At 32.9% G+C, this 72,089-nt stretch overlaps 1 long non-coding RNA gene and 2 pseudogenes across 1 annotated transcript; 2 read left to right on the top strand and 1 right to left on the bottom strand.

Annotated features, from left to right (window-relative positions):
• Positions 1–421: 421 nt before the first annotated feature.
• LOC120171078 lies at positions 422–2,497 on the bottom strand (annotated as a pseudogene).
• Positions 2,498–27,410: 24,913 nt separating this feature from the next.
• Positions 27,411–49,654, top strand: LOC120171101 (annotated as a pseudogene).
• A 1,077-nt stretch (positions 49,655–50,731) lies between these two features.
• Positions 50,732–51,421, top strand: LOC120171103. The gene is made up of 2 exons (XR_005520846.1): positions 50,732–50,849; positions 51,199–51,421. It is a non-coding gene; the product is annotated as an uncharacterized LOC120171103 (long non-coding RNA).
• The last annotated feature ends 20,668 nt before the right edge of the window (positions 51,422–72,089 follow it).

Raw genomic sequence — 72,089 nt, 5'->3', positions numbered from 1 at the left:
GTGTTGTATCCACCTGGCTACTCACACTTGCCTCTAGTCAATAATTCACCTTCTCATTGCAAATCTTGGGTCCCAAAACGAACTGCCTCAATCTCAATTAATATTTCTTTTACATTCCAAACAACTTTCGACAAACCCTAAACTACATTGTATACAATATGAAAATGATTTTTTATTAATATAGAATAATTATAATGTAATATTTGTTCGAAAGATTCTCAATCATTTGATAATGAACACTCAAACATTTCTACAAATATCATGTTTGAACCCAAAATTTCTAAAAACAGCATCCTTTTAACAACATGAAAAATAATTAAAAATATATTTATATAGATATAGAGTATACAATTTATGTAATATATCTATAACTAAAATAAACAAACGATATGCCTTAACATAAGATCCAACCTAGAAAATTACACGCGCTCCCATACGAAAAAAAAAAGAAAAAAGAAATTCTACCCTATTTGCAAAATGAATAAAACTTACTACAAAGTAGGAGAACTACACACTTGCACTATTCTTTTTTAAATTACACTCACGTTTCATTCACTGGTACACTCTGCAACTCCGTTAAAATACAGACTCCGTTGTTCCTTTCGACCGGTTTTCTCCAACTGGGTTCCTGAATCGACTCATTGTCCTGACTCAATAGTGGCGAGTAGCCAAGCCGAGGTGGCGATAAGTGGCCTTGTATGCCGCCCAAGCGTTAAACATCCGTGGTTCTCCTCCACTCTATACCCATCACCGCTAGCAAAGAGAGCCAACAACATGCTAGCTTGTTTATAAGCATTGGAACGCAAGTGAACGGGGGTGAACCCGGCCGTTTCCATCCTAGTCCTCCACTGAGTCAACGGTTCGTGTAGTTCAACTCTGTCCGTCCCTTCACAAGCAACCACATTGCAAATCTGCCTTCCCAAATACAACTCGGACAAAGCCAGGTCTTGACTCGGTGGAGCCACCCCTGAGCCTTCCAACGAGTCAAAAAGACTTGAATAATAATGTAGAGCTTCAGTAAACCTGTCTAAGAAAACCGGACCATTGTGATTAGCTTCTTGTTCTACAACAGTAAGAATTCTGGGCTTCATTGCTTTGATGGAAGAAACAACTTTGTCCAACCAACTGGGCCGAGCTAACAGACGGTGGAACTCGAAAACCGAGTTCACCGCCACTACCTCCGCCTCGGAAGGGCGAATCTCAAGCATCTCGGCCTCCAGATCCACCAAACTATTGGTTACGAAACCCCTAAACTCGATGCCGATTGTTTCCGTTCCACCGCACTTGATGCAAAGCATCGGTGTTACCCGGCTGAGGAGGGCCGATTCCGGTCAATCGAAAAGCCGGCGGCCCACCAGGGCTTAATGCAAGAGCTTGCATTAAAGCAGGCCATTGCATCCCCTGTTTTAGCCTGAAACCAATGACATGAAACCTGTTAGCCGTCGCGAAAGCTTCCAGGATAGCTTGATTGGTTGTAAAATGAGCGAATTTCAAGTATGGGCAAGTTTCATTGAAATGCATCTGCAGAATATCAGTGCACGATGGGTCAAGAGAATCTTGCGGGAAAATCCTGTAGATTCTGCGAACTAAGGCTTCGGCGAAATAGGTAGCGACTTTTCTCATGGAACCGGTTTGAGACGCGGTAAGTAAGCCTATGTGCTTCACTAATGCATCGGCGAGCTTGAGATTATCTTGTTGGGCAGCCTCAGCACAAGCCATCAAGGTGTGAACGAGTCGAACCCCGGATTCCTGCGAATCAACCAAGACGACTGAGAGAGTTGAAAACTCAGTAACAGCACCCGGAATTCCATTTGCTTGAGGTGACGGAAAAGATGAGCTTGAGCCATATCCATCGGATCCAGATGAACTCATTGAAGTTTTGACCAGTTTCTGACTACTTTCCGAATCTGGATCTGATTTCGGAGGTGGGTAAGCAGCAACCCCCGGGATTGCCCTGAGATCGTACTCGGAATCATCGTTAAAAACCGAGTTTGATTCTGTTTCCGCCATTGTGGATTTGAAGAATCGGAATTCGCCAAAAAGGTATCGAGATTCGGTGTTGGTGGACCATTTAACTCGGTCAACATGCTTTGAACCCAACCGGGAAGATCTGAAGGAATGTAATGAACGGTGTCGGAAGAAAGATGATAAATCCCATCTTCTTGAGCAGTTCCCATGACCATCTCCAACATTTCCAATTTCTGAGCCACATCGGCCATGTCTGAGGACCGAACTTTGTAACCCAAAACGGCCAATAGCTCGTCCATCCCGTCGGCGTCTTGATCTTCTTCCCGTACTTTTCCTTTGATAGAATTACCAATGCTTGAACTGTCAGCCCTTGAGCAACTTCCACTGCTATAGTCGGTGGTTCCGGAGATTTCTCGGTGATCTCTCTTCATTTTTTTTTTTTTGGTGTTGGAGAAGGTGATGGAACCAAGGATAGAATTCGGTCATGGAACAAAGCAAAGTGAATAGCGAACTAGGGTTTCGATTTTGCTGGAAATTAGCTCAAGTTTTATGATTAAAAAAGGAGAGAAAAGGGAGGAAGTGGGCACATTGGTGGAAGGTCTAACGGAGGGAAGAGGAGGGTTTGATTATGGTTTTCAGAAGGATCGGTCTCGGTCACCGGACAGATCGTGATATTGATTTACTGACTGATTGAATCGGTCAGATCAATTGGAAGAACCAAACGACGTCATAATTAATTATTTATTTAAAAAATTAAATAAAAATATAAAAATATTTAATAAAAAATAATTTTTTATTTCACAAGTCATATTCAAAACAAGTTATAACATATATAAGTTAAAAACCATAAAATCAAGTGAAACAAAATGATTCAAATCAACTACAACATAATATTTAAAGTAAAATATATTAAATATTAAATATAATTATATAACTATAATCAAAAAATAAATTTGGGGCTAAACAAATCATAACAAACAATGTTGTTTGGTTTAATTTTTTTATTAAAAAAAATCCCACATGGTTAAGAAACATAGAAGAGCATCACAAAAGTTTAAAGAGTAAAAATATGATAACAAAACAATCTCACATGGCTAAGAAACATAGAAGAGCATCTAAACTTACTTCTATAAATAATAGAGGTAATTTGACATTCAAAATCATGGAGTCTTTTGGTGAGCATAGAGCGAACTATTCTTTCGCTTCAATCGAGCTCGAATTGCAGGCTTCAATCGAGCTTCTAAATTTTTTTTGAGTTCGAGTTGAACTTGATAATTTTTAGCTCGTGAGTTTTTTAGTCGAGTTGAGCTTACTTTTAAAGTTTTCGAGTTCGACTCGGCTCATTTAATAAACGACGTCGTTCGATTTAATTTTTTAAAAAAAAAAATCGTTCAACCGGTTCACGATCCGGTCCGGTTCGAACGATTCACAGTCGGTTCAACGATTCCTTCTGATTCACTAATAACAGTTCAACTGGTGTAAAATGAATCGGACCAGATAACGATTCTCGGTTGAAGCGGTTGAACCGACCGGTCCAGTCCAATTTTCAAAACATTGGGTATGATTGAAGAAGAGATAAGGAACAACGGAGGCCATAATAATGGGATTATTTTAGAATTTTAGAGAAACAAATTATCAATTATTAATTGATGTCGAGAGAAATATGTTAAATTAATGCTCTTTAAAAATATTAAAAATTTGAAATTTTGATTTCTATAAATTAAATCATTAGTATACATTTTTTTAATACTCAATTTAAATTAATTATATATATAATTATAAAAGTAAACAAATATTAATGTTATTATAAAAGTTAAAGTTATTGCGTTTCAACTTATTTTGATAATCATTTAAATTTTCTTTACTTTGTTTGTGAAAGAAAAGTTGTTATTAATGCTTTTATTATGATAGAACTATAACAATATAATACAAACAAAATCAATTTCATGGTTGTTGTGTTAAATTATCGAGAATAATAAATTAAATATTAGATGTGTGAGTATATTGAATCTATTAATAGGTTGAATCTATTGATATGTTAAAATCTTAAGTTTTTTTTATCTTCTAAGAATATATTTTTTCTCTTATCATAAAATTTTCTGATATAATGAAGAGAAATACAAGTAAACTTGTTTCTTGAGGATCAATATCTCTTTATATAATTAATTATTAAATTAGTTTTGAAGTATTTATAATTATGTCTCTTATCAAATTATAAATACAACTTATGATATCTACACTTTATTTTCCATGACACTTTAATACATATAACACATATAACATATTTGTTCACTTAATTTTGTATCATATTTTATAATAACAATAACTTTAATACATATAACACGTATAACATATTTGTTCACTTAATTTTGTATCATATTTTATAATAACAATATACATTATATATTTATGCCCACAGTTGCAGATTTTAATCAAATAATCTCATACTTGGACAACACACACACACATATATATATTGATAAATGTACAACCTTATGAACTTAATATTTACTATTATATAATAGGTATTTTATAACAATCTCGTCTATCAATTGTATTCATATAGGATCAAATTAGTTTTTATCATATCAATCATGACTAAAATCAGCAAGGATCACATATACAAATATAGTCAGATTCATAGATCAGTCAAGTAGTATAGCATGAAAATTACATGCAATGTGAACTAAACATGCTCATATTCATCTAGTCCTCTTTAAACATTAGTAAGATCAAATTACCAAAATCAGAGCGTGGGCAAACTAAAAGAAACTTTATTTCTATAGGGAAAAAAACTTAAAATATCCTTAAACTAGAATAATTAAAATCATGTATATAATATATAAGCATTTTAAAATTATAAACTACAACTAAAACTAAATATCCTTAAATGATATTATACCCACATGAGGAGAATTAACATATTTGATTTCATTTGCCTAAGTTTAATTATCTCACTAACCGATAGAAGCTTACATTGTGTATTATATTTGTTTTCACATGAAATCAATCTTCTTAGAGTGTTCTAGATTCCATTTTGAAGGTTCTAAGTCAATTCCGAGTCAAAGGAATGTAAATATATTTAGTTCTAAAGTCATAGAATGATGGTTATACAAAATATTTACTTTTGAGTTTTTGGTTAATAAAAGTGATGTTTGGTCTTGGAATGTTATGTTTTGTATAACTTAGATGGACATTTTTGTTGCATTTGGACATATGTTGTTTTGGTGGTGCTATTTTGGTTGGTGAAACTATATCTTAAATTGATTTTACTTGTTTGAATGGTGCTAGAAGTTCGTTCAAAGTAGATGGTTAAATTTGAGTACGAATTAGGTAACAATGCACGAGTGCTAGAAGTATGTTCCATGAATGCCTTTAGTATTTAGTTGTGCCTTTCTTGTTGGGTAAAGAATGTATGTTGTGTATTTTTTAACGTCTAAAAACTTGTACGGTTGAGCTGCTACTTAAGGGGTCAATTAGGGATACCTTGAAACTTAAGATAATCAAATTTCAGATTTTGGGTATGGAGTTGTGATTGCCGATTTCAAAACTTCACTTTAAGTTTTGAAACTTAGTGAACAAATTTCAAAACTTCTCTAAAGTTTTTACTGATCGGACCTTAAATTTATTCAAATTGAAAAAGTTCATTTGAAGAAGCATTCCCAAGCAAAGCATGCCACCTAGGAATGTTTACTAATATGTGATATATTAACTTTGCAACTGGTGTTAATATATATGTTAATTTTATTCTAAAAATCAAGTTTGGCTCATTGGTTAAATTCTCTTTGTTACCATTTGACCATGTTTGATCCCTTGATTCTCACTTTTCATTTTTTTTTACTTTTTTCCAATAAGATGATGACACGTGTTGTCATTTTATTGGGGGATTACATGTCATCATCTTATTGGATGGTCAAATTTATTGAATTATTAAATTATTTCAAACTAAAATAAGGACCAAAATGATAGAATATATAAATTTTAAGAATGAAACTTGTTATTATACCAAGTTACACCATCAACCTCATCTAGCTAACAATCAAAACTAATTGCAAGTAATCAAAATAGAAATAAAATGTAACGTTATACATTGTTTTACTAAAAATATAATTGGATGACCAAAACAAAAACATGAAAATAGATGGAGTATCAAATAGGCAATTCACACATAAATTTAATTTTTTTAAAGGTATAATGCCAAAATTAACTTCGATGTTTACTAAAATGATCATTTTAGCCCTATTTTTTTTAGCATGTTGGTCCCTAACATTTTATTTTTAAGAAAGAAAAACTTTTAACATCTGATCAAATAGTCATTTTGATCCTTATTTTTTTCTATAGCATTTCAGACTTTAGGTTTCAAGGTAAAAGAACTCTAATTTTAAAACCTAATATGTAACCTGTTTAATATAATACTTTTTAGTGTTGCCTTTAAACATAAACAAATAACCTAAGATATAACCTATTTAATACAATACTTCTTAGTGTTGCCTTTACCTGTTCTTCGATCCATACATTAGAATTTGATAAAGAAAATAATAAATCGGATGAACTTTTAAGAATTAGCAGTTACTACTAGTAGGCCAAATTGGCCCATTACGACACCCGAGTAAATTATTTAGCCCATTAGAGCACTCAAACATTTAATTTGGGATCTACTGTAAATTGAACAGTCCTCATGGATCTCGTCACGCTGGAGTGACAAGTTCCATGGGATATAATTTTTTAATGGTTTGTGTTGGGTGGGCCCCATAATAGAAATAAAAAATATATCTTCATGGACTCGTCACTCTGGCGTGACGAGTCCCATTAAAAAAATTATAATTTTTTAAAGGAAAATAAAATAATAATAATATTTTATGACTATGGAACTCGTCATGACGGCGTGACGAGTTCTAACGGGTATAATTTTCAAATTTTTGATTGTTGGATTGACCGTTGGTAAACGGTTGAATTTTTTTTAAAATTTCAATGGAACTCGTCACATCAGTGTGACGAGTTCCAATGGCTATTTTCAGTTTGAAAAAACTAGACGTTAGGTAGAGTAGTATAAATAGAGGTTTGGGTTGGATAGATTTTTCACTTGTAATCAAACATTCTACTGAGAGCAAAAATTTTTGTGTTGAAGAATGTGTTGAAATGGCATCAAGAGATACATGTTACGTCTTGATGAAGTTCATATTTCTTCGATCGAGCTGACAACGGTAAGTTTAATTTGTTTATTTCATTTTAGTTTTGACAAAATTATAGTATTAATAATAACTATTTTATGTAAGTGTATTAAATAATATATTTTCAAATTGTAGCGAGAAGAACGAACCATTTGTCATCGAGGAATGATGAATGAAGAGCCACATCAGCGGATGGTGATATATCTTTCACAATCCGGATTATATGGAGCGACGTTTCTTCGCGGATTTAAGGTGATTCCGGTACTGATATCAAAGTTGATTTAGCCTTGGAGGCCCGAAACGCATACGATTCATTTACCTTATGATAAGGTGAAGTGACGATAACTTTGGAAGATGTCGAGTATCAACTTGGCGTTCCGATTAATGGTATGACATTGGTACTTCATAACACTTATAAGGTAAATAATGTTATTTCAAATTTATTGAGAAAGAAGACTCCAACCAATGTCATTGATAGGTTGCAGGTACGGATGACGTGGCTGGAAAGAGATTTTAGAGTATATGAACAATCAACGGAACAATAGGTGAAATATGTAGCTCGAGCATATCTTTTGACGTTGATTGAAGGGATCTTACTACCAGATAAATCGGATAATTTAGTGCACACCCAATATCTTCCGGTAATGGAGGATTTCGTTGTATGTCACCAATCTGCAATTTTGGCATTTTTGTATTGTGAACTATGTAAGGCGACCGTAGTCATTAGAGGAAAAAAAGTGGATGTTTTGGGTTGTTTAGTTTTACTCCAATTATGAGCGTGGTATCGTCTCCCGTTTATGACGCCCCTATTACATCCACTCCTATGGAGTTTCCTCTCGCCGCAAGGTAAATTCATATATTTAAAGTTATCATATTTTATAATATTTATTTAAATATTTTGAAAATGACAATAAGTACGTAATTTTTTTAGATGGCAACACCGAATAATCGATACGAAGTTGTCGGGTGCAACCAAATGAGATATTCGGATGAGAATTGATATCGCCAGTAGACATGCGGTAAATATTTGTATTTTTTTGCATTAACTTTTAAATTGTAATATTAATTATTTAATTATACTAATATAATACTTTTAACAGTTTAATTGGATGCCTTATTATGAGTCGGATATCCAACGTGTCTACTGCCAATGTTCTTTGAATGAGTGGACACATGGTGTGCCATAACACCATTGCTCCATTTCACAATTTTTGAGACCTATGTCACCGATAGTGTTTTGCGACAATTTGGGTTTCACCAACCCATAGAAATGTCAATACATAACATTGATGATTTGCATAAAGTAGATGTGTGTGGGAAGCATATCAAAGATTGGACGATGAAGCATGTTACATTCATATATGATTGGCAAAATAGACATATACGAATGCCAAATTATTTCGAGGTACAACCCGAAGATTTTGATTTCAATGTTTCTCCTTACCTCCAAAATTATGAAGCATATGAGAAACAATACTTGACAACGCTGGAGGAGCGGTCCGAGTGGGAAATAATGAAGGAAAAATATGGGAAAAAAGCATCATCTTCGTCAACATCTTCAACTTATGCTTCCACCAATTATTATCCATCGCAAGAAAGTTATGGTGGATATGGTGCATATCAACCATCGATGGAGAGTCGAGCGGCGTGAGAAGGGAGTGGGTGGGATCAAGGGTCACATTCACAACAATTTTCCTCAGAATCGGAAGAAAGAGGTTCGTGGGATCTTTTTCTTCATCACAGACAATCTCAACTTGAGGCGATGACATCACTGATGGCGTCAAATACCTTGTGTATGCCATCATTTTCACCCGAAGATGTATATCAAAGTGGTGGAGTAGTGTTCAGAACACCGGAACAGGAAGAAAAGGAAAATGAAGAAAGTGGATGACCACGACGAAATTAACGAGCACCACGTCATTATCATTCTACCACGCCTCGACATCAGCAATAATTGAGCAAATATAAGTAATAAATTTGTTTATTTAAATTTTTGTAGTCAATATTTAATTGTAACAAAAATTAATTTTTAAGTAATAAATTTATTTGTTTTTTAAATTATAATTAAATAAAGTGTATTTTTGCAAAATTATAAAAAACTTTAGAATTGTTTAAATTTCATTGATATTTAATGTAATTAATAAAATTGAAAAATATTAAATTTTTTAAAATTTCGAAGTTAAAAATAATATGAAACTAATACAAATTATTATTAAATTTGAAAACATCTTAAAAACTTTAAATTATAATCTCTTTTTTTATCTTTTTCTGCTTAAACCTCTTCATTGTTTTCGACGTGATATGATGTATACAATATGCAGGATATGCGTTAGGTGGCATCCATCTATTTTCGGGTCTACAAATTGTGCTTAACAACTCAGGCGACCAATCTGAGATCATGCAAACCCCTTCTTGAGTGACAACATGGGAACACAAGTTAGAGAGAAAGAAATTCCAAGTTTCATCCGATTCATTTTTAACAATAGCGAAAGCAATGGGGAAAATATTTTTGTCTTCATCTTGTGTAGTGTCTATCATCAAGACGTGTCTGTAGAGCCCATATAGAAAAGTGCCATCGACTTGAATCATTTGTTTGCAAAATCTAAACCCTTCGATAGCTGACTTAAACGCCCAGAGCAAGCCACAAAAAATTCTCTTCCCAGGGATAATGTCTTCCTCAAGCGTGAATGCAGGATAAGTATAGTACCTAACAATGGTTTCAGGGATGAAAATTTCATTGCTTGCAGCAGACGTGGTAGCTCATTATATGACTGATCCCAATCGCCATACAACAAGGTCATTGATTTCCGTTTAGCCATACATGCCTTGTAATAAGTAAGAATATAACCAAATGGATGTCACTAACATAGAAATGGACACTCTTGGATTTTTTCCACCAACAACTTCACATAAGAGCATATGACATCTGAATCTAAATGTTTGTGGTCTTGTGTCAAGGAGGTCATTGCACATGTGTTCTCTACATTGAACCTTGTGACTTCCCACAACATCTTCCGTTGTAGGTATGATACTCGTATCCTCCATTTACAACCAACATCATGGTGTATACACCTTACGAAATAAGTTTTTTGATATGACTCCGTGACATAGAATTGAAGATGAGCTTTGATACAATACTCCTTAATTGCTAGTTGTGCCTCTTTTTTTGTTTCAATCTGAGATCCAATAGCCAACTCAGATGATCATTTGTCTGAAGAACCCCGATGGGCAACACATAACTCTGACATATCAAATATTTCAAGATTCCCCATAGCATCATAGTTAATGTCATGCATTGTAACTGCATGATGATACCGAGGTAAATCATGATGATTGAATCCAGGTTGAGGGTCTGTCCTTGCCCAAATATTTGAAGCATTCTACAATCCTTGACATCATGAAACAACTGATCTCATACATCTGCCTCAACAGCCAAACATTGTCCCTCTGAAGCAGCCTCAACAATATAGGACTCATCAACTAATGTTATGTCGTCATCGTCTACCAATGGAACAATGTATTCATAATCCTCGCTAAATTCAGCAAGGCTTTCATCGAACCGTCCAACATGGTTCTCATCACCATAAATTCCATGTGGTTGAGAGGGTCCTAATTCTTTTGTTCTTCGAGTTGATACTGATGACGTCAGAATATCAATTGCATTCATCGTTTCGACGTACATCTCCACCATATTATTATCTGATGATTTATGAAGTCAAACCATTGAACTTTTCCATATGTCATTGGATTTGAGGAGATCATGTGCCGATAACTTAAACATGAAACATAAGCTCCAAGTTTTCTCTCAATTTTTTGCTTCATTTGGCGTTGCGATACATCTACAGGGAACATCATATTGATCGGCATGTCTGACTTAAACACAACACCAACATCAATTTGTAGAATTTCACCATTATAATGGACAACTGTGAAGAATTTGTTGCTCATTGCTTGAAATGTTTTTGGTTAGATTAAAGGAGTTTTTTGTGAAGAGATTGAAGATGAAAGGAGTGTCTAATGTAGGAGATTGAAGATGATGTCCACAACTTAAAGGGAATACATATTTTTTCCCGTTAGAAATATTTTTTTAGAAAATTACAAATAATATTATTTTTAATATTAGTTTTTATTTTCTTTTAGAAAATTACAAATAATATTTTTTTAATGGGACTTGTCACGCCGGACTGATGAGTCCCTAAAGATATATATTTTTATTCTGGCTGTGGGGCCCACCTAACACGACCCATTAAAAAAATATATCTAATGAAACTCGTCACTCTAACATAATGAATTCCATGAGGTTGTTCAATTTATCGTAGATCACAAATTAAATATTTAAGTACCCTAATGAGCTAAATAATTTACCCGGGTGCCGTAATGGGCCAATTTGGCCCTATTAGTAATTACACATATTAGGGTTTTTTTTTCACTGTGATGGGGTCCACTCCTTTTATCCCTAAAATCCTTCTCTTCTCAATTCACCCTTACTTTGCGCGTCTTTGACACGCTCTTCTTCCTCAACTTTACAAAAAATTACCATTTAGCTAAATTAGAGTATGAAAACGAAATAAAAATAATATAAATTAAAACTTAGTATAGAAATTTCTATGAATATGAAAATTATATTATATAGCTTCAATTATTTATGTACCAGAATTTATATAGATTGTGTACTGCACGTTCGTTTCATTGGAGTGAGCAACTCATTTTAACTCACCACAATGTCACAGACTTAATCGCTAGCCCAAGTTCGTGACATCAAGCTCACATAAAAGACATGCATGTCAAGTTTAGCTCCAAAAACATCAGCCGCGAGTGTATTACAATACCCAATAGACCAAGCACAAGTGCCCCTGAAACCGAATAGTTTTAGTGCGTGACATAAAACACATTGAATTGAAAGTGCTGATATTTCTGGGTCCCATCTAAATGGAGAAGGGATTCAGATGTCAACATTGATTTCAGGACCATCCACTCACCTCTTCTACACATCGTCGTCACTTTTAAGTTCGTTGAAGGGTTTAAGGGTTTACTTGATAATACCCTTTTTTTTTTAATATATTTTAGTTAAAAAATTATTTTTAACTGTAAAATTAGTGTCAAATAGATAAAAATGTGATTTTAAACCAATTTCAAAAGTTATGATTTTAATTTTTTTTATTTTTAATTTTACGTTTGAAATCAAATTATAATTTTATTCTTATTAATGTATGGACTCAATTCAATTATATATTTATATTTTATTTTAATAATTTAATACTAACATTACTTTTAATAATTTATTTTAATTATTTAAAAATAAATACAATTCATCATTTATATATTAAAATATTATTAGTGAGTTATATATATATTTTTATTATAATTATATTTTATTATAGTTTAAATTGATATAATTTATATATAATAATATTTTTTTTAAATTTATTATAGTTTAAATTGATATGATTCATATATAAGTGTGTAAATATAATTTAAATACTATATTCTTAATTTACAGCATGATGTCTATAATAGATATTTTATATTTTCAAACTCACTTTTTAACTACAATATCAAATAATTAAATTTTAAATTGTATTTTTATACACCATTTTAAAAATTCGTTTTTACAACATTTTTAAATGTTACTTTTCAAAAGTTATACTAAACTCGTCCTGAATTTTATTTATTTTTCATTTTTTCTTGATATCCCAAAATTATGCTTAGTTTCATATATACCTTTTTTTTCCAATTTATATTCTTTTTAAAAAGATCGATTATGCTTAGTTTTCTTTAGAAAGTGTAAAATCGTAATAACTCCTTAAACCTTTTACAAAATTTAGAAAAATTTGAAAAAGAATTTGTGATGATTTCTTGAGTCTTCTTAATTTTAGAATCTTTAAGGACTTTTTTTGCATTTTAATTATTCTTTATATTTAAAAAAATTAAAACATTATTATAATTTTGGGAAAAGTGCAACTCCAATAATTTTTTTTTAGATTTTTTTTTACATTTTTACTATTTTTAAAAGTTTGACACATCAAGTTTGATTTGGTCCAATTATGACCGCCCAATGATTTTGCCAAGTTGCCCTCTTGATAACCTTTCATCCTTTATTTTGTGGGATTTTATTTATTTTCATGTGATAGTTTTCATCCTTTATGGTGAGTGGCAGCGTTGCAATTCTTCCCCCTCTAATTAAGGACGAGGAGGTGGTGGTGAAGCCTCCTATGGAGGTTTTCAATGAAGGGATTAAGGTTTGAGAGCACTCGCTGATGGAACAATTCATAGGGCATCCTCCGCCAATTGGCTCATTGCAAATGTCCATTAATCTCCTCTGGGACAAATTTGGTGATATCGATGTTAGATTAAATGGTGATAACCTGTTTTTGTTTCAATTTGAGAGTCATAAGGCATGCACACTACAATAAATTTGTCAATTTATGACGAAATTTATATATGATGTTACGTATATCGTCACAAAACATATTATAATGTGACATTTTTTATTTTTGTCATATTTATTAATTAATGGTATATCTTTTATGACAATTTTAAAAATAATCATTGATTTTTGTCACTATATATGTGGCGTCAAAATCTTCCTACCTACATTTTTGGTGGGAAACCTTTTAATAACATTTAGATAAAATGATGACGCTGTAAAATCGTCTTCAATGAAGAAATGTATTAGTGGTGATTTATTATAATGACGATTCAATTTAAATTAGTGGTGTTGCACATTTGTCACTAATATGTTTTATTTGTGATAATTTAATTTGTCATATTTTATAAGACCCTAAAAGTGACATTTTATTATTATCACAAAAAATAGTTTTAGCACGACGAAATCAATTATTTGTCACTTGTTGTTATCTCTCTTTTTTATATGACGATTTTAAAAGACGTCATGAAATTATGTCAATTAATTTTAAAAAATAAGATAATCTAATAATCTTATTAAATAATGCAATTTATAGAGTTTTTTTGTGTTTTTAATTTTATTGACATTTTTCTATATTATATTATCTCACATTCAAAGTTTTTTAGAGTAAAACATAAGATAATTTTGCTTTATAGTTTTATTATTTTTATAATTATTTTTTGTTTTGATTCTGATTACAGTAGTACAAAGGTTTCTCCAACCTTAATTTGCAGGTAATTATTTGTTTTCTTTTAAATTTATTTTCTTCACTTTTAAATATGGTTTAGGGTTAGTTTTATAATTCAATTTCTGATTTAAATCATTTTTTTTATTTTGGAGATAATTTTCGCTGTTGCTTTTTGTTTTTAAAGAAAGGGGAAAATCTAAAACTAAAAGCAGGGAATTTCATTATTTTGTAATTGAGGATGTTGAATCGATTTCTGAAGCAAGCGTTTAGCAAACATTGCAAAAACCAGATTGGTGAAACGAAATAGCAGGAAAATTTTGATCTCCCTTTTTCCGTTTCAAAGTCTTGGGGATGTTTGGTTTGGACCAAAGACTTTTTTAGTGATAAACCCAATGAAAAGACGTGTTGAATAATCAGGTAAAGAAAACGGAAATAGCACAAGAATTTTAAGGAGGTTCGGCAATGTGTTTATGTCCTCGGTGCCTTAGGCGGCGCTAGAATTTTGTATTCAATATCTCATAAGTTTTGGTTACATCTCCTTTTATAATAAAGAAATCCTGGTACATATTCACAAAAATAACAATGTCCTCTTTACCGGTATATTTATAAGTCATACCTAACAAGACTTAAAAATTGAGACTTTGTCAAACTTCTAGTCAAGAAAGAACATAGCTTATTTTATCAAAATAAGTAAAAATAAACAAAAAGCTTCCTGGTTTTCCATTTGATTAAAAAAGCTAGTTCAATTTGAATTTTACAGCATGATGTCTTTTTAACTACAATATCAAATAATTAAATTTTAAATTGTATTTTTATACACCATTTTTAAAAATTCGTTTTTACAACATTTTTAAATGTTACTTTTCAAAAGTTATACTAAACTCGTCCTGAATTTTTATTTATTTTTCATTTTTTTCTTGATATCCCAAAATTATGCTTAGTTTCATATATACCTTTTTTTTTCCAATTTATATTCTTTTTAAAAAGATCGATTATGCTTAGTTTTCTTTAGAAAGTGTAAAATCGTAATAACTCCTTAAACCTTTTACAAAATTTAGAAAAATTTGAAAAAGAATTTGTGATGATTTCTTGAGTCTTCTTAATTTTAGAATCTTTAAGGACTTTTTTTGCATTTTAATTATTCTTTATATTTAAAAAATTAAAACATTATTATAATTTTGGGAAAAGTGCAACTCCAATAATTTTTTTTAGATTTTTTTTTACATTTTTACTATTTTTAAAAGTTTGACACATCAAGTTTGATTTGGTCCAATTATGACGCCCAATGATTTTGCCAAGTTGCCTCTTGATAACCTTTCATCCTTTATTTTGTGGGATTTTATTTATTTTCATGTGATAGTTTTCATCCTTTATGGTGAGTGGCAGCGTTGCAATTCTTCCCCCTCTAATTAAGGACGAGGAGGTGGTGGTGAAGCCTCCTATGGAGGTTTTCAATGAAGGGATTAAGGTTTGAGAGCACTCGCTGATGGAACAATTCATAGGGCATCCTCCGCCAATTGGCTCATTGCAATGTCCATTAATCTCCTCTGGGACAAATTTGGTGATATCGATGTTAGATTAAATGGTGATAACCTGTTTTTGTTTCAATTTGAGAGTCATAAGGCATGCACACTACAATAATTTGTCAATTTATGACGAAATTTATATATGATGTTACGTATATCGTCACAAAACATATTATAATGTGACTTTTTTATTTTTGTCATATTTATTAATTAATGGTATATCTTTTATGACAATTTAAAAATAATCATTGATTTTTGTCACTATATATGTGGCGTCAAAATCTTCCTACCTACATTTTTGGTGGGAAACCTTTTAATAACATTTAGATAAAATGATGACGCTGTAAAATCGTCTTCAATGAAGAAATGTATTAGTGGTGATTATTATAATGACGATTCAATTTAAATTAGTGGTGTTGCACATTTGTCACTAATATGTTTTATTTGTGATAATTAATTTGTCATATTTTATAAGACCCTAAAAGTGACATTTATTATTATCACAAAAAATAGTTTTAGCACGACGAAATCAATTATTTGTCACTTGTTGTTATCTCTCTTTTTATATGACGATTTTAAAAGACGTCATGAAATTATGTCAATTAATTTTAAAAAATAAGATAATCTAATAATCTTATTAAATAATGCAATTTATAGAGTTTTTTTGTGTTTTTAATTTTATTGACATTTTTCTATATTATATTATCTCACATTCAAAGTTTTTTAGAGTAAAACATAAGATAATTTTGCTTTATAGTTTTATTATTTTTATAATTATTTTGTTTTGATTCTGATTACAGTAGTACAAAGGTTTCTCCAACCTTAATTTGCAGGTAATTATTTGTTTTCTTTTAAATTTATTTTCTTCACTTTTAAATATGGTTTAGGGTTAGTTTTATAATTCAATTTCTGATTTAAATCATTTTTTTTATTTTGGAGATAATTTCGCTGTTGCTTTTGTTTTTAAAGAAAGGGGAAAATCTAAAACTAAAAGCAGGGAATTTCATTATTTTGTAATTGAGGATGTTGAATCGATTTCTGAAGCAAGCGTTTAGCAAACATTGCAAAAACCAGATTGGTGAAACGAAATAGCAGGAAAATTTTGATCTCCCTTTTTCCGTTTCAAAGTCTTGGGGATGTTTGGTTTGGACCAAAGACTTTTTTAGTGATAAACCCAATGAAAAGACGTGTTGAATAATCAGGTAAAGAAACGGAAATAGCACAAGAATTTAAGGAGGTTCGGCAATGTGTTTATGTCCTCGGTGCCTTAGGCGGCGCTAGAATTTTGTATTCAATATCTCATAAGTTTTGGTTACATCTCCTTTTATAATAAAGAAATCCTGGTACATATTCACAAAAATAACAATGTCCTCTTTACCGGTATATTTATAAGTCATACCTAACAAGACTTAAAAATTGAGACTTTGTCAAACTTCTAGTCAAGAAAGAACATAGCTTATTTTATCAAAATAAGTAAAAATAAACAAAAAGCTTCCTGGTTTTCCATTTGATTAAAAAAGCTAGTTCAATTTGAAAATACAGATAAAGAATCGGTTCAATTGTTTGATATTTAAGAAAGAACATAACTTGTTTTATCAAAATAAGTAAAAATAAACATAACTTAGTTTAATTGTTTTCTCTAATCTTCATGGGTGTTTATCTTCTGCAATTAGCCTTCGTTAGTCCAAAATCTGCAGTTCAAACTTGTGAAAGTGATTACTTTATTCGATAGTAGTTTGGTTGTGATTGTCGAGCCATGTGATTGCTTTTGTTTGTAGCTTTTGTTGTGCTGCCTAATTGTGGCACAATTGTTGTGCATGCACTGGTGTAAGATACATTTGATTAATTTTTTAAGAATCTTATAACATGTTGCAATGCTTAAGTCGAGATATGTGTGCCCACTACTAGGTTACATTATATATTAATTATAATAGTTTTTATATGTTTTAGGATGGCACTAGGCAAAGTATCTCGTATAAGGATTCGAACACAAGAAAATAAAACTAAAAAAGTCTTAAGTGAACTAAATTGAACCCAAGAACTTGAACTTCAACAAGTTACTGATACTCCAAATCAAACACATGAAGAAATTGATCCAAATACAACAATTGAAAATTCAAGTAAACATTATTTCCAATATTTATATAAATGAATAGAAAATGAGGATTGAGTAGTAACAATGACAGAGTTAAAAAAATATATAAAATAAGAATATGTATATATACATATTATTTTCTTTGTAGCAAAGTCTTTGACTTTAATGTTGAATAATTTATTTATTTTTTATTATTCTAAAGTTAATATTTTTATTCTATAGAATCAGTCAATTTATCACATAAAGAGGTACTAGGACCAAGTCGAAATAATAGACTAGAAAATCTCATGAAAGGTAAGAATAAGTTGATAGTAGAGATACTAGAGGGAAAGGGTCGACCTATTGATGCAGTTCAATTAGCCAAATTATCTTCTGAAATTGGAATCATTTCTCGACAATTCATATCGATACCAACAAAATGGAAAGATATGAAGGATAATGATAAACTTTATACCCTAGAGAGACTCAAAGTGAGTTTATTTAGTTTAATATTTCTTATTTTTTTAATATTTATGTACTGAATTTATCTAATTGTGTATTTTCAATGTTTTAGTCAAAGTTTGAGATGAAATTAGATGATGGTTATGTGAAGAGATATGTCATATCAATTACATCAAAGTTATCAAGGAACCATCCACATAAGGTTCATTTGAACTTTAAGAAATTCCCAAATGATGTTGTTGCATGCCAAAACAAGCCGACAAAGTATAACTTGACACAAGAAAATTGGGAACAACTTTGTGATTTGTTTAGTGATCCTGAATATCAGGTACGATTACTGCATTTTGATTTATGTGATTCGTAAATTTTTACTTTTTTTTTATTTCTATAATAAATTATAAATTATGTTTATACATGTTTATAATTGAAGAGGAAGTGTGAAACCAATGCAAGAGTTAGAAGAAATGTCAAGTTAACTACTAATCAAGGATCTCAGACTTTTTTCGCTTGCTGATATGCTATGGTAAGTTGAACACTTTTTATATTTATTATAAAGTTTATTTTTATTTTAAAATCTATTTTTTTAAATCATATAGTGCAAGGATGATGAAGAACCAAATAGGATGAATTACTTCAAGGCAACTCATTATTCAAATGAAAAAGGATGGACAACATCTGAGGCACAAGCAAAATATGTAAGACCTCACAAAATTAAGTATTAAATTGTAATTTTTCATCTAAGGATTATTTATTTATGAATGATTTTTTAGGAGAAAATTGTGGAGTTGCAATCAACTCCAGTTGAAGAAGGAGCAGAGCCTAAGAATATTAATGATATAATGGATGAGGTACTTGGTACGAGACCAGAATACATTCTGGGGCTTGGATATGGGCCAAAGCCTAAGAAAACAAATTCAAGTGCAGATAAAATCTAGTTAAAAGAGAGTTTGAAGAATAAAGAAGATGAACTTAATGACTATAAGCTGAATTTTGAATTGATTCAAACTCAAATGGAAGCTATGAGGTATGCTTTGTTAGCTGTTGGAATGCAAGTGTCATCGCTTCAATTTTCAGGTAAACAATATAGTTAATCAAATAAAAATTATTATATAATATTAATTGTAGTAACTAATGTTGATTATTTTAATTTGTAGCTTCAAATGATACCACAAACTCAACATCAACATAATCACAATCGACTCAAGATTTGGATTGAGATTCCTACAACGAAATATTCCACAAGTCATATTATTATCATATTATTTTTATTTCTATAAACATTTAAACATTTTTATATTTATAGAAATGAAATTATTATGTATTTAGTGAAATATTTGTTTAAATCTTTTTATTTTGCAATAAGTGAACTATTTTATTTTTTATTTAGATTTGTATAAATAATTTTATTTTAATATATATTGTCATTAAAAATGTGACAAGTTTTGGTTTTGCCACTATATTGGTGACATTAAATATGGTGACATTATGCATAATCATCATTCATAATATTATTAGGTAACAATATATTATGGCACTAAAAATGCGACAATATCTCTTTCGTGACATATAAGTTGATTTTAATACATTATTTGTGACAATATAAATTATCAATAACGAAGTCTTATTTAATTTAGTGACGTAACCAACAGTCATAGAATATAAATTATAAAGTGACGTTATGCATAAACGTCATTCATAATATTATTAGGTAACATTTATATTATATCACTAATGTGACAATCTCTTTTGTCACATATAGGTTGATTTAAATGTATTATCCGTGACGATATAAATCATCAATAACGAAATTTTACTTAATTTAGTGATATAATTAGTTGTCATTTAATATTAGTTATATAGTGATATATATAAATGTCATCCATGCTACTATTAGGTGAGATATACTACGTTACTAACAATGTGACAATTTTCTTTTTGTCACGTATACAATGAAATTATTGTGTTTTGGTGACAATATGATTTATTAATGACGAAAATGTACATCATTTGATGACAAAAGTAATTTTCACTGAATGCAAATTAAACTATGACATTATCCACTAGTGCTATTTATATATTTAACAATACATGACGATAACATATGCATCATCACTTTTGACATATAGTGACACACCTAGGGTGACGATAGTCGTGACATACCTAGGGTGACGATAGTCGTGACATTGACTTTTACGTCACAAAATACATCTAGTGACGTAAATTGAAGTTTTAGTGACAATAACCTAGATGCCACTAATAAGAAAATTTGTTGTAGTTATGTGATTGGATTCTTTCTAATGGTCTGTGGCATATTCATAACAGCTGATTATTCTTTGGAAGTGGGAACCAAATTTGAAAACGCTTGATTTTACTTTGATCAATTTTTGGTGTGGGTTCACTTAAGTAGAGCGTGTTGGTAGTTCCATGGTTCGTCTTAAGTAGAGTACCTTTAGAATTGTTTACAGGGTAGGGCTTAGCTATGTTACGAGTGCGCTAGGTTCACCATTGGATATAGATAGTTGCAGAAAAACTGGCATTTACGCGTGTTTGTGTTGATGTTATAGTTGATTTGAAGGTTTCTTGCTTTATTCATATTCAACTTCGAGATGGCTCATTAGCTCCGATTGCTATATAGATTCTATGGTTGCCTCGGTGTTGCCCTCATTTTTTAAGTATTTGAACATGGGGAGAATGTGTGTGATAAGATAAAGCTCACATGTTGAAGTGTATACCAAAGAAGGGGTCTAATGTGGTTTTAGGGTCTATTATTGGAGGAGGGGTTGTGGAGCTGCCATTTAAGGTTGTCAACGATATTGTACAAGATGTAGGGAGTATGATGGTGCCTTGTGATGATGTTAGTGTTAAGGGAAAGGGTGTTGTACAAAGCAAGGGTGTTGTGCAAGATATGGTGTCTTCTTGTGCTAGGGAAGTTATTATTGTTACTAGGGGAGTTAGATCTAATCGATTTGGTGTGTTAGCCTCGGCTAGTGGGAAAGATGAGCCCCACAAGGAAAGGGATTTGGTGTTGTACTACGCTAATGGATTGGCTGAAGGTTACTAAACAAATTACGAAGAAGGGTAAGAAGAATAATGGGTTTAGAGGTTTGATTCGTCACATATTCCTTAATGATTTGCTATTTTTAGAATGTGAGGGGTTACAATCCCTAAATAAAGGTTGGTGTCATGAATAAGATTAATTCTCTGAATGTGGATTGGTTGCTTGATTGAGATGAGAGTGGAGAAGCCTAATAAACAAATTATTTGGGATAATTGTTTTAGAGGGTAGAAAGGTTTTCATAATTATAACTTTGTTGCCAATGATAGAATTTGGCTTCTTTGTAAGGATTGTTTTTCTATTAGTGAAGTGGTTTCTATGGATCAATGCATCACTTATTTGATTCATGTATGTGGTGTTAGCTTTCATATTTTGGGTGTTTATGGGTATAATATGGGCAGTAAGAGAGTGAGTTTGGAGACATTGGTTGAGCTTAAAGGGAGGATTGATGATAAAATTTGGCTTGTGACTAAGGACTTTAATATCATCTCTAAATTGCATGTAAATTCAAAAGTTGTATGTGCGAGTGTAGCTCGTGATATGGATGAGTTTAATCAGTGCTTAGGGTTGTTGGGTTGGTATATCATGTTTTATGCTGTTTGATGTTTATATGGTATAACCATCAGAGTACGTCATTTCTTGCTAGAAAGTTAGACAAGGTTCCAATGTCTCCCTCATGGTTAGAGATCTATCCTTATACTTTAGTAGAGTTCCTAGCGTCATCTCCCTCGGATTATTTCCTTAGTGTTGTATGGTTAGAGAAGAAGGTCAAGTCCCTTATGAAGCCTTTTAAGTTCTTTAATTTTTTGATGAATGACTCATGCTTTTTTAGGATTTTTAAGGATAGTTGGGGTGTTTCTATTAATGTTTTTGACCCCATTCCTTACTCTATCAAAAGCTAAAGCAGTTGAAGCCTTGTCTTAATGAACTGAATGCTTGAAGGTTTGGTGGTCTACCTTCAAAGGTTTTGGAGGCCAGGTCTAATTTAGATTAGGTTCAATTGAAAGTTTTATCAGCTGATCCGATTATGAAGTTATTAGCTAAAGAGAAGCCTCTTTCGATAGAGCTAAATTTGTTGTTGTCTATGGAGGAAAGTTCTTTAAACAGAAAGTGGGGGGGTTTTGTGGATCAAGAAGGTGATCAAAACACCAAGTTTTTTCATTAGATGGTTAAAATCCGATATAATCGACAGTGTAATAAATTCCTTACGGATGATCAAGGTAGAGTTCTTGATACCTATTATTTGATTACAAATGATGTGGTAAATTTTTATGGGAAACTGTTGGGTTCGTCTGATAGTGGCGTCATTGGCTGCTCTGAGGAGCTTCTTAAGGACCTAATAGGCTACTTTATTTCGAATAATTCCAAGTGTGAGCTTACTCGTCATGTGACTACGGAGGAGATTAAATGGTCCATATTTATGAAAAATTCGGATAAGCCTCCGTGTTCTGGTGGTCTTTGGTTGGGTTCTTTAAGAATGCTTGACATATTGTAGGGAATGACGTGGTGAATGCAATCTTGTTTTTTTTTAGGATTCTAGGTTGCTTTCAACTTTAATATAACTACGATTGTTCTTACACCATAGGTTATCTATCTTTCGTATGTGAGGGATTTTTTCCTATATTGTGTTGCAATGTGATTTACAAGTGTATATCGTAGATTATTGTTGGTAGGATGAAGCTTGTTATGTCTGACTTGGTTTGGCTAGCCAAAGTGCTTTTCTTTCGGGAATGATATTATGGATAATACTTTGATGGTACATTAGCTTGTTAAGGGATATAATAAAGTTTCTCTTTCTCCTCGGTGTGTGATCAAGGTGGGCCTTCAAAAAGCATTTGATTCTTTGGATAAGGGTTTCATTATTTGGGTGTTAGAGGCTTTAGAATACCTTACGACTATGGTAGGCTGGATTAAAGAGTATATTACCACTCTAAGGTTCTTGATTTATCTTAATGGTGGTTTAATGTGCTTCTTTGAGGGGAAATAGGGGTGTGATAAGGAGATCCGCTCTCACTCTATCTCTTTCTCCTTGCAATGAGTGTGCTATCTCAATTTTTATATAGATTTACAGTTTGTGGGGTTTTCCTACTTTACATGAAATATCATAGGTTGAACCTTACTAATCTTTGTTTCTTGATTGACTTATTTATCTTCATATGGGGGATTATAACTCAATGTTGGGAGTTTGGGTGTTTATCAAAGTTCTATGACTTCTCATGCTTAAGGTTGAACCCGGGAAGACTGAAATATTCTCTTCGGCTACTAGTATGGGGGATTTAGATTTAGTTAGAGAGGTTACGGACATGAAGAGTGGCATTTTGTTAGTTTAATATTTTGGGGATCCTTTAGTGGTAAGAAGATTAACTGTGCGAGAGTGTGATCCTATTATTGACAACATTCCTTGTAGATGTAATGCTAGACGGCGAGAAAGATGTCCAATGTGGGGAGATAACAACCCACCTAGTATGTCATCATTGGCATTTAAGCCTTTTGGAGCCGTCAATGGGTCCTATCGATTGTGTTTTACATAGAGTCAATCAACTTGTTTCATTTTTGAAGGGATATGATAAGATGGTGAAGGAAGCTCAGGAAAGCTAGGTGGCGATTTGTTGGCCTAGGTGTAAAGGGGGTTGGGGTTTAAAGATGTGCGGGTGTAGAATCAAGCTTGCCTCATTTACTTGATTCGGAGGATTTGCTTGATGATGGCTTGATTTGGATTGCAGGGACTCATTGTTATGTGCTGTAGGGCTATCTTTTTGGAATGTTAGGGGCTTGATAACTCTCTAAAAGAGTTACCATTTAAGACTTTTATTCCTATTAAGCTGCTAAATGATCTTGTCTCACATAGCCATCAGGTAGATCATAGAGGGGGAACCCGATGTCACACTATATCGGTACAATTCCTGCTTAACTAAATCATTGGTTCAATCTCACATAGCCTTCTAGCCAATCTTTAAGATATCGGTTGTATCGAACTGATGCAACTAAACATGCATGTCTAAGGGACCAAAGGCCACATAACATTGATATTGCTAATTCACTCATCGTGAGTGCTCAGGCCTCGCGCCTAGTTATCCACTGAAGTGCCTCGCAGACTGACTATGCCCTATTATGGTAACTAAGATAACATGTCGAAACCCTAACATAGCTGGACACACTAATTGAGTTCACCCTCTCAGTAGTTATATCACTCGTTCTTTTATCTATAATGTTATGCAAGGGTTATTAGTCTGTACTACTGTTAGTTATTAAATTGTTCTATTCTGGTCGTTCGTTACTTAAGGACATTTTAGTTATTCTCTATCTCTAAAGAAGTCTTTATGCGTTTGTGACTTAACAGTGATTTTTGTGTTACTGTTTACTGGCTGCAATACTAGCTAGCCTAATATCTGACTCGGGTTCATTACTGGGTAGCAACACTCTAATTTGTTTTGTCGTACTATCCCTAATACCCCTTGAGTTGGAGGGATGGCTTATGTGTTCTTGGTTCACTGATGTTATTGAAGAACATGTTTTTCACTATTACTGAATCTAATTACTCATCGTACCACTTGTCGATACATTCGCTGCAATTATCCTCATTCTTAACTTCGAATACATGCTCGACTGAAAATACTTTGGCGTATTACACTTAGTATGGTTACATCAATTGTAACTCACTCCTACAAGTGCTTTTATGCCCTCTTGGTCCCTTGTGTTTCTCACAGACTAAATTTCCTTATTATGTATCATCTTAGCTATTACGGGCCTTAAAAAAGTCAAAACTAACCATCTGAACTGAGTAGCATTGGTACCCTACATGTAGTATCGATACACCTAGTCAAGTATCGATACTGCCTTGAGTATCGATACCAAAATCAGCTTTTGTTTGCCAAAAACCCTCCCATTGTCGATATTGTTACCCTCAATATAGATACTAGGGCAAGAGTATCCACACTTAGGTAAAAATTTCCATACTTTGGTAGAGTATCAATACTTTGGTAAGAGTATGATACTTCTCTTTAGAGTATCAATACTCCCTGTATAAAATGCCCAAAAAACGTCTCAGTTCATCTAGTATCGATACTCTAACCTAAAAAATCCAGAAATAGGCTCGAGAAACACTCAAAAATCACTCTAAAGGTCTTGGGTTGGTTCTTAATCGTGTGCTAAAGCTTTAGGGAGTATGTACATAAAGTGTCATAAAAACACATATTACATCAAATTCGTCATCTATAGATGAATCAAGTATAAAACCCTAAAATGCTCAAATATCCAAATCTTAACAATCATCATATTTATAAAACCCTTAACACCCTAAGTGATTAAAAACACTAACTGGTCAAGAAATCCAAAATGAAGCTCAGCTAGCAACCACTCTCCACCAAGAATAGGATGATAAACCCACTTTTCTTGCAAACAAAGATCCCAAGGCTTTGAATCATAAAATGAGTTGATGGGGGATTATGAACAAAAATTGAAGTATGAAAGAGGTTCAATAAATTACCTTGAGCTATGATACTTGGGTGGAATAATGAAGAAGAAAAAGCGAGAAAGGAAGGAGAAGAAATGAAGATGAAATAAAAGATATAAAAACTATCTTCCTTTAAAGTGGGGTATTATGCTTTGGCCCATTATCATTTCTACCATTCAAACCCCCTTTTATGGATAATTGTGTTTAATTCCAACCCAATTAAGCCCAACGACTTAAATTATGAAATTCAAAGGGTCCACAAGCCTCTCGGGTAAACCCAAAACTACTAGCCTGAAATTTAGGGTGTTACATATCTTGCCCGAGACTATCACCAAAACTAGAGAAGAACAAAAGAGTTTTTGATTCGTGTTTAACCTAATAGGTTTACATATTTATTGAGTCCACATAGGAGAAGAATGGAAATAATATATTATGAAAAGTAAGATCATTAATGGTATACAAATAAATTCAAAAGTAATCAATTAAGATTTTATTTAATCGAATATTCATGAATTGCAAGACATACCATATTAATATTTGAATAAAAAGAATCATATTATATACATTTTAATTCAGAATATTCAAATAAGATATGTCACGATAAGGAAATATTTAATTCATAGTGAGTTTAGCAATCTTAGATTTGACCTATCCTAAGTCATTCAATTACTAGTAAGTTGGTGGTGTATATAAAGTATTTTCATGCTTGTTATCCTACCAATGTGAGATATCCATTTTCCTTACACATCCCAATTCACATGTATCATACTTTAAGCATCAATTTATCATTCATAACTCAACCGTTTAACCATATAAGATATTGTTTTAAATATCTTATATAGTAAAATATGAATGAGTAAATTTATTATCCGATTCATGAGGTCCCTATGTTTTCTACAATGCACTATTCGTATCACCACAGTAGAGAAAATAATTCTCCTTATACTCTATGCTAGGCAATCTCTTTTGTTAACACTTCATAAAACAATTTTGTCTCATGTCAATATTTAAATAAATAAGACACGTCACTAAACAATAAATATTAGTTTATAATTTTTATCTAATATACTATTTTAATCTAAAATAAATTTTTAAGGTTAAAATAGTTTAAATAAAAGGATAAAATTCAAAATAATATTAAATAAAATGATTTTACCAACATGGTTGGTTCAAGTGGTAAGTAACTTGACATCGCTTAAGTATGTCTCAAGTTTGAATACTCTGTACGTAAAAAATCTATGTTGGGAGACTCACCCACCAAAATCAGATGTGTGACGCAAATAAGTTCAGATTAGACAGATAAACTTCGAAAACGGAGGAGGAAAAAAAATAGAAGTAAAATTTGACATTATAATATCAATTAAAATTATCTATTTTTTATACGCGTCAAACTAAATAACACAATTGATGATTATTTTTTCTAAAATTAAAAATCAAAATAAAATTGATCACTTGTGTAATTTATCTAAACAATATGTCAAGTCCAACACAACTTACCATCTGCCACGCGTCAATAATACAAAAGCTGTTAGAATCTGATATCTCTAGTTGTAGAATCAAACTGAAGCAACTGCCTCAAAAACAATTTCCCAACAGATTGAAAAAGAAATGGCGACGGCAGTAGCTTTGTCTTCCTCGCTCAAGCACCACTTAGCCTTAGGCATTCGAATCCGTCAAAGCCATCCCTTTGCCGCGGAAATGGAGCCACAATTTCAACTTTTAGAAGCTTCACAGTTGCAATGGCTACCCCTCTTGAAGTCTGCGTTAAAGCTTCCGTTACCATTCCCAATAAACTCGGCGACTGTAAAAATCTCTCTTTTTTCCCTTTCTGTGACTCGGACCTGCTTGCTAACTGAGAAAATGATGTTCAAAGAATTCTTTTCTAAATTTGTTCTCCATTAAGTAAATTTTTTGTTCTTCTTGTTTGTGTTGCTCGTTGTTACATGTAGTCTTGCATTTGTTTAAGAAGAATTTGGAAAGCGGAAGAATTTGAACATGATGCTTTCTATACTTGTGAAGACATTAGTTTTTTTTTTCATTCGGTTTTATATTATATTATATTATTATATTATATTATTATTATTTTATTATATTATGTATTTATTATTTATTATTATATTATAATTTTAATTTTAATTTTAATAATAATAATAATATTATTATTATTACAGGCCCAAACCAGAACCCAATTATAAATGGGTACCAGAAACCCAAAACCCGACCTAGTTACATAATCCTAAACCCAACTAAGGTTTCAACATCTTCACCCAGCCGCCTCTCCTTTCAACCATTGGATCTGGCAAGATCCAACGGTCCAGATCCTTCCAACATGAAACCCTAGGGTTATGATACCCTAGGGCCACGCGGCGACTGTTTTCACTGCCACCGCTCCACGTCGCTTCATCTGCTGCCACGACGCCCACCGAAGGCTTCTAGAAGAGCCATTCCAGCCGCACACGTCGCCCAACAGTGAGTCACCACTGGAAGTTCGGTGACTCACTGAAGGGAGCCTTATTAACCGGTCCAAGACGAGCACCGGTGATGGCTAAAAAGCCATCGACCGAACCTGCAAAGAACAGAGATAACAAACTCCTTCACGTGCTACCAAAAGCCTTCGAAAATCGAAGTTATTTTCGTAGATTTGCTCGATTATGAGCTTTTTAAGGGAAAAGGTCACCAGATTCGTCATTAGGACGGTCCGATCTAAATTTTGGTATAAAATTTGTATTTTCCGATTACCAGAGGCGGTGGTCGACGGTGGAGTTGGCGACGGAAGACGACTGTCGGCCGACGACCGGATTCCCTCCGGTGAGGGAATCCTAGAGAGAGGGCAGAGAGAATTTCGTCTCTCGGTTTAGAGAGAGAATGAGAGAGAAGAGAAATGAAAAATGGCCTTAAGGTCGTTTAGTTTAGGGTTTAAATACCCCTCCCTGAACGGCGTCGTTTTGGGGAGGACTCTATGTGTAATTTATTAAATATAAAACCTTGTCCGCAATCCCTCTATTTTATATAATTTTCATTTTAGTCACTAAATCAAATATATGATCCTTTTAATTCGGTATCTTAATTTTATTTCTTCATAATTTAGTCCTTAGCATAATTATATATATCTAAAGGTAAATAACCAATTTAGCCATTGTAATTTTATTAATTAATATTTTAATCTCGAAAAGCATGTTTTAATTTATTTTAATTTGACATTCGAATATGATATATGTTTATTTTAGTCACTAAATTAATAATAGGTAAAATAGCAAGTTTAGCCACTGTAATTTTAAATATGTTATAATTTAACCACTAATGTTAAATACTTTCATTTTATATTTTAGTACTATAGTTATAATTTTATTTATTTTAGTCACTATTTAATTATATTTTAATCTTATATGTTTATTTTCAATATATTTAATTATTATATTAAGTATTATTTAGTCATATAAATATAATAAGTAATATTTATTATTTATTATTTTTTATTTTTATATATATTAAATAAAAATCCTATTAATAAATTTAATTTTATATAAATTACTTTTAGGAAAAATAATCATATTTTAATATTTATTTGTTTTAATATTAAGAAAAAGTCTATCTTAAAACAACTAGAAGTCTTTTTCTGATATATTTAAATAACTAAATATCATACTTTTATAAATTATATATATTAATTTATTTTATTTTAATTATTTTTAGAAAAAATTTTTATTAATATTATTTATTTTTAATATTAAGAAAATGTCTTAAAGCAACTAGAAGTATTTTCTGATATTCTAAATAAATAAATATCTTATTTATAAAAATATAATATATGTATATATTTTTTATAAAAGTTAATATTTTTCTTAAAATTATAGTAATAAATTTGAAATCATAAAATTATGAATTAAATATATCTTTGAATTTTTAAATTTCTAATAATAGAGACAATTTATAATTAATAAGTACCAATTTTGGGCGTTATAGGGGTGCTAATCCTTCCCTAAACGTAATCGACCACAAATCCTTTCTTTACTAAATATTTTTGGTTATACGCATATCAGTTTATCTTTTAAATTATGTTTCTTAAAATCTATTTTAAAAGGTTATTTTATGTATTTGACCTACCTAACTCAAAAGGTCAATGGCGACTCCTAAAATATTTTTTAAATCAAAATTATTTATTATTCATTTTTTTTCCCGCCAAGTAAAAAACTTTCGTGCCCGGGGAAAAAACCGGTTACGACAGCTTGGCAACTCCGCTGGGGAACTTGGTCAAGCTTTAAAATCAATTATAAATTGTCTCTATCAATTAGAAATTAAAAATTCATATTTATTTAATTTATAATTTTCTTTCAAATTTTTTATACTTATGGTTTTTATACTATTTTTTTATATATTCTTATTTATTAATGTTCTTATTTATTTCTAGGTATTAAATTCCATTTTTTATTTGTTTGTCAAAGGTTGAATATTTCTCCTCACACAACAGTTGCATTGCATAACATAAGCTTTATAATAAAGCTTGTTCCTTTTAAGTGGAAGTGAAAGCGATGTCTTCGTGAGAATTTATTCTCCGTGTCAGACCTAGTAAGTAATTTCGGGGTTCATATCCTATGTCTTCGTGAGAATTTATTCTCCGTGTCAGGCATAGGGAAATGGTCCTCTCGAATTGAACTCGATCCGCTTAAGTCTGTAGTGGACTAGGATTGAGGATTTGACAACCTAAGGGGGCATCAACAAGGATAATTCGGGTACCTTTACTCTTAGAACTAAAACTCTACATATAGTAAACCCTAGAAACTCTTCCGATCTGAAACCATGCTGAAATTTTGTCCAAAATAGGTGTACACAAAGGGGAAATGAATTCTATCTTTTTCCTTTTTTCTCTGCTAAATAAATTGCATGAGAATTTAGATTATAGTATTATTTAAAGTATGCTATGTAGAAAGCATGTTTAAATAGAAATATTTGGGTATACATTATTATTAAATTAAATTTTTCCTTATTATTTGAACTGATTCAGTGCTTTTTATGTTCTTTTTATTTTTGATGTTTGCATGGCATCATACAGGATTAAAGGTATTAATCTTCGAGTTAATCGTCTCATTGGAAAACCTTCATCTATGGATAAAAAGTGTTCAAATCAAATAGTTCCAAACTCAGAAATAAGACAGTGGTCTGAGGACTTACAAAGACAGGGGGAGACAGTCTGCAGGATGATTATGTACCAGAGTTAGCAAGTTATGCTCCAGTTTCTCTAAAAAGAAATGATATTCAAGATCTGCGATGCATTTGGGAGAGTTGGGACTCGAACAAAAAGTTGCAGTTCTATCAGGCTTACGGGGACATCCTATATTTGCTCTATGTCGAAGTTGATGATGAATTGCTTCGAGCCCTGATTCAATTCTGGAATCCAGGGTATAATTGCTTCACTTTCAATAAAGAGGATTTGGTTCCTACTATTGAAGAGTATACAACTTTGCTACATATAGAAGGGGCTTTGGAGAATCGAATTTATTCAAGGTCAATCAAAACTCAACCTTTCCGAGTTAAATTAGCAAAGATTGCAAGAGTACGAGAGGAATGAGTAGTGGCCCGTACAAAACAAAAGGGAGAGGGCGAAGGCATTTCTTGGACCAACATCAAAGAAATCATTCAGAGTCATCCAGATGATAAAGTACGATTTGATGTATTTGCTATGGGTATATATAGTATGGTCATCTTCCCGAAAGCATTGAGATACATTGAGGCTGCAGTAGTAGATTTTTTCGAGCAGCTACAAAAGAGGGTCAATCATGCTTCTGCAATTCTAGTTGAGACTTTTCGATCGTTGAGCGATTGTAGAAGGCTGGGAGGTGGATGATTTTCGGGATGTGCACAATTGTTATATGTCTGGATCGGTAGCCATTTTTGGAGGACAGAAAAGGTCTTATACCGTCTCTTTAGTACATATTACTCACCTTTGAAAGAGTTTCTGGAGCAAGAATGGCCGAAAGAAGTCACGAAAGACATGTGGATAAATGCCCTTCGAAATCTGCAAAGCAACGACATTGTTTGGCGTGCCCCATGAAAAATACAAAGGGAGTTCTTTTACAAATATGGTGACTACAACTAGGTGATGCTGCTCGATTTATGGGGAGGAATTGGATATGCACCACTTCTAGATATAAGGTAGTACGAGGGTCGTCAATTTGTTCCTGTTACTGTTGGGTTATATTCGTCTGAGTTTGCATTTCACAACAAAAATTACAAAAAGAAACATCATGGATGCTGTTAAAGCTTGGAAAACAACTTTATGTATTCGAGCCAATGCAGCGAAAGTAATGTTAACCCTTGATTATGAGGAATGGAGGTCTGTTAGGAAAAATGAAAATATTCCTCTACCAGACCAAAATGAGGATATCTCTATGGAAGATCGCATTCGGTTAGTCTCATCAGAGATATTGTTAGGATTTTCGGAAGCTCGAAACGATAACCGGAATGATTTGCAAAGAGGGGTCGAAACGGTTTTGTGTTTAGGGAGTAAGGAGATTGAAAGATAGAGAATTGCACAGCGATTTATAGTGGTTCGACTTTCTCAATCAAAGTCTACGTCCACTACCTTAGCTCCTCACCAAGGATTTTCCAACAAATTCACTAATTTGTTCTTTCTTTTGAGGCCAAAGAGATAACCTTACAACTCCCTAGTTTTTCCGGGCTAAACTAGAACCTTTCCCTAGCTTTTATACGGGCTAAGCTAGAACCTTTCCCCCTTTACAAAAGGATAAGAAATGTAAACAAGAAAACCTCTCTAAGGTAGGTGTTTACAAGATTGAGCTCACAAGAACAAAATATTTACAAGAGAAAGATGAAATAAGATTGAAAAACTATTCTCTTGTGTTTGATTGCTTGGATAGTTGTTCTCTTACTTCTTCAAGTGTCCTTAGCTTGTATTTATAGCTTGGAATGTGTTTGAAGTCATATCTAGCCGTTGGGGATGTTTTGGAGCCGTTTGGGAATGATTTTTCTACTAAAAAAGGTTGCCCAGAATGGGGGGAATCGGTACCCCTTCATAGGGAATCGATACCCCTTCATAATATTCAAATATTATGACCGTTGGGCTGATGAACAGTGAGGGAATCGGTACCCCCTTGGGGGGAATCGGTTCCCCTTTTACAAACTGGAATTTTTGAGCCTCGGGTTACTGTTCAAACAGTAAATTACTATTCATAAAAACATTTTTGTGCTCAATTTTAAATTAAAAGAACTTTGAATTATTTTTGTAAATTTTGAATAAATTCAATTAAGTCTAAAAACATTTTGTAAATTCAATTCAAGTCCAAAAACCATTTTGTAAATTCAATTCAAGTCCAAAAACCATTTTGCCTTAAATTGTTATATCGAAACATAGTTTAACAATCTCCCCCTTTTTTATATAACAAAACATTTGAAAATTTGTTTTTGGCAAAACTCCCCTTAATAAAATGTTTAATGAAAAAGATCCTAGTTGTTGGAAAACATATAAAAATGTTAAGCTCCCCCTTTTTCATTAAGAAATTGAATTTTTTTTATTAAGAAATTGAATTTTTCAAACCAAAGAGATATCATTTTCATTTAAACCACATGCATAATCATTTAAATTTAGGCCAAAAATTAAAATTTATAAAATCAAAGCATTTTAAAATTTAATATCAATTGTTAGAGAGATATCACTTGCATTAAAACCAATTTTGACCAAAATTCATTATGATGAACTAAAAATTATGAAAAATCATTAAAACTTTAAAATGTTCATCATAAAACCTTTTTAACATACATGAGATTAAAACAAACCATAATCATTCAATATCAAAACTCATGCATGCTTAAAATCAAATGAGCAACCAAATAACCAAAATTAAAAGAATTAAGCTTAGAGGTTACCCATTCCTTTTTCATGTGTGGCTAGAGCATCTTGAATATAACTGATTCAGTGCTTTTTATGTTCTTTTTATTTTTGATGTTTGCATGGCATCATACAGGATTAAAGGTATTAATCTTCGAGTTAATCGTCTCATTGGAAAACCTTCATCTATGGATAAAAAGTGTTCAAATCAATAGTTCCAAACTCAGAAGTAAGACAGTGGTCTGGGACTTACAAAGACAGGGGGAGACAGTCTGCGGGATTATGTACCAGAGTTTAGTAAGTTATGCTCCAGTTCTCTAAAAGAAATGATATTCAAGATCTGCGATGCATTTGGAGAGTTGGGACTCGAACAAAAAGTTGCAGTTCTATCAGGCTTACGGGGACTCATATATTTGCTCTATGTCGAAGTTGATGATGAATTGCTTCGAGCCCTGATTCAATTCTGGAATCCAGGGTATAATTGCTTCACTTTCAATAAAGGGATTGGTTCCTACTATTGAAGAGTATACAACTTTGCTACATATAGAAGGGGCTTTTGAGAATCGAATTTATTCAAGGTCAATCAAAACTCAACCTTTCCGAGTTAAATTAGCAAAGATTGCAAGAGTACGAGAGGAATGAGTAGTGACCCGTACAAAACAAAAGGGAGAGGGCTAAGGCATTTCTTGGACCAACATCAAAGAAATCATTCAGAGTCATCCAGATGATAAAGTACGATTTGATGTATTTGTTATGGGTATATATAGTATGGTCATCTTCCCGAAAGCATTGAGATACATTGAGGCTGCAGTAGTAGATTTGTTCGAGCAGCTACAAAAGAGGGTCAGTCATGCTTCTTCAATTCTAGTTGAGACTTTTCGATCGTTGAGCGATTGTAGAAGGCTGGGAGGTGGATGATTTTCGGATGTGCCAATTGTTATATGTCTGGATCGGTAGCCATTTTGGAGGACAGAAAAGGTCTTATACCGTCTCTTTAGTACATATTACTCCCTTTGAAAGAGTTTCTGGAGCAAGAATGGCCGAAAGAAGTCACGAAAGACATGTGGATAAATGCCCTTCGAAATCTGCAAAGCAACGACATTGTTTAGCGTGCCCCATGAAAATAAAAAGGGAGTTCTTTTACAAATGTGGTGACTACAACTAGGTGATGCTGCGATTTATGGGAGGAATTGGATATGCACCACTTCTAGATATAAGGCAGTACGGGGTCGTCAATTTGTTCCTGTTACTGTTTGGGTTACATTCGTCTGAGTTTGCATTTCACAACAAAAATTACAAAAGAAACATCATGGATGTTGTTAAAGCTTGGAAACAACTTTCTGTATTCGAGCCATGCAGCGAAGTAATGTTAACCCTTGATTATGAGGAATGGAGGTCTGTTAGGAAAAATGAAAATATTCCTCTACCAGACCAAAATGAGGATATCTCTATGAAAGATCGCATTCGGTTAGTCTCATCAGAGATATAAATCCTAAGAGTTTAGTTTGAAGCAGAATGAGAGGGTTGGTCAAAAAACTTAGAGCAAATGAGACGAGATAAAGCTATGTTGGGCATTGACGTTGACTTTCATTCAGCACGTGCAATGCTGAGGCAAAACAAAGAAAAAGTTGATGGTGAGTTTATAACATTAAAGAAGAATTACCATGAGCTGCAAAAATTCCGGAGAGCATCAGGATCGAGCAAAGCAACAGCGCAGATGGCCAAGAGTTGAATATTGAGAAATGTCGAGTTGAAGATTTAAAAGGAAAAATAGTCGTTTACTCAAAAGCCTTGAGAAAGGAAAGCAGAAATGGAAGATCTGGAGGTTGACAAAAGAGAGCGAATTATAAAGCCAAAGTTGAAAGTCGTGAGATGATGAATGAAATGAAGAAAGAAAGGGTTCGAGCCAAAGAATTAGAAGATATGAAAATGACATGCTTGAGGGGTTTGAGGTTGAGAAAAATACCATGTTCAAGGGATTTGAAGCTGAAATGAACAACATGATTGCCAAACTTGAAGTTAGGGGCCAAAGGATTGAAGAGTTCAATGTCAAAAAAGAAAAATGGGATTTGGAGAGAAAGAACTTCAATACCAACTCGAAGTAGAGCAAGAGGTAGCCAACAATTGGATTCAACGATGTAGAAACAAGAATGTGCAAATCCAGGAGCTTAATCAAAGGACACAAGAAACACGAACAAAACTTGAAGAGGATCTGGATCAGTGTAGAAACAAAAACACAGATTTTAATGCTTATATCTTGCAACTTGAAGAATCATTATTCTAAGAGAAGGTTCGTCTAGGACCTAGTAATCTTAAAGAGAGTTATGAGGAGAACGCTTCACTACGAAGGCGAATATGAGATCTTGAATGTACTTTACACAGTTATCAGGTCAAATCACTGAGTTAGAGCAAACTCTCAAGGGAACTAATGAACAATGGAAAAAATCTTCTGATTTCTATGAAGAAGGAGTGAAGATAGAAGCAGCATGGTATTCGAGGCCATGGTACAAATGAGAGAAGTTGCCACATATTGGGGAGTTAGCTGCTGAAGAAAAGATTATTGAGCATCACGTTGATCCAGTTTCTAAGTTTGGAAAGAAGATGTCATGGCTGATGAAGGAAATCATAGAGCTTAATAGGAAAGCTATGCCGTATCTGTAGTTATGAACTATTATATAGAAACTTTTGTATGCCGATGGAAGTTGTTCTATGACAGTTAACTTTTTGGGATCAATACCTTTGCATACATTCATTTTTCATACATTCATTATTCATTGCATTATTTTATTTATGAATATTTTTATTTTACATTAAGATAAACATTTATTAAGTAAAATTTGAAAAAATAATATAAAAAGGATTTTCAATCGCAGTTATCCTGGCCAAACGAGAAATTCACACCACTACGGTACTAGAAAAGTGACTAAGAAAATGAAGGATAAAATACAACGTCTCGAGGAACAACATAATAAGAACAGTAGAAATGAAAATGAAATTAGAGAAGATTGAATCCAGCATTGCAAATTCACAATAAAGCATGATGCAAAAAATAGAGGATATGCTCATAAAGCAAGCTACCATTGGAAAAATTCATGAAAATCCTGTATTGTTTAACCAGGAACCTATATATACTTTAGGTTACACACCAGAACCAGTTTATCATCCTGGTATCACACCTGTGCAAATCTATGCTCGCACTTCGACACTTCAAGAGACCAAACCTAATGAAATCAATAAGTGGATCCCGCGTCTTCAAGCAAAAATCCGCTTATATCAGATATGAAGATAGGAGAGTTTAATGTTGAGCATCTAATTCCAGATTTGAATGAGTTGAATGAGAAAGAAAAAGCCAATGAAGAATTGACTAGACAGATCAAGAGCTTGGAGGAAAGAATAAAATCCGTAGAGGTAACTAAATCGTTCTATGGGTTTGACACCAGTTGAGTCTAGTCCCGGACCTAATCCTCCCTATCATGTTCAAAGTTCCTGAATTTGAAAGATATGAAGGTACTGCATGCCCTTCACCATGTTTTGCAATAGAATAACAGGTCATGTGAAAGACAAGAAATTATTAATTCAATGCTTTCAAGATAGTTTGACAGGACCAGTCTTAAAGTGGTATACTCAATTGACCAAGCCCATATCAGATCATGGAAAGATCTGGCAAAAGCATTTCTAGAGAAGTACCGCCATGTTACAGATATGGTTCCGATAGATGGACTCTCCAAAATTTGGAGAAAAAGAACAATGAAACATTCAAAACAGTACGCCCAAAGATGGCTGATACAGCGGCACAAGTTTAGCCACCTCTATCAAAAAAAGAATCCACAGTGATGTTCGTCCACACTTTAAAAGCCCCATACTTAAGCCATTTAATAGGAATACGACCAGAAATTTGCAGATCTGGTCATTTCTGGAGAACTCATTGAGAATGTCATGAAAAGTGGAAAAATTGAATCAAGTGAGGTCTAGTTCCAAAAGACCATGTATCGAAAAAGAGAATGAAGTTAACAATGCGAACGCTTACAACAAGGATACCTCAAAAAGTGTTACGATAACCCAGCCAAGGGTTAAGAAGGAGGAAACAAAAATAATCGAACAGAATCCAGAGGATCTCGCAGGGAAAATGAGAGACCTTTTGCACCATTACCAGTACCTACGCTAAGATCTATGATTCACTGTTAAGGTAGATGTAATACGGCCTTATCCTTTGATTCCCATACAACCACCATTCCCTCTATGGTACGATATAAAGCACGCTGTGTTTACCATGATGGAATTACGGGTCACTCTATTGAAAATTGTTTGGTATTCAAAAGGGTGGTCCAAAATTTGATTAATACTAGAAAATTGGAATTCAATTCACCAACTACGTCAAATCATCCGCTGCCAAACCATGGAGATAAAAGCGTGAACGCAATCCAGGAAGAGAATAGAAGAAAACAAAAACTGATGTTTCTGAGATTAAATCTCCCTTTGGTTGGATATTTCAACAACTCTCCCTATTTGGTATGATTCAACAACAATTCAAGCCAAAACCTAATGAAGACGAAAATTATTGCGAATATCATCAAGAAAAGGGACATGGAATTTAACCATGCCCTGAATTTAGGGGATTGGTGCAAAAATTGATGAATGACAAAGAGATAGAGTTCTTTCAAGAAAAACCTGGGAAAAGAGAGATGATGTTAGCGCATCAGAAGATTCTAAACCTAAGCAGAACAAGAGATCCCGTGATTATCACTGTGAAATCATCTACAGTGATCATCTCTAATAAAGTCAAAAGTGGTTATCACAACTCTTTTACCATTTCCATAAAAGGATACCCGCAAGGTACCTTGGAATTATACTACCATATTTCAATGGTAGGAGGATATGTTTCTCTGGAAAAAACAGAAGAGAAATCACAGAGAGTGGATTCGACATCTGAAGCAGTAAGTGAAGTCAAATTCTTTACAAGAAGTGGAAGGTGTTACTCTCACGAGACATCGAATGCATCAGAACAGGCAAAACAAAGGAAAAGCTACAGTGATACCCCAAAAGATATTTAATAATGAATCCCCGCTAACAATCAATGAGCCCGTAACAAAAAACAAGCACAAGAATTTTTGAAATTTCTGAAACATAGCGAATATAGTGTGATTGAACAGCTACATAAAGAGCAAGCGCGAATTTCAATTCTTGATCTGATGAATTCAGAAGTACAGAGAAATGCCTTAATGAAAATGCTTAATCAAACATTTATCCCTAAAGATATATCTCTCAACAAGCTTGACAGGATTATGGGGCACATACCGTTGATAATTACATAATGTTCACTAATGATGAAATACCTGAAGGTGGAATGGAATCAGTGAAAGCTTTAATATTACCACGCATTTTCACGACCATGTGTTGCCAGGAGTACTAATTAATAATGGATCTTCTCTTAACCTGACGCCATTAGTTACACTGCAAAGGATGCCTGTGGATAAATCGCACATGAAGAATTATCAGAATATAGTGAGGGCATTTGATGGCACTCAAAATGAGGTATTGGGGAAATGAAATACCATTATTGATTGGACCAGTAGTGTACAATATTGACTATGTGGTAATGGATATCCACCCTACATATAATTGTTTATTGGGGAGGCCGTGGATTCATTCTGTAGGAGCTATTCATTCTTCGTTGCATCAGAAATTGAAGTTCGTTGTTGACGGTCAACTGATATGTGAAGGAGCTAGGAAGAAATCATTGCTTTTGTAACAAGTGATGCTCCGTATATTGAAACCAATGATGATGCTCTCGAGTGCTCTTTCTGAGCTTTGGAATTTGTCATTGAAACCTTTATTGCCGAGGGAAGCAAAATTTCATATCCCAGATTGTCTGATTGCACTAAAATGACTGTACGATAGACTTTAGGCATCGGAGCTAAAATTGGGAAAGGTTTGGGAAAGAATCTTCAGGGAAGTTCAGTTCCTGTAAGTATGAAGATGAAGAAAGATCGTTTTGGGCTTGGATTTAAGCCTAACTTTCAACAAAGGAACAAAGAGATGAAAGAAGAGGTGAAGATAGAAGGGCAAGAATGAAAGGAGAAGAAATTCCTTGGGAACGCATGTCTTTCCCTCATCTGAAGTACACATTCAAATCCGAAGGAATGGTTAATGTAGAACAACAGCTGGTTGATGCTCTTAAAAAAGAAAAGTTGACAAAAGATCAAACCATAGTTGAAAAAGCTATTGAAGGATTATTTATCAACATGATCACAAATGACCACAAGATTGGCAAATACTTGGCTGGAATTCGCCCTTGCCTTCCTGGTGAAACGCTCAACAATTGCACTGCTAAAGATCTCCCTGTAGTTTTTAGTATTAACTCAGAGTAATACTCTGAACCAATCTTTTATACTTTAGCCCAAGAATATAAAAGTTTTTGTTATCTTGTAAGGCAATTATGTTAAGTTCACTTAATATTAAATATAATAAGTTTTCTTAAAATTCTCAAATGGAAATCATTCTTTATACCTTACATTTTTACATTTTATTCATTATTTCTCATTCTTTATATTTATTTCATAAATTTACTATATCCTTTCGAAAATATGTCCGACTTAAATTTGCAACTGTCACAATATTAATAGCATGATTATTCCTAAATTTAGTCATGAGATAAATTTAAAGCGGCCTATATGTTTGGAGGAAATCAATGAGTGTGAGGATGAAGTAGAATGTGATGTTCCTACCGAATTGTTAAGAGTGGTAGAAAAAGAAGATAAACAAATTTTACCTCACAAAGAAGAGATTGAGACTGTAAATCTGGGAACCAATGAAGAAATAAAAGAGGTGAAAATTGGTACTACTTTGTCAGCCAAGATAAAACAAGAATTGATAAATCTCCTCTAAGAATTCAAAGATATTTTTGTCTGGTCTTATCAAAATATGCATGGTTTGATTACGAATATAGTGGTCCATAAACTTCCAATAAGTCCATATAAACCTGTTTAACAAAAGCTTAGACGAATGAAACCAGAAATGTTGTTATATATTAAAGAGGAAATGATGAAGCAGATTAACACAAGATTCCTACAGGCAGCCAAATATCCGGAATGGGTAGCCAATATTGTTCCAGTACCAAAGAAGAATGGGAAAGTTCAAATGTGTGTGGATTACAGAGATCTTAACAAAGCTAGTCCGAAAGATAGCTTTCTGTTACCTCATATAGACACATTGGTGGACAATACTGCAGGACATGAATGGTTTTCATTCATGGATGGCTTTTCAGGGTATAATCAGATAAAAATGAACCCTGAAGACATGGAAAAAAACAACATTTGTAACCATGTGGGGTACATTCTGTTACAAAGTGATGCCATTTGGATTGAAAAATACAGGGGTAACGTATCAGAGAGCAATGATAACTCTGTTCCATGATATGATGCATAAAGAGATTGAAGTATATGTGGATGACATGATTGCCAAGTCCCGAACCGAAGAACATATTCAAAATTTATGAAAGCTTTTCCAGAGATTGAGAAATTATCAATTAAAGCTTAACCCCGCTAAATATACTTTTGGGGTAACGTCAGGGAAACTTTTGGGATTTGTAGTCAGTAAAAAAGGAATCGAGATTGATCCAGATAAAGTAAAAGCAATTCAAGATCTTCCACCACCCAATACAAAAAAAGAAGTTCGAGGCTTTTTGGGGAGATTAAATTATATATCTCGATTCATTTCTCAATTAACTAACAAATGTGATCCAGTGTTCAAGTTACTTCGAAAGAATAATCCTGAAGTCTGGAATGATGAATGTCAAGAAACTTTGGATATTATTAAGAAATATTTATCCAATACCCCCATTTTAGTATCACCAGTGCCTGATAGACCGTTAATTCTCTACTTGGCAGTCTTTGAAAATTCGATGGGATGTGTATTGGGAGAACATGATGATTCTGGAAGAAAAGAAAAAGTCATTTATTATCTGAGTAAGAAATTTACTGATTGTGAAATTCGATACCCACCGATACAAAAATTATGTTGTGCCTTAGTGTGGGCTACTTGAAGACTCATACAATACATGTTATATCATACCACTTGGCTGATATCTAGACTTGATCCTCTAAATTTTTAATGGAATCACCAGCTTTGACAGGCAAAATGGCTAGATAGCAGATGTTATTATCCGAGTTTGATATCTTATATGTCAACCAAAACACAATAAAAGGTAGTTCATAGCTGATTTTCTGGCCAGTCGTGTATCAGATGATTATCAGTCTCTGAATTTTAATTTTCCAGATGAAGATTTGTTGTGCATATCCATGAATGAAGAAGTCGGAACAAATGATGAATCTAGGAAGCTTTATTTTGATGGGGCATCCAACGCCTTGGGACGAGGAATTTGGGCAGTGTTAATTGACGAGGAATTTGGGCAGTGTTAATTCTCCAGAATATTTATTATCCTTTTACAAGCAGATTGGAGTTCTTTTTCACCAATAACTTGGCAGAATATGAAGCTTGTGTCATGGGATTGAAGGCAGCCATAGAAAGGAAAATTAATTTCTCAAGATACATGGAGATTCATCGTTAGTAGTGTATAAATTACGAGGAGAATGGGAAACGAAAGATCCCAAATTATTGGAATATTGAGATTTACCCTCAAATTAGTGAAAGAATTTGAATGTGTCACCTTCAATTATCTCCCTCGAGAGGAAAATTAGATGGAAGATGCTTTGGCTACATTAGTTGCTATGTTTCAGGCAAATAAAAAGTTGATATGATGCCGATCAATTGCAAGTATATGAAATTCCTGTACATTGCTACAGTGAAGAAGAAGCAGATGGCAAGCCATGGTATTATGATATCTTGCAATATATCAAGTATCAGGTTATCCACAAAATGCATATGGATGATAAAAGACATTGAGAAGAATGGTTGCTGGATACTTTCTTGATGGTGAGACTTTGTATAGAAGAAGCAATGATCAAATACTATTGAGATGTGTAAATAATAGCGAATCCAGAAGCATCATTGAGGAAGTACATAGTGGGATATGCGGAACACATGCAAATGGTCTTTCATGGCTATAAAAATAATGAGATATGGGTATTATTGGGCTACCATGCATACAGATTGCATTGATTGTGCAATGAGATGTCATAATGTCAGGTATATGCAGATAAGATTCATGCAGCGCCATCCTTTACATGTAATGACAACACCTTGGCCATTTTCTATATGGGAATAGACATCATTGGGGCAATCACACCAAAAGCATCAAATGGATATTGTTTCATCCTAGTGGCAATTGACTATTTTACCAAGTGGTTGAGCTGCTTCATATTCCATATTAAGAGGACTACAGTTTGCAAATTTATAAAGAAAGAAATAATCTGCCGGTATGGCTACTAGAGAGAATCATTACAGATAATTCTCTGAATTTAAACAAAAAATGATGATGAACTTTGTGCACAGTTTAAGATCAAGCATGCAAACTTAGTGACATATCACCCCAAAGATGAATGGGCATTTGAAGCACAAATTAGAACATCAAGAGAATCATTACAAGACTACTGAAACTTACAAAGACTACTGAAACTTACAAAGATTGGCACGAGAAGTGACCTTTTGCTTTATATGCATATCACTACTGTGCGAACATCTACTGGGTAACACCTTTTTCTTTAGTCTATGGGATGGAAGAGTATTACCGATTGAAGTTGAGATCCCATCACTTCGAATCTTGAGAGAGGTAAATTGGAGGATTCTGAATGGATCCAAGCTCGATTGATCAATTGAACCTTATTGAGGAGAAAGATTGAAAACTAATTACCATGGGCAGATGTATCAGAAACGGATGATGAAGTCTCATGACAAGAAAGTACATCCAAGAGAATTCTAAGAGGGTGATCTAGTACTGAAAAGATCTTACCTATACATAAAGATTTCCTGGGAAATAGATGCCTAATTGGCAAGGGTCATATGTTGTAAAAAAAGCCTTTTCCGGAGGAGCGTTGATCTTGGTAGAAATAGATGGAAAAGTTCTAAGAAACCCAATAAACTCAGATTCTGTCAAAATATTATTCTTGAGGAAGGAAAAAGAAAGAAAAATGAAAATGAAAATGAAAAAAAAGAAAAAATAGAAAATGAGGGTCAATATGAAAACCCGCAAAGGGCTTCTTGCAACCAAAGGAAGGATTTGAGTTGAAAACCTGAAAGGCTGCTCAAATGCATGTTGATATTAGGCATATGGCAATTAACCCTCTTAAGAGTTTGATACTTTGGGAGAAACTTTACATATACAAGCATTCTAGAACGTTTGAGATATTCCAGACATAAGCTTACCTCAGTGCTCTAAATTATATCAAGTTGATCAGTTTAGAAATACTTATGCTAATAATTTGTTGAGTCATTTGAATTTTTATCATTCCTATGTTTGCCATAACTTTGAATACATTTCTATATATTTATTAATAGATTCCAAATTTATTTTCGAAATTTAATTTCTTTTAGAAATTCAATTTATTCTTTTATATAAACATCTTGCAAATGGATTAACATAATTTTGAAATAAGCAAAGATTTATGGATATCATTTTATGTTAATACTTTAAGTGAATGGAATCCAAAGTAAGTCTTATCACATTTGAAATCATTGTTGAAAAGAGAACAAGTTATTATCATGAAAGAGTCATTTGGAAGCAAGTAAAGCAAAAAGCTGAAAAGAACTCTAAGCAAGGAACAGGGTACTTTGAGCAAATATCTCCAATCAAACATAAAGGTATGAAGAATTAAAATGGTGAAGTAGTGATAGTCAAGATGACTATACATAATTTCTTTGTTCATCATACAACTGCATTATTTGGTGATTTGATGTTGGCAAGCCAAAGCGTCCCACTTATATTCCCACCGAGTTTTGTTCTTAAGTGTCTTTGTAAAGCCATAAAAAAACTCCAAACACTATGAAAGTGATTCACTAATAAGACATCTGATCATAAACCACAGGAAAGGATGAATGTGTTGTCAAATGCTTTACGAACATTGAAAATCTAGGCAAGTTATAGGAAAGGATGAATGTGTTGTCAAATGTTTACGAACCAGTAATTATGTTGCTGAACCAATGTTGCGATCATATGGTATTTCCATTATTGATCCGAAATGAAGTTTGTTTTCTTCAACACCAAGATTTAAAGTGATATATGATGAAGATTTTTTCACGGAATGGGAGTTGAAATTTTAACAATAAGAAACTAGTGGAGCCAACTAAGATTGAACAACATATGTTATTAAGCGTCTCGACATAATATGGTCTGAATGGATTTGTTCGAGATCTGATTAGATGTGGAGACATGAAATGAATTAGGATAAATCCTCCTTATGATGTTTCAAGAGTCAACTCAGAAAATATACTGCTCTCTTAATTTATCTCTACTAAGTTTGGCATATCTACATACATTCTTCAAATATGATAAAATCTATCTTTAAAGATGATAGATTCTCTCTTCAAAGATGATAGATTCTCTTTCCAAAGAAGAAAGATTTATTGGATTTCTACTCAAATCCAGAAAAAAAGCCAGTGTTATCCATGATAAAATGGGGGCAACAAGATAATAATTCTGACTACAACAAGAATTTGGTGAATGAAACATTTCTTCTGAGACTTTAACGCAAATAAAGTAAAGAGGATATGAGTCTCTTCCAAAAAAGAGAATACCATCTTGAAATGATTTTTACTAAGTAAAGAAGACAGAGTTGGCCACTTTGAAATCAAATAAAGACGAACTTAACATTCATGCATCATATTTAGACATTTGCAAAAATAGGGACATTTTCATTCATTTTATCAATGTTGAATATTTGACAGGAATTTCAAAAATTAGCAAAGATTTTAACAAAAATTCGAATTCATCACTCAATAGATCAACATTTTCAGAAGAGTTTATAATGAGAAGAACTCATCTGAAGAGGAAGAAGAAGTTCATAATGAGAAACACTTGTTCAACCTTTTGTATGACTGTATCAAAAAAGGAGATAATCAGCATCAACTTTTCAAGAGAAAGTTCATAATGAGAATAACTTATCTGAAGAGGAAGAAGAAGTTCATAATGAGAAGAACTTGTTCAACCTTTGCTAGATTCTATCATAGGAAGAGATAGATCAATATCAGCATTTCAAGAAAGAGTTCATAATGAGAAGAACTCATCTGAAGGGAAGAAGAAGTTCGTAATGAGAAGAATTTCTTCAACTTTTGCTCGATTCTACACAGAAGGGGATAGATCAGCATCAACATTTCCAGATGAGTTCTCAGAAGAGTTCATAATGAGAAGAACTCATTGAAGAGGAAGAAGAAGTTCATAATGAGAAGCTTGTTCAACCTTTTGTATGACTCATCACAGAAGGAGATAGATCAACATCAACATTTCTAAAAGAGTTCATAATGAGAAGAACTCATCTGAAGAGGAAGAAGAAGTTCATAATGAGAAGCTTGTTCAACCTTTTGTATGACTGTATCACAAAAGGAGATAAATCAGTATCAACCTTTCCAGAAGTGTTCATAATGAGAAGAACTCATCTGAAGAGAAGAAAAAATTCATAATGAGAAGAATTTGTTCAACCTTGCCTTAATTCATCACATATGAAGCTGAATTAACAACCTCTTTTGAAGATCAACATTTCCAGAAGCAGTTCATAATGAGAACTCATCTGAAAAAGAAAGAAGTTCATAATGAGAAGAATTTGTTCAACTTTTTGATAGATTATATCAGAGAATGAAATAAATTGTCATCCCGAGTGGAAAAGTTCATAATGAGAAGAACTAATCCCAGATGAGAACTTGTTTAACATTTCCATCCTAATCAAGTAAAGTCAAATGAAAAAAAACTTATTGCCTTTTCATCTTTACCCTATTCTCGTTAACACAAGAATGAGCAAAGAGGACAACTGAAGACATTACTTTTTTTCCATTCGGTTTTATTATTATTATTATATTGTTATTATTATTATGTATTTATGATTTATTATTATATTATAATTTTAATTATAATAATAATAATAATATTATTATTATTATTATTACAGGCCCAAACCATAACCCAATTACAAATGGGTACCCAAAACCCAAAATCTAGCCCAGATACATAACCCTAAACCCAACTAGGGTTTCAACATCTTCACCAGCCGCCTCTCCTTTCAACCGTTAGATCTCCTTTCAACCGTTGGATCTTGCCAGATCCAACGGTCCAAATCCTTCCAACATGAAACCCTAGGGCCACGCAGTCGCCATCTTCACTGCCATCGCTCCACGTCGCTTCATCTGCTGCCACGACGCCAACCGAAGGCTTCCAGAAGAGCCATTCCAGCCGCACACGTCGCCCAACAGTGAGTCACCACTGGAAGTTTGGTGACTCACCTAAGGGAGCCTTATTAACCGGTCCAAGACGAGCACAGATGATGGCTATAAAGTCATCGACCGAACCTGCAAAGAACAGAGACAAAGAGCAACAGAGAAGAAGACAACCACCAAAACCACCAAATATCAAAACTAAAATTAAGAGAAACCTTACCGAGGAAGCTGCGACGCCACCAGAGTTCACACGCTCCTTTACGCCACCAAAAGCCTTCGAAAACCGAAGGTATTTTTGTAGATTTGCTCCGATTAAAAGCTTTTAAGGGAAAAGGTCACTGGATTCATCATTAGGACGGTCCAATCTAAATTTTGGTATAAAATTTGTATTTTCCGACCACCGGAGGCGATGGTCAGCAGTGGAGTTGGCGACGACAAATGGCTGTCGGCTGGCGACCGAATTCCCTTCGGTGAGGGAATCCTAGAAAGAGGGCTGAGAGAATTTCTTCTCTCGGTTTAAAGAGAGAATGAGAGAGAAGAGAAATGAAAAACGACCTTAAGGCCATTTAGTTAGGGTTTAAATACCCCTCCCCGAACGGCGTCGTTTTGGGGAGGGGTCTGTGTGTAATTTATTAAATATAAAACCCTATCCGTAATCCTCTATTTTATATAATTTTCATTTTAGTCACTAAATCAAATATATGATACTTTTAATTCGGTATCTTAATTTTATTTCTTCATAATTTAGTCCTTAGCATAATTATATATATTAAAGGTAAATAACCAATTTAGCCATCATAATTTTATTATTAATTATATTAATCCCGAAAAGCATGTTTTAATTTATTTTAATTTAAAATTCGAATATGATATATGTTTATTTTAGTCACTAAATTAATAATAGGTAAAATAGAATGTTTAGCCACTGTAATTTTAAATAATTAATTACGAATTAGGCATTTAATTTTAATATGTTATAATTTAACCACTAATGTTAAATACTTTCATTTTATATTTTAGTACTATAGTTATAATTTTATTTATTTTAGTCACTATTTAGTTATATTTTAATCTTATGTTTATTTTCAATATATTTAATTATTATTATTAAGTATTGTTTATATAAAATATATAATAAGTAATATTTATTTATTTATTTTATTTTTATATTATTAAATAAAATCCTATTAATAACTTTAATTTTATATAAATTACTTTTAGGAAAAATAATCATATTTTAATATTATTATTTTTAATATTAAGAAAAGCTATCTTAAAACAACTAGAAGTCATTTTCTGATATATTTAAATAACTAAATCTTACTTTTATAAATTATATATATTAATTTAATTTATTTTAATTATTTTTAGAAAAAATGTTATATTAATATTTATTTATTTTTTAATATTAAGAAAATGATTGTCTTAAAGCAACTAGAAGTCTTTTTCTGATATTTCTAAATAAATAAAGATCTTATTTATAAAATATAATATATATATATATATATATATATTATATATATATATATATATAGTTAATATTTTCTTAAAATTATAGTAATAAATTTGAAATCATAAAATTATGAATTAAATATCTTTGAATTTTAAATTTCTAATAATAGAGACAATTTATAATTAATAAGTACCAATTTTGGGCATTATAGGGGTGCTAATCCTTCCCTAAACGTAACCGACCACGAATCCTTTCTTTACTAAATTTTTTTTTGTTATACACATATCAGTTTATCTTTTAAATTATGTTTCTTAAAAACTATTTTAAAAGGTTACTTTTATGTATTTGACCTACCTAACTCAAAAGGTCAATGCGACTCAAAATATTTTTTAAATCAAAATTATTTATTTATTCATTTTTATTTTTCCCGTCAAGTAAAAAAATTTCATGCCCGGGCAAAAACCGGTTACGAAAACTTGTTTGAGAAAAAGATTTTTTCTGTATTTTTTTGGCTTGATTAAATCCAAAGATTTCAATAATCGAACATATTCATAAAATATTGAATATTTCTGCTTTTGTTCTGAAAACAATAAGGCGAAATAAAATTGGGAATAAATGTTTGTAATGTCAAAAATAGGAATATTTGATTCATTAGAAGTGATTATGATATGATCGGGGGCTTTGATGGAAAATTCATTAACTGTTTTGTGTGTTGCGTGCTTCAGGCCCCTTTTGCCAAAGGGTATTGCTCACTATGGAAGAAAAGCATCTTCCTTATGACATGAGGTTGGTCGATTTGGCAAACAAGCCGGAATGGTAATTGCTTCTAAAATCACCTCTTTGGACTATTAATTGTATGGTATTCATTCTTCTAATAAATACATCGGACGACCTCTGTATACCATATTGTGCTGCCTTCTGATTAGTTAGCTTTATAAGGAAATCTATTTGAACAATGCTTGGTCATATTCAGGTTCTTACAGATCAGTCCTGAAGGGAAGGTTCCAGTAGCAAAATTTGATGAGAAATGGGTTCCTGATTCTGATGTAATTGCGCAGACACTGGAAGAAAAGTATCCCGATCCACCATTGGTTACCCCGCCCAAAAAGGCATCAGTGTATGTCTTCGTGATCACTGACCTATGCCTTGATGTTATAAACTGAGGAGTGAAGAGTGATGTGTTGCAGTGCTTGCTGTAGTATTTTTATCTCGCTTTCTTTTCAAATTATTACTCTTGCATCTTATTGGATTAACATTTAAAACTTAATCAAACAAGGACCTTGAAGCACAGTTTCAGAAACCTAGGTCACTTCATTAGCTTAACCCGTACAGAAAGCAAAAGTATATTCTTCAGCAACTGATATCTCTAACATAAAAGTTGACAGGATAATAGTTAGGTAGACTGCAGATGATCTTGAATAAGCCCCAAGTTATATTTTAAGCCATGGGAAGGCTAAAAGGGGATTCAGTTGCTTTGTTTATGTTGGTTGGATATTTTCTTGGCCTTCGGGCATTTTTATTTTAGTTTTGTTCTTTGAGTGATTGGCCTGCTCACTCTAAAGACCTTAAAGACAATGTTAACATGTCTCATCATGTATAAGACTAAGCTTCTTATATTCAGAGAACCGTTTATTTAGCTATAATTGATGTGAAAACTTTCCTCATGGTCAGTCTTTTAATTAGCCATCGTGTATAAATTTGTATAAGCTGGCATATATAGGAATAACAGATGCCATTATTTCCTCAATTGAGAAACTTGTCATGTTAATTCAAAAAAAAAAAAAAAGAAACTTGTCATGATTATCTCATGATTGCTTAATGTCAGTTTTTGAGCATCATCCGTGACAACATTTTAAGTTTCTCGAATTATCAACCGGTAATTTATGCATAGCTTTTGGATTTCTACTGCAGTGGTTCGAAGATCTTCTCCACATTTATTGGTTTTCTTAAAAGCAAAGATCCCAGTGATGGAACAGAGCAGGCATTGCTGAATGAATAAGCTCATTTAATGATTTATCAAACAAATGTGAGGCCTCTATCTTAATTTGCTTAGGATGGTTCAAAACTTAACAATTGATTGTGGTTAGGCTGAACAATTTATACCCTATTAATATAATCTTAACATTAATAACTGATTTCTCTGGTTCGTTAAATGCAGTAAGATTTGCCAATAGCTATGCTTTTTATGATGATTGGATAAATTGTTGATGTCCAAGAAATAACATATCTGTTTAAATTTGGTCATTGCAACAAGTTACCTGGTGTGCCTAATTGATTAATTCTTTTCCTTGAAGGGCCCTTTTATCAATGGGAGAATGTTTCTGCAGCAGACTTGTCTCTGGCACCAAAGTTATACCATCTTGAGATTGCTTTGGGGCATTACAAGAAATGGTCTGTTCCGGATACACTCCGTATACAAAATCTTACATGAAGGTAAGCTGTATACAAAATCTTACATGAAGGTAAGCTGTACAAAATCTTACATGAAGGTAAGCTGTATATGCTCCTAACAGCTATTCTTCTTGTTTCTTTAGCCTAGAATTTGAGCACATGAGGAAGCAGGTATGAGAGCAACTGATGACAACCATTTATCTCTACTGCTTACATCTTAATCTGCTCATACGTGCACAGATAATAATTTTTAGTCCTTGAGGCCAAACGATAACCAGGACTCGATGATAGAATCAAATATAAATCTGAGTGTGAAATTTCCGTTATTTGCTCTTGCGTGTTATGTATATGTTGATCTATGCTCCTTATCATTTTAATTTCTCATGTACAGACAATTTTCTCAATGGAGTCGTTCGTCAAAACGTGCAAGTCCTGATGATGTAATTGCAGGTTGGTCCCAAAGTAATGGGCTAATTCTTTCTACCCTTCTCCCCAAAATTTGATGTAAGGAGGTATAATATTTACAAGAAATGCTACTCTTCTTGACATGCAAATGGGATCAAGGACCAATTTCTTCCTGCTTGTTATCATATGAGAGTACTTCCTTTTGTTCATCTGAGATAAAACATATATGCCCCTCTAAAAGTTAATACCTTATAGCATTGGCTATCGGGTGCAACATTTGCAAGGCTCCTAAGATACTTCCCATCTACCATTTTGAGTGAGCCCCAGCCCCCATGCTTTCAGTTTATCAATTGAGATCAACCTGGCATCATAAACTACTTGCCAAAAAAAAAAGGGAAATTTCTAATCGAATGCAGTGGTACATTGTACTCTCAAATTGAGGGAATTTAGAATTTTTTTTTATGAAAGAGGGAATTTATATTCAAATATTAGAGTTGAGGGACAGTCACAAATCCAATACCAAAAATAAAAGCTACTTTTTAAAATTGAATACAAAAGTTTGTTTATTTCATGAATCAAGCGACCTTGGTAGTAAATGAATTGATATTATTTCTGGAGGTTTCAAGTTTAAGTACCATAAATGTTACGGGTGTAAGTGTTCAAAGTTAAGTGATTGATAGTTATCTTTAAACATATATTACTTTGTACTTATCTCAGATTAATAAAAAAAATCTCACTTTGTTCATGTCATTATATTTTGAATATGATTATCTATTTGATATTATCATTAACAATGTCATTTTCGTTGATACAATATAAATACTTTCCTTTCAAAAAAAATGTTGTAATTTGTCTGTTAAAAAATATTGTAATTTGAAAAATAAAAAAATAAATATTCAATGTGAAATTTATTGAACGCTGGTTATTAAGAGGTGCGATTAAAGCCCGTTTTCTCATTATATAATATGGGTTTTTTGCCCCAAGCGGCAGGCGCCGATTTTTTTTTTTACCCAAAACATAACCGATATTTTATTTTAAGATCTATGGCATTTTTTTACAGTGCAGAGGGAACTTGTCACCTCGAAATGATTAGTTCCATATAATACTATTTTTATATTACATGTCCAATATTTTAATATTTCTTCCATTAAAAATATTATTTTTTCCAAATTATTATTTGAATTTAATTTCAAAAAAATATATTAAAACTCGTCATCTCGATGTGATAAATTACTTTAAATAAATTTGTCACCTTACTTTTAGTTTTTTCCCTCCAAAATGTGGTAGATTATGTTGAAAAGAGCAACAAACTATGAACATTAGATTAGACCTTCAGAAATGCACATTAAGAAGGAAAAAACTACAAACTTAATACATTGACATGAGGATGTAAATATGACTAACCTTACAAACACCATAAACATTAAATAAAATCATAAACATAACACTATTGATTAAGAAGTTTTAATCTTTGTAATCAATAGACTCGTTAGAAGTAATTAAGTTCTTCAATTATTCATTCTTTTTGTTGTTGTCGTTCATGTACAAATTGAAATCATTTGTCTGAGTTGGTGAAATATTTGAGCTGGAAGTATCATCCTCAATGGTACGAGCAAGGTCAAGATCATCGAATTCTACAAACAAATCGACATTAAACAAAGAATGATAAGTATGTCTCAATCATGCCAGTAATGTCTACATCATCGCTTAGATGAAACCTCGTTCATGATACTGGAATTTTATAATATAAGGAAGATACTCTTATATTGCTTCCAAGTAGAACTCTTGTTTCTATACTGAACTTCAACTCATGTAGTTGGATATTTTTGGAAAACACATGGTTATATATTTTCAATCGTAAAAAACAGTTGCACAGATAGTTGTCATGTTTGAAAAAAACTCAAGAGATTCATGAAGCCTAATAAAGGAAGAAGATTCCAAAGAAAAGAAGGCTTCAAGAATGAATCCAAGGAGAATGACCCTATAATTTACTATGAGTGCAAAAAGCTGGGTATGTTAAATTTAAATGCCCACAATTAAAGAAGAAGGGATCCTCTAAGAAGAAACACAAGGCACATATAGCTACATGGAGTGATGATGAGTCATCCAATGAAGATGAGGAAGAGGTAGCCAACTTGTGTTTCATGGAAATTGAGGGAGAATTGAAGGTAACCTTTAACTTATCTACATTAAATGAATATTCTTTTAATGAGTTGCAAGAGGCTTATTTGAGATCATGCTTTCAAAACATAAGAAAAATATTTCAAAATTGAAAAATGAAAAATGATCTCTTGTCTAAGACCAACAATGAACTTGAAAGTAAGGTCAAAGATATTCAAGTCAAACTAGAGGAGTTTGAAAAGAAAAATCATGACTTGCACAACATACTTTTTAAGGTTCATGATGATCATCAAAAGAAACTTGATGATCTTACATCTTCTTTTAACAAAGTTGGAACAAATCATTTTGAAAAAAGACAAAATTCTAAATCCAACTATGTTTGAAATAACTTTAGACCATACAATCATAGAGGTCCCTAAAAACCTCAAAGGGAAAAGCTGTTAGAAGTACATGGGTCCCTAAAGGACTCATTACTACTAAAGACGATTATATCCTAGAAAATGGATACCTAAGAGGACTAGATTATTGGGAACTAATGACTATGGACCCAAAAGAATTTGGGTACCAAAAATCAAAACTTGATCTATGTTTGTAGGTGGAGGAGCATTGCTACAAGGAACAAAAAAAAAGTTCAAACTCATGGTACATTGATAGTGGATGCTCAAGACAAATGATTGGTGATAAGAGTCGGTTCTTGGAGCTTAATGCTAAAAGTGGATGAGTAGTAACCTTTGGTGATAACTCAAATGATAACATTAAAAGAATTGGTTCTATTGGTAAGAACTCATCCATTCTTTGAAAATGTTTTATATGTAAATGCATTAAAATTATCTTCTTAGTATTAGTCAATTATGTGATAAGGGATACAATGTCTTACTTGAGTCAAATGGTTGCAAAATTGTTGACATTGCATCTAATATGATTATGCTTGTTGGTCATAGAATGAGAAATTTACATGGTGTATTTAGATAATATTGACATGTATAATGTATGTTTAGTTGCTAAAGATAAGCATGATTGTTGGTTGTGGTATAGAAAGCTTGGACATGCTAGCATGAATGGTTTACAAAACTTGTTCAAAGCAATCTTATAAGCTTGCCTAAGATAAAATTTGATCTTGATAAAATTTGTGATTCATGTGCTAAAGGCAAACACACAAAAAAACTTCCTTTAAACCTATTAATGGTATCATCTAGTAGAGTACAATTGATCCATATAGATATTTTTGGGCCTATTAAACTACTAACTTGGTGGAAAACAATATGCATTTGTATTGGTCGATGACTACTCTAGGTTTACTTGGTTCTTTTCTTAAGTACAAAAGATGAAGATTTAGAAAATTTCATTACTTTCTCTAAAATAATCCAAAATGAAAAGGGTTACTCTATTTCAAGTGTTAGGAGTGACCATGGAACCGAATTTCAAAATCTTGGGTTTGATGATTTTTGTAATTCAAATGGAATTAGCCATAATTTTTCATCCCCTAGAACCTCTCAACAAAATGGAATTGTTGAGAGGAAATATAGAATTTTAGAAGAAATAGCTAGGATCATGCTTTGTGAAAACAATTTGCTAAAATAATTTTGGGCGGAAGCCACAAATACCGCTTGTTATGTGATTAATAAAGTAATGATTAGGCTTATTTTAAAGAAAACTCCATATCAACTTTTCAAAAATAAAAAGTATAACATTAGTTATTTTCATCCTTTTGAATACAAGTGTTTTGTTTTAAATAATGAAAAGATAATCTTGGCAAATTTGATACAAAATGTGATGAAGGGATTTTCTTGGTTACTCTTTAAATTCTAAAGCTTATCGAGTCTTTAATAAAAGAACTCTAATGATAGAAGAGTCAATACATATTGTTTTCGATGATAATCTCCTTCTGAGGAAGGATTCTTGTATTGATGATGATGTATGTATCTAAAATCCAAATGAAGTTGGTGAATCATCATCTAAAGAAGTGAATAATGAGGAAACTCAAGATGTCTTCAAGAATCTAACTCTAAAGGAAAGGGAAGTCACATACCCAAGGGAGTACAACTATGTCAAGGATGGTGAAATTTTGGGCTATCCATCCAAAGGGGTAACCACTAGATATTCTCTTAAAAATATTTGAAATTATGTTGCATTTATATCATGCATAGAGCCTAAGAACATCAAAGATGCATTAAATGATGAACATTGGATTATAGTTATGCAAGATGAGTTAAATTAATTTGAGAGAAGTAAAGTGTGGAAATTAGTTGAAAGGCCTAGTAATAAGTTCACTATAGGTACTAATGGGTATTTAGGAATAAATTAGATGAAAGTGGTAATATATTGAGAAACATGGCTAGACTTGTTGCTCAAGGGTACACTCAAGAAGAGGGAATAAATTTTGATGAAACTTATGCTCATGTAGCTAGGATGGAGGTTATTAAAATGTTATTAGCATTTGGATGTTAGTATGAATTTACTTTATTTCAAATGGATGTTAAAAGTGTATTTTTAAATGGTTTTATAAAAGAAGAACTGCATGTGGAACAACATCTCAGTTTTGAGGATTCATAATTTCCAAATCATGTTTTCAAGTTGAAGAAAGCTTTATATGGTTTAAAACAAGCTCCTGAGCTTGGTATGAAAGATTGTCAAATTTCCTTATTGAAAAAGGTTTTTCAAAAGGGAAAGATGACACTACCTTGTTTATAAAAAGTAAAGATAAAAATTTATTAGTATTTCAAATTTATGTCGATGATATAAATTTTGTTTCTACTAATGACGTTCTTTGTCAAGAATTTGCTAAACTAATGCAAGGTGAAATTGAGATAAACATGATGGGGGAGTTTTCACTTTTCTTGGGGCTCCAAATCAAGCAAACAAAATATAACATCTTCATAAATCAAGAAAAATACATCAAAGATTTCAAGAAGTTGGATTGAAAAATGTGAAACTCCAAGCCACTCCTATGAGGTCATCTAAAAATCTTGACAAAGATGAAGAAGGTAAGTGTGTAGATGTTAAACTTTATAGGTCTATGGTTGGATCATTGCTTTATCTTACCGCAAGTAGACCAGACATTATATTTAGTGTTTGCTTATGTCCTAGATTTCAATCATGTCCTAAAAGCTCACTTACAAGCCATTAAGAGAATATTTAGATACCTTAAGGACATTCCTAGCATAGGACTTTGGTATCCTAGAGACTCTAGCTTTAGCTTGCATGCTTTATTGGATGTAGATTATGGAGGTTACAAATTAGATAGGAAAAGCAACTCCGGTACATGTAAATTCCTAGGAAATATGTTAATTCTTGGTTTTGAAAGAAACAAAATAGTGTCACACTATCTACCACCAAAACAGAATATATTGCAGCCAGTAGTTATTGTGCATAAGTTTTATGGTTGAAACAATAACTTTTAGACTATGAAATTGATGTGGGTACCATTCATATCAAGTGTGATAATACTAGTGTTATTTGTCTCACTAAAAATCCCATCCAACATTCTATAACTAAACACATAGAAATTAGATATCATTTCATTAAAGATCATTTCTCAAAAGAAGATATAGTTATAGAGTATGTATACACTTTGCATCAAATAACTGACATTTTTACAAAACATTTGGACAAAGAAATATTTTGGGCACCTAGGAACTTTGACTTTATGTTTAAATAATTTATACACTTTTATGATTTTATGAAAAAATGCATGCAATATGACCTCTTTAATGTCTTCTATAATATGACCTCTTTAAAGATCATTCCTTCATTTTGGAGTATTTTTTTGTTGATTTTCATCATTCCAACCTGCTAGCATCATCAACTTCACGCATTCATCTTCAAATTCCATCTTAATCCAACTTTTAAAGGTAATATTTTTAAACCCTAACTTTTCTTTTCGAATTTAGGCTCAGTTTTAGTTAGTTTTTGATTAAATTAGTGAATGGACTTTACTTATTTTTATTTCTACACTAGAATCTTCATTGTTTTTATCTATATAGCATCATCAACTTCACGCATTCATCTTCAAATTCCATCTTAATCCAACTTTTAAAGGTAATATTTTAACCCTAACTTTTCTTTTCGAATTTAGGCTCAGTTTTAGTTAGTTTTTGATTAATTAGTGAATGGACTTTACTTATTTGTATTTCTACTAGAATCTTCATTGTTTTTATCTATATTCATTCAAATTTGAAATTCCTTAAAAAATTTTATCTACATACACACACACATACACATATATGTACTTTGCTATGTATATTTTCTTAACACTATTGTTTTGGCCCATTATTATTTTTAAATTATTTCGTTATATCATGCCTTGAATTGGGACTCATATTGAGTTTTGGGATTGATTAGTTGCATACATATATTGTTTTTATTTTCTGGTTTTTACTTTATCCCAATTCTTACCATGTCTCACAACATCCTCGGTCATCTTTCTCCCGTGCTAATCTACCTCCTACCCTCCGCCAATCCTAATCCCATCAAAATGAAATGACCATCGTGAACTCTTGTTTTAATGAACCCAATCAGCAAACCTTTATTCATGATATCTTAATCATTTCAAATCCTATACCCTTAGGTGTGAGCGTCTCCCTTTCGTTCCAGAAATAAAAACCATTAATTTTAAATACCTTCCCCGTTTCAAAGCTTGGAAATTTGGTAACACATTCAAACTCAAACATGTTGTTTATCACCAACTCGTCCACATTTTCTAATCCATTGCGATTTGTGTTCAAAATGAAGCTCGCACTCATACAGAAAGTTTAGCTCCTATCTTGGGGAAACATTACTCTTGATTTCATATCCATCTCTCGTGCTTTTGGCCTTGAAAACACCGGTATTAATAATGAGTGTAACACCCCAACCCGTATCTGACCCGGATACGAGTCTGAGGTGTCACATTGACTTTTTCAAAACTTTACTTTTACACAATAATGAAAATTTCCATTTCATATTAAATAAAACCTCATATTATTCCAATAAAAAGGTTTACAGAACTTATCATAGCGATACAACTCAAATCATTTATCTTACATACCAACTACCTTTCATAGAACAAATACATAAAGACTTTTCTGATATGATATCGAAAAGGAGAATCTGACATGTCTTGCTCCCCTTTGCTCCTCAATCTTCTCGAAACCTATGTGCGAAACACTCACACGCTAAGTCGATAGGCATATAAAATATCTAATGTAAACTCTAACTTCTAACAATGCATAAATAATTAATGCTATCACAAAACATATATTCTTTCTTGTAACATATCTATATGCACATATATCACCATCTACATTCTTATTACTTTCATATAGGTTATCATTAATCGCTTTTATCTTATCATCTTATCTCTAACTTACAATCATATCACATCAATCACCAAACAAACACATAACATCACATATTTACTCATTGTATCTTTAGATAGCCCATGTACACATGTGAGTACTAAAGATATGTGAGTACATTAAGGTTGTGCACATATGCTGTCACCAGCTCGTATAATTCCCACTGAGTGGCGTATGAATATGTCTGAAGAACCTGCATATTTCCCGAAGGACCTATGTATATGTCCCAAGGACTTATGTAACCCTCGACTCTTAGCATACCACTATACCCCTAGCTCTCATATCACATAACATGAGCATTTATGAAAGTTCATATCACTTATATCGCATAGACATATTCACATGTCCATGTCACTTTTCATATGATTCATATTCATATGTCACATAGCTTTAACACTTCTCATGTATTCATATAAACATGTGCCTTATCATCTCTTATTCACATATGTTTCCATATATCACATATATCATGTACACATAAGCTCATATCCTTTCTCATATTCACATAGGTCTATCATATGACTCATATCTTTTCATATAGTTTATTTGTTCTCTTATATTCACAAAACTCTCATACATGTAATACATACAAGCATATTCACACACTACAATAATCATTATTCTACTCTAATCATATTTTCAAAATGTTAGAAACAGACTTGTCGCAAGTCTAATTTCCATCAAATCATATCTTACTAGTATACACTCACCAGGCCTCACTATCCATTCATAACGTACAACTCTTGTAACTCTTATAGCTTTGAACCGTCTTGGACATGTATTCGATCGATATCTACACAATACATAATCGATATAAATATCTTAATTCCAATCACTTATAACCAATTATCAATAATTGAACTAAAAGATTGAACTAAAAGAAGTATCTAATTCACATTTTACTTTGAGTAGTATCTGTACCCAAGGTATGGTACTATACTTCCTTCACTATGGTATTGATACTGCTCACTGGTATCGATACCCTATCCCGATTCTGAAATCCTTATTTCAAAATGGTATCAATACTTGACTTATGGTATCGGTACCCCCATGCATCAATACTATCCCTAAGGTATTGATACTCTTTGAATAACTTATCATCTTTTAGCTTATGGCATCGATATTGTTCATACATATCGATACCCTACTCCAAATATCATCCATTTTTCATTTGAAGTATCGGTACTGATGAATTACTACCGTACTCCTTGCCCAGAATATATTTATTTACCCTGAAAATTTACCAAAACTTACCTAAACATCTCCATTTGAACTCCTTTTATACCATTAACCTCAACTATACATAGTCATACCATCTTATATCCATATAACACTTCACAATCTTCCATATCACATATAATGCTTAAATCAAGAATCTTACTAATTTCCAACATATTCTTAATTCACTTCTATTACTTCTAACTTCTTAATTAGACCTTTGACAAGTCAAACTTCACTTCAAACTTATTTTTCCACTCTTTCTCGATTTCACTTAGAAACCTTAGCTTTAATCTTCTTCATCTTTTAGTTTTAAGACAACTTAAGCTTTCTTTAAGCTTAAGTATCATCTAAAGAACATAAACCAAACTTAAACTTAAGAAATTATCAACCAACATGAACTTACCTTTTACAACTGGGTTCACGACAGAAGGAGGAAGAAGACTCCAACTCTCCAGACTTTTCTTTTCATTTTTCCTTCTCATCCACGTGGTTAAGCCTTATAAAGGAAAAATAAAAATCTTCCTTTGAAAATACCAATTTACCATTACTTCATCATTTACTAGCCAATACTTAACAAAATATTCACAAATAAGTCCCTAACTTTTCAATCTTTCAAAATCAGACCTCAAATTTTCAAAACTTCCATTTATGTCACTAGCCTAATTTTGGGATGTTACAAATCTCCCATCCTTTAAGAAAATTCGTCCTCGAATTTTCATTGCACTAATAGATAAAGATACTATCTACACATATCCTATTCATATTCTCATGTTGTCCCTCAATTTAATCTTTCGTGTTATCATTAACAAACTTGGCTTTCAATACTTCAATTCTTCAATTACCTTTTTCCTTATATCCATATCATGTCACTTTCATGTAGACAACATCAATTTTTATCACTTAAAATCCTAAATCAATCAATTTCCTTATCAATCTCTAATTACCAAACTCTTATTCCATCATTATTCAACTGCATCTTAAACTTTCTTAATATATATGAATCATTTCTTATTTCTCTAACTACATCTACTTGACTAAGAAAACATAACCTTAAATCTTCATCATAGATAATTAAGACATACACTTCGCAAAATCAAACAATCTTTCATATCACCTGATATAACTTTCTTACTTCTGATCAAACTTATAATTTATGCCTAATATAACCTTGGTCATCCTTGATCCTTTAAACTCCATCTTAAATTTTCTATCTAACTATTCTTCCAGAAATCAAAAATCTTTTATAACCTGGGTCATATAATTTCCTTCATACTCATATACTCTTTTCATATCACTTATACTTATCCAGATCACCAATCTTTATCGTATTTATAACTCTGATTGTTAACATTACTTGCAAAAACCTTATTCTATAAAATCCTTATTCGAATCATAATACACATATCATTTTTATCATCTTAAACTGTTCTATCATCATTAACTTCCTTCAAACATAATCCTTATTTCCTTCACTACATCACATTTACAGGATCAAAATACATAAGTATATCCAAATTCACACCATACTTGGATAACTTAACCTTATATCTTTTTCAATATTACAACTCTATCACCTTACTATTACAGTTAGTCGTAGCAACATTACAATCTAGGCATAAGCCCTAATCAAACCAATCATGTACATTCTTTCAGTCGAAATCAACTCAGCATAATTTACTCAACTTATCAACCCACACTCTTATTTATACACAGCACTATTCCCCTTTTCAACTCATAAACTAGCATCATTTGTCTTATAAACTTATCATCGATATACTTATTCTTGAACTCTTCTATAAATTCTATCCACGTCATTTGATCTTTTAACGTTCCCATGGTGACACTTGTCTACCATATCCTATCTTATCCACATAATACAAAATTACTCCATATCACTTTTTCGATTCAAAGCAGTGGAGACCCTCTAAACGCTATTCTATCGTGTTTTCAAATTTTATGAAAAAACCTTTGATCTTACAAGGCTATTCCTGAGGTGTCTGCTCTTCATCTGATTCACCACCTCTCACTTATCTTCGAAAATTCTCATTATCAGATTTTACTATCATACTAATCTTATTCTTTAACAAGACAACATACACCTTACACTATTAGATCAAAAATTTCTCAGTTTGTGTTGGCATGTACACATTTTAAAAACTCGTTTAAACTTCGGTTTAAGCCTAAAATCGACTAAACCTTAGCTCTGATACCATTAAATGTAATATTATTAATAAAACTTTTCAAAATCATAAAAGACTTTTCTGATATGATATTCGGAAAGGACAATCTGACCTGTCTTGCTCCCTCTACTCCTCAATCTTCTCGAAACCTATATGTGAAACACTCACACACTAAGTCAATGACTTAGGGAGGTATATAAATATCTAATATAAACTCTAACTTCTAACAATGCATGAATAATTAATACTATCATATATACGAAAACATATATTCTTTCTTGTAACATACACATATGCACATATATCCATTACATTCTTATTACTTTCTCATTAATCCTTTTATCTTATCATCTTATCTCTAACACTCATACACATCATATCATATCATATCACCAAACAAACACATAATATCACATAGAATTTTTTCATGTTTGTCATTTAGATAGCCCATGTACACATGCGAGAACTAAAGATATGCAAGTACATTGAGGTTGTGCACATATTTGTCACCATAGCTCGTATAATTCCATTGAGTGGCATGTGAAATATGTCCGAGGACCTATGCTATGCCCCTAAGGACCTGTGTATATGTCCTGAACCTATGTAACCCTCAACTCTTGGTATGACAACTATACCCTAGCTCTCATATCACATAACATGGGCATTATGAAAGTTCATATCACTTATATCGCATAGTTATATTCACATGTACATGTCACTTTTCATATGATTTCATATTCATATGTCACATAGCTTATAACACTTCTCATGTGTTCATATAAACATGTATGTCATTGTCATCTATTGTTCACAAATGTTTCCTTTATATCACATATATCATGTAACACATATATCTCATATCCTTTCTCATATATTCACATAGGTCATATCATATGACTCATATCTTCTCATATAGTTTATGTTTTATTCTCTTATATTCACATAAGTCTCATACAAGTAATACATACAAGTCATATTCACAGTACAATCATAATCATTATTCTACTCATATAATCATATTTTCAAAATGTCAGAAACATACTTGTCCCAAGTCTAATTTCCATCAAATCATATTTCCTACTAGTATGCACTACCTCACTAGTCCATTCATATACGTACAGCTCTTGTATACTCTATAACTTCGAACCGTCTTGGACATGTCTTCGATCGATATCTACACAATACATAATCGATATGAATATCTTAATTCTAATCATTATACCAATTATCAATAATTTGAATTAAAATAAGTATTTAATTCACATTTTTACTTTGAGTAGTATCGGTACCCAATGTATGGTACTGATACTTCCTTCACTCTGGTATCGATACTGCTCACTGGTATCGATACCATATCCCGATTCTGAAATCCTTATTTCAAATGGTATCGATACTTGACTTATGGTATCGGACCCCCATGTATCAATACTACCTCTAAGGTATCGATACTCCTTGAATAACTTATCATCTTTTAGCTTATGGTATCGAAACTGTTCATACAGTATCAATACCCTACTCCAATTATGATCCATTTTTCATTTAAAGTATCGGTACTGGATGAATCATTTTCGATACTCCTTGCCCATAATACATTTTTACCCCAAAATTTACCAAAACTTACCTAAACTTCTCATTTTGAACTCATTTTATACCATTAACCTCAACTATATATACTGATACCATATATCCATATAACACTTCACCATATTCCATATCACATAATAATTCTTAAAATCAAGATCTTACTAAATTTCCAACATATTCATAATTCACTTCTATTACTTCTAACTTCTTTATTAAACCCTTCACAAGTCAAATTTCACTTCAAAACTTATTTTCCAACTCTTTCTCAAGATTTCACTTTGAAACCTCTTAGCTTTAATTATTCCTAACTTCTGCACCTTTTTGTTTTAAGACAACTTAAGCTTAAGTATCATCTAAATAACATAAACCAAACTTAAACTTAAGAAATTTTCAACCAACATAAAACTTACCTTTTACAACTGGGTTCACGGCTGAAGGAGGAAGAAGACTCCAACTCTCCAGACTTTTCCTTTCATTTTTCCTTTTTATTCCACGTGGTTAATTCCTTATAAAGAAAAATAAAAATCCTTAAAAGACCAATTTACTTCATCATATTTACTAATCACAAAACATTCCCATATAAGTCCCTGAACTTTTAATCTTTCAAAATTAGACCTAAATTTTCAAAACTTCCATTAAGTTACTAGCCCTGATTTTGGGATGTTACAATGAGTGAGACTCCGTCCTTTCCACCTTAGCCGTAAGGCAGAGTGCTACATTCTTGATTTTCATGAGAAGTTCATTTGATCTCTCTTGGTGGTTTCGACCATCCGGAGGTAAATATTCCTCTCTCCGTAGCTTGACATTTGGTAAATTCATTTCTTTCAAGAAAATAAAAGAATTAACTCGCTCAAATCATCTTCGGTTAACTAGCGACATCATTAACCATATTCTTTTAAGATGGTCGAATCTCTTGTTTATGGTTGTCTTCTTAGAAATTTCTTTATAAAAGTCGGTCTTAGAGTCGATCTTGATGCTGTCATCCCTTTGGCAACCCATATTGATCTCACATTTCTTCGTAAGTCATAATGGACTAAAGTTGGAGACAATTGGCAAAGGAGAGTAAAAGAGGTACCCAATGGAAGTTTATCTCGAGCGGCTCCAGCTCAACCTCATGACAATGATGTATTACATGACGTTGATGATCCAGTGAATCACGTTCTAGATAGCTTCTCAGTCATCCTTACTGCCTTGGGAACTCAGTCATCCTAGATAGCTTTCAGCATTGACTGTAAGGATGCATGTGGATTCCCTACGAGACATCCTCACTCGATTCAACGTGGTGACGGATAGGCTCGACGCTCTCTCTCAAGACTTGCTTCTTCCGCGCACTTCTTTCGGATCCTGATCCTCCTTCGGATACCTGATGTTTTTGCTTTGCTAGTTACATTGATTTTCTTAGACATTGATATTTTGGATTTGGTATTTCTTTTATGTTTTGGATGGTCTGATATTTTTGAATTTTTATAATATTTCAAATGTTTCAGCCAGTTTCTTTTTCTTGTGACAATGCCACTGCCTATGGATATTAATTATGTTGACTAACTTGTTTGGCCGTTTGATCATCACACCTATGTTGACTAACTTGTTTGGCGTTTGATCATCACACCTTTATTATTTATCTTTTTTTCCGAAAACTTATCTTTTTGATTTAACTAAAAGGGGAGAATGTTAGAGTAAGGGGGAGTATTTTTTTAAGAAAATCTTAAAATTCTTAAATGTTTTGTTATATCAAAAAGGGGGAGATTGTTGAAACACTTTGAATTTGATATACCAAAAAATTGTTAAATAATTTTTTACAAATTTTAAGATTATATTCGATTCAATCATTCGAATATATAAATTATTCTTTAAATTTAAAAGTCAATTTACTCCTCACTTACTGAAAAATTGAGTCTATATGGAAAGATTTTTGAAATAATTTTACTAAGGGTTTTGAACTTCAATCGAGTCAAAAATAATTTTAAGCAGGTAGTACTGATACTACTAGAACATTATGTCAGAAGTATCGATACATATATCGATGTTGAAGCCCAAAATGATGAAGTAGTACCAATACTGCTAAGGCAGTACCAATACTGTATACAAGTGTGTCAAAACAAAATACTAAAATGGTACCGATACTATACATTATCGATACTACTTAGTATAGTAGTATCAATACTCCTAGTGGTGGTACCGATACTACCTTTGGTTTTGAATTCGTCAAAATTCCAGTATACTAAAGTAGTACCGATACTATACAGTATCGATACTACTGAATATAGTAGTACCGATACCCTTCTGACAGTATCGATACTAAAGTTTCCCAACGGTCAAATTTGTATTTAATGCAGGGAGTATCGATACTAAGAGACGAGTACCGATACTAAAAGCTTCTGGACATCATTTAATCCGGGAACCTACCTTCCAACGGCTCTATTCACTACGAGTACCGATACTAAAAGCTTCTGGACATCATTTAATCGGGGAACCTACCTTCCAACGGCTCTATTCACTGCCACAAGCTCAAAACAATTGGAATTAATTGAGGGAGTATAAAAACAAGATCCCAAGTCATTGTGAAGACAAGAGACAAAAGAGAAAGCCAAGAACAACAAATTGAGCCAAATCAAGTCAACATTCTTCAATATTCCTTTTTCCTTCAAAGAACACTTTCTTGTACTCATTGTATTCATATCTCAAGGTTCTTATTTGTTCTTGAATGTGCTAACACATTCATAGTGAGGATTTTATAAGTTTGCAATTTGTAATTGTCTGTTTGAGATAGTGTCTCAAGAATTTGGGGTATAATTCTTAAAAGAGTTGTAAGGTTACCTTATCCTCAAAGGTAAATACAAATTAGTGAATTTGCGGAAATCATTAGTGTGGATAGCTAAGGTAGTGGATGTAAACTTTGGTTGATAAAGTCGAAAACCACTTTAAATTCTTGTGTTCAATTTTTATATTTTCTCTCAAGCTTCCACCAAATTTTTAATTGTCAACTCACCCCCTATTGGCTATTTCATCCATTTGTTTAAGTCGAAATTTAGCTATGTGAAATACACGTTTTTCTGATATAAAATTATAAATGCACCACTGAAAATTTTCCTAATTTGAGTGATAAATCATTGAAAAGTTACTAAAAGTGATAAGACACCACTATGTCATCCATTTTCTGAAATGTTGTTTAAATTATGTATTGATTGACCTCTAAAAGTTGCTAAAATGGTGCATTAATTGTGCACTGAAAAGTTGTTCAAACAGTGAATAATTAACCTAGTTGAAATATAAGTTTTATGATTTGAAGTGATAATTCAACACTAAAAAGTTTTCTATTTGAGTTCATATTTCACTGAAAATAGCTGGAAGGGTGCATTATTTTGCCTGAGTTAAAAACACATTTTTTATTTGATTTAATATCATTGAAAAGTGTTGAAGATGATAATGCACAACTATTTCACCCATTTTTTGAAATGTTGTTTAAATTATACATTGAATGACTTCTGAAAAGTTGCATTATTGATGCAATAAATAACATTTGAAAAGTTACTGAAACGTGTATTAATTGAGCATTGAAAAGTTGTTCAAACAGTAAATAATTTGGCCTGATTGAAATACACGTTTTTGTGATTTGAAGTGATAATGCAACACTGAAAAGTTTTCTGATTTGAGTTCATATTACACTGAAAAATAGCTGGAATGTGCATTATTTTTCTGATTAAAAAAATGTTTTCTGATTTGAGTTGATATATTGAAAGTTGCTGAAGATGATAATGCACCACTATTTTACCCATTTTCTGAAAAGTCACTTGAATTCTACATTAAATGACCTCTGAAAAGCCAACCGTTGTTCTATTATAGTAATAAATGACCTCTAAAAAGTATTGAAACAATGCGTTAATTGAGCACTGAAAATTGTTCAAACAGTGCTTACTGAGATGACGTTTCACTGGAAAGTTGTTGAATGGTAATAATAATGGGTCGTATAACTTTACAGTTGAGAAATACTGAAAATTTGAGAAAGTATGGAAAAGAGGTGTATAACTTTGCAGTTGAGATACCTTGGGAAAGATGGGCACATGCATATGACGATCAAAGTCGACGTTACGACCATATGACAACCAATCTTGTCGAATATATCAATTCAGTGCTAAAAAGAACTAGACATCTTCCGATGGCAAGTATTATTCAGGAGACATACCTCAGATTGGGTAAAGTTTGGGCTAAAAAAGGTGACCGGGTAGAGGCAATGCTCAATGAAGGTATAAATTGGGCTCAAAATTTGGAGAAAGCTGTAACCCTAGACCCGGCCTATGCGTTTCGACTAAGTCTAGTGGATCACATTATGATTATTAAAGACATTTTTCGCAACCGTTATTCCATCAATATAAAATCACATTATAATAACATGAAATTATAAACAAATATACTATCAAAATCCAACTCGTAAATATAGTACCAATAAATAATAATTTAATTTAAAACATGTCTTCAAATTCAAAATCACAATAAACCGAGCAGTATTAGCAAAAGAGTTATCATTATAAAATCCGATATTTTAAAATAAGGTCCATGTCACCAAAATAAAGTCAACTTGCCAGATAAAAACATTACAATCTGATTTACTTCAAGAGATATGTTGATCCTCCAAGTGCTCGAACCAAGGTATCTAACCAACAGTATCTGAAGGGGGAAAACATTTCAAAAGGTGAGCTAGGCTCAGTGTGTCCCAACATTTCCATAAATCACAATAGGTACAATCATAGTCCAGTAATCTCACAAATTCGTAAAGAGTTTAACTTTTTGAAAATCATAGTTTAAACCCTTTTCTGGTACACCATCAGTAGTTCCCAAATTATTTTCCATATAGCTTACTTTATGCACATAGCAAAAAGAAAGCCAACTTAAGGATAGGCTCTGAAGCTTGTATCCTTAAGCCCAAGTCAATAAGTCCATATAGCTTACCCTAAGCACACAGCAAAGGAAAGCCGACCTAATGAAAATCTTGGGGCCCTCAAAGTCAATTAGGCCCAGTAGCTTGATCAGAGCTATTCCATCGTAATTCAATTCCAAAATTCAATTGCGCCGTGACATAAATTCCAAAATCCAAAAACATGGTAATAATATCCATTTCAAAACAAAATTAGATAGCAGCCATATTCCATAAATTGTCACATTAAATTGCTGCATCAATAAAACAATAACCAATGAATTCGGTGTACCACATATTAAAACCAATAAAACAGTTCAGTAATAAGTAGGGAACACACCTCGATAATAGATTCAAATAACAAATCTACTGATTGCTGGTTTCACCACGCTCTGCTACAGTTTTCGAACGGGTGAATATGGCACACGTGGTTTAACTGATCTAGAAGAGCTGAGTCGAGCTGTCGAACGATCCGGAGAGTCTCTTGTACCTTCAAACAATAATATTTATTAGTCTCAAATCCTATTTAATTGTTCAAAGATAAACTTCTTAAGTATATACGCATTTTTCAGGTTTGACTATCAATTTGAGGTATTTCGAGTCTGAATTTGGCCAAACGGATTGCGGAATCGGAATCAGGGCGTCGAAAAACATAAAGTATGACTTTTCAAAAATTCAAATTCTTGGTCAAGTCAAAGTCAACCACTTTGACCGTAGATTTGAGGACCTTCGGATTCGAATTTGACAAAACGGACCACAAAAACAGATTCGGCACTTCGAAAACTATCAGGATAGGTATACTCGGAAAAGATTAACGGTCGTTTAATGCTCGGTCAAGGCCATTTTAAGTTTTGGTCAAAGAAAGTCAACGGTCAACGGTCAACGGTCAACGGTCAACGGTCGGGTCGGGTCGGGTCGGGTCAACGGTCGGGTCGAGTCAGGTCAACGGTCGGGTCGGGTCAGACCGGTTAAACCGATTCAGACCAGTCAAACCGGTTCAGACCAGTCAAACCGGTTCGAACCATTTAAACCGGTTTCCAGCAGCCACTCGCCCTGCGGCGGCGCGTGTGGCGCGTGAGGCGTCCTCCAGGGCCCTAAAAATCCCGGAAAAATTTCTAAAAATTATTTTGAGCGATTTCGAGATACTTACAACGATCGGTTCAAATTTTTGAACGGCGGAGAGCTCAATTTCAAATCGGCCGAATTTTTGACTGCACCACCTCCTCACGCGCCGCCGTCTACGGCAGACAAGGTTGACACCGGTGAACTCGGAACGGCACAAGGAACACGATGGTGCGGGAGGTGTCGTAAACGGAGCAACGATCAGCGGTGAATTTAAGATTTCCTCGACGATAGAGCTAACAAAACCGTCGCTACTTTGACTGGAAATTCCCGACGTTTGGCCGCGTTTTGCTTCAATTAATTTGAAGGGTTTGTTCCTCGCTCGATGATGAACACAACGGTGGTTTCAAAACAACGATCGGAATTCGGACGGTGTTTGGATCGGACTTGAAAGTGGAGGTGTGAGGGAAGAAAATTGAAGGAATAGCATTGTGATTTCTGATTGTAAATCAGAAATCACGCTTAATCATCAAGCCTACGACAGTTTTAGGGGAAATTCAGGGCTTGGTCCCTGAATTTCCTTTACTTCAAACATGGCATACAAGTTCCATAAATTTAATTTCACTTAATTTCACCATTTTCACAATTTACCTCCAATTTCAATTAATATTATTTTGTAAATATTCGGGTTGTTACAATTCTCCCTTTACAAGAAATTTCGTCCTCGAAATTTACCTTACGAAAATAGTTGAGGAAAACTGAGCCTCCATTGACTCCAATGTCTCCCAAGTAGCTTCTGAGGGGCCTCGATTACTCCACTGAACTTTGACCATTGGAATTCGTCTATTCCGAAGAACTCGTTCATCTCTCTCTAAGATCTGAATGGGCTCCTCTTCATATGACAAATCAGGTCTCTACTTCTTCAACTTGAATAATGTGACCTGGATCTGGACGGTATCTCCTAACATTGATACATGAAAGACATCATGAATACGGCTTAGCTCAGAAGGCAACTCAAGCTGATATGCAACATGTCCTACCCTCTTCAAGATACGAAATGGTCCAATAAATCTTGGACTTAATTTACCCTTACGCCCGAATCTCAATACTTTCTTCCAGGGTGAAACTTTCAAAAAGACCCGATCTCCACTTCAAACTGTATATTCCTTCTTTGATCTGCATAAGATTTCTGCCTATCAAATGCCTCTTTCAGACGGTCACGGATTAATCTGACTGTGTCCTCCGTCTCTCGCACTAACTCAGGTCCCAACGTTTTCCTATCACGCAACTCAGTCCCAAGATCGGAGTGCGACATTTACGCCATAGAGCGCTTCATAGGGTGCCATACGAATGCTGGTCTGATAACTGTTATTGTAAGCAAATTCAGCCAACGGCAAAAAGTTCTCCCAACTACCATGAAAATCAATTACGCAACCCCGCAACATATCCTCCAGAATCTGAATTGCTCTCTCAGATTGACCATCAGTTTGTGGATGAAAGGATGTACTATAATCCAATCTTGTTCCCAAAGCCGTATGTAACGCCTTCCAAAATCTCGAAGTAAATCTCGGATCTCGATCAGAAATAATAGACAATGGAACACCATGCAATCTGACAATCTCTGAAATATACAATCTTGCCAGGTTATCCAAAGTATAATTTACTCGCACAGGAATGAAGTGAGATGACTTTGTAAGTCTGTCAACAATCACCCAAACTGAATCTTTTTCGAAGGAGTCTCGGCAGCCAGTAACAAAATCCATAGTAACACGCTCCCATTTCCATTCAGGAATCTTGATAGGCTGTAAAACCTGATGGATGTTGATGTTCTGCCTTAACTTGCTGACAAGTCAAACACCTAGCCACAAAGTCAGATATGTTTCTTCATACCAATCCAATAATACTCTCTCTCAAATTTCGGTACATCTTATCTCCTCCGGGGTGCATAGCATATGGACTACTATGAACCTCAATAAGGATAGTCTGCCTCAACTCAGCATCATCAGGCACACAATATCTACCTTTAAAGCATAAAACTTCATCCTGATCAATTGCGTAATATGAGTTTGTCCCCTGCTACTTGCTCAAAGATGGAAAGCAAGGAGCTATCAAGGGGCTGCTTAGCTTTGATCTCATCAACCAAGGTCGGCTTAACTTGCAATTCTGCTAACAAAGTGCCATCGTCATATAAATTCATCTTGGCCATTAAAAGACCTCAACTCTGATACCGTCTTTCGACTCAAAGCATCTGCTACAATGTTAGCTTTACCAGGGTGGTAATCAATCACGCAATAATCCTTTAGAAGCTAACCAGCGACGCTGTCTCAAATTAAGTTCCTTCTGGGCCAGAAGATACTTTAAGCTCTTATGATCTGTGAAAATGTAACACTTCTCTCCATAAAGATAGTGTCTCCAAATCTTCAAGGCAAAAATTACTGCTGCCAACTCTAAATCGTGAGTA

This window comes from Hibiscus syriacus, unplaced genomic scaffold, assembly GCF_006381635.1.
Source record: "Hibiscus syriacus cultivar Baekdansim isolate YM2019G1 unplaced genomic scaffold, ASM638163v2 tig00111810_pilon, whole genome shotgun sequence".
In the NCBI taxonomy this organism is placed as follows: domain Eukaryota; kingdom Viridiplantae; phylum Streptophyta; class Magnoliopsida; order Malvales; family Malvaceae; genus Hibiscus; species Hibiscus syriacus.
This window is presented reverse-complemented; position numbering and strand designations above follow the sequence as displayed.